Here is a 54,452-nt window from a genome sequence, read left to right on the forward strand (position 1 = left end):
TTGGGAATCAGTTTACTTATCTTCAAAATGAGAGAACTGGGTCACATGCCCTCTATAATCCTTTCCCATTCTAGGCATGCCATGATTTCATGTTCATTGAAGTAGAACACCCCAAATGTGGGATTTGGTTCAGACATTACTTACTTGTGCTGCCCACTGAAAGTTAGAGAAATGTTTCATGGAGTTATTCCTGGAGTAAGAGAGCATGCTTTCAGGATAGGCTTTGTGCCTGTCCACAGACGCAGTAAATGGCAATAGTCAGAATAACATGGGTATAGCTGCCCACAACATGCTATCTGGGAGCCCTAGCAACAAACAGCAGTGAGATCGGCTAGCTGGAAAACCAAGGACAGTATTCACGTTTGAAAAACCAATTATGCTGAAACAAGGGCAGAAGACCCAGGTCCTTGAATGGCTTACCCCAGTGAACTCATAAGTCCTGCAGACTTCATTTGTGGTGAATGAAGCCGACCGTCATTTGTGATGAAGTCCGTCCTTTAAGAAGAAGCGCCTCATTTTATCATCAAATGACACTTCAGATTGTGGAGGTGTGCTGAACACTATTCAAGATCACATCTCAGACATTTGTATTCCTGTAGAATACTGTGAATCTTTATTACTCTTGATAGGTTTATAGATAGGATTTTTTAAAAATTGTTTTTGTAGATTCAGAAATATGTATGTTTCAGTGCCAGGGTATTTACCAGTGTAATGTCATCCAGTATCGAGGAAGCACAGCCAAGGTTGTGGACAGATTACGTTAGGATGAATGTAAGTAACTTTATCCTGGCATTTGACATCTCTGCTGTTGTCAAAAAGTAACCTGAGAGATCTGTTGCTCACCTCTCATGTGGAACGGTATTTCTCAAAGAATGGTCCATTGACCCTTGCATCAGAACCAGCTGGGGGACTGTTAAAAATGCAGCTTCCATAGCTCACTCCGGGCTCATTGAATTAAAACATCTTAGAATGAGGCCATTTTAATAAGCTCCTCAGGTGATCCTGATGCTAGATAAAGTTTGACAACCCTTGACATAAACAGAATGACTTGTCAAAATTGAAGGTATGGCAGTGTCAATCTTCTACCTAAACTCTTAATTGGCTCCACCAAAGCCAGAGAAATAAGTTGAAAATATTTCTCGTGTCAAACATAGCTTGCACAACCTCATCTCTGCCTAGGCCTCCAGTCTTCTCTCACCTCACTGCCTGCGGTGTGCTTAAAATTCCAGCAACAAGGAACTGTTTCTAGACTCTCCAAACAAAGCATGCTGCTTCTTGCTTCTTTATCTGTACTCACAAGTCCCCTATATCCAGAATGCTCTGCCTTTCTTTCTTTCATTTCAGGATCCCTCTATCCAGAATGTTCTTTCTTTCCCATCCCCTTCATTACATTTCCCTCGGCAAAGTCAGCACCAATACCCTTTCTCTTTGTAGATCTCTATCATTGGGTCTCATCATATTGAATTATAAATGTAATGCTATTTTCCTGTCCATCTTACCTACTAGCCATGAAAGGCGATGTGAACACAGGATAAATACATCAGTGAGTTTGGTTGCAAGCAACAGAACTCAACTCTGAATAAATTAATCAAGAAAAGGAAGTATTGTAAGATGCTGCATAGCTAGGAGATAAAAAGGAAGTGTATCAATTATACTTAGGAAGGACAGACACTGCAGATCACAGTAACAGGAATTCTTACTCGTGTCAGGGGAGGGCACTGAGGGATAAAAAGTAGACACTCTGATTGGCAGCCCCACCAAAGTCACGTGGGATGAGGAAAGGACAATTTGTCCAAAGAAAGAATGTGTAGTGCTATTACTGAAGAAGGTGAGGAGACGCTGGGCAAAGCAACAACTATCCCCTCTGTGGCGTCTTGCTTCTGATTGTGCCCTCAACGTCAAGTGACGAGCCTACATAGAAGGGCCTCATTGGATGTTTGCCAAATGAATGAAGTCAGAGAGAACTAACACTTACTTAACACCATCTGTGCGGCAAGGAGCAAGGGTTTCAATGTTATTGTATTCAACGTCTCACAACAGTTCTACAAGTAGACATTATCTATGTTTTCCAAATGAGGAAACTAAGACCAATGAAGTAACTCGCCAAGGGCACTCAGTTAGCAAGAGAAGGAGCTAGGATCTGAACATGTACTGCACTGCCCTCCCTCAGGGAGAAATACATAATGGTTCTTCTCCATAAGAAGTATATCTTATATTGATTTTTGTTTTCTTCGACGACATCCTTTTTTCAATAACATCCCTGTTTAGTTAGCAGCGGCTTAGAGATACCTCCATATTATCCCACAGAAAACCAGTATTGCCTAGTGGTTAAGTTCATAGGCATTTAGGGCCAGATTTCTTGAGTTGGATTCCCAGCTCTGCTTGCCATAAAGGTGATCTGAGGCAAGTTGTTAACCTATTTGCACCTCTGTTTCTCTGGAAAATCAGGATTACAATATAGGTACCCATGTCATAAGTCTATCATGAGGATTAAATTAGTAACTCATATAAAGCACTTCGACTAATACCTAATACATAATTAAGTGCTATAAAATTTTTCTTGTCCTTTTCTTTTTTTGGTGAGGAAGATTTGCCCTGAGCTAACATCTGTTGCCAATCTTCTTTTTTGCATATGGGTCACTGCCACAGCATGGCCACAAGTAGTGTAGGTCTGCACCCACGAACCAAACCCAGGCTACCAAAGCAGAGCTCATTGAACTTAACCACTAGGCCACCTGGGCTGGCCCCATGCTTGTTCTTTTTAATTAATGCATTGCCTTCCACAGTGTGCATGTGCCATAATATATTTAATCGCTCCCCTGTGAATGGAAATTTTATTGGTTGCATATTTTTGGGATGATAGACAATGCTTCAAGGAACATTCCTGTTTATGCCTCCTTGCACACATGTTTGTGCACACATTGCTTCAAGGATTAGAATTATTGAGTTAAAAAAGGTATATGTATGTTAAAATTATTAATTTTTATCTATTGCAGTGCATACATAGAGTACAAATGTCAAAATGTGCAAAAAATCATACATTAAAATTCTTTCTTCCCACTCCTGTTCCCCCAAAATTACTTCCACTCCCTCAAGGCAACCACACTCACTCATTTCTTATGTATTTTTCCAAGGATATTAATATGCATATGTACCAGTACATACAAATTTGTATATATACATATGTACATATATGTATGTATGTATGCACGCATACAGACGTTTTAAAAATATGAATGATAGTATACAATATATACAGTTGTGCTCCTAGAGCTCTTTCCAATTAGTAACATATGTTGGAGAGCTTTCTCTGAGGATAGTTATAGAGTTGCCTTTCTTTTTTTAAATATTGGCACCTGAGCTAACAAGTGTTGCCAATCTTTTTTTTTCTTGCTGCTTTTTCTCCCCAAATCTCCCCAGTACATAGTTGTATATTATAGTTGTGGGTCCTTCTAGGTGTGGCACATGGGACACCACCTCAGCGTGGCCTGACGAGTGGCGCCATGTCCATGCCTGGGATCTGAACCAGCAAAACCTGGGGCCGCCACAGCAGAATGCGCGAACTTAACCACTCAGCCACAGGGCTGGCCCCACCTTTCTTTTTAATGACTGCATAGTATTCCCTTGTAAAGATGTACCATAATGTATTTAATCAGTCTTTTATTGGTGGATATTTAAAACATTTCTAATATTTTGCTATTACAAACAATACTATAATAAATATGCATGTCATTTCACCTACGTGCATTTTTTAAATGAAATACTGAAAATGGGCATAAAATGGTGAGCTGGACATTTTTTAATGTTGCTCTATCATTTGTTAAGTACATTTACTATACTTTAAATACATCTCCTTATTATGGACATTTAAGTTTCCACTAAGTGTTTTGTTTGAAAAATAAATTTCAAAGAATATAAGGATGTCTTTCTCACACCTTCAACACTACTTGAAATTATAAATTCATTTCTTTTCATTGCCTCTACAAGGAATTAAATAAGTAAAATATTTTTTTCTGGCAGTAGTGCTCTCCTTTTGGTTTACTGAGAGAACCATTAGCCTTCTTGATACTGAGATGTTGATTATATGGCTCTCAAATTTTCTTTATACTAATCCATAGTTTTGATGCACTTTAGGGCCTAGAGTCTGGATTATAAATTTATTCTCTGATACTACCATCATCATCATCGTCGTCATCTTTATAAGTTCATTAAATGAGCCTTATAAATAATATCAGATGCTTATTTTCATCTATCCTCCCAGGTCCCATTTTCCTGCCTTATTTTATTTAATTTTGTCTTATTCTTTTCTAAGATTCTTAGTGCTTCTCATCTCTACACAAGTGCCTTAGTGAAAAGCACATGGATTTTAAAATAAAAGATCCAGAATGAAAACATGGTTCTGCCACTTATTTGCTATATGACCTTTGCTCTGAGCCTATAAAACGGTAACAATAAGGGCCAGCCTCAGTGGCCAAGTGGTTAGGTTTGGCACACTCCACTTCAGCAGCCCAGGTTTGGTTCCCAGGTGCAGACCTATACCACTCGTCTGTCAGTGGCCACACTGTGGCAGCAGCTCACATGCAAAAAGAGGAAGATTGGCAACAGATGTTAGCTCAGGGTGAATCTTCCTCAGCAAAAAAATAAATAAATAAATAAATAAAATGAGAACAATAATATCCACCTTGTGAGATTAGTATGGAATTGATATTTAAGTATTCTTACATATATAAGGATAAATATATGTACCACCACCTGCATGCCAGGTACTTTACATCTTTTATCTCTAACTCTTAGAGCAGCCACAAGCAGAATAAATAGGAAGGCAAATACAGCAGGCTATGAGAGAATCAAGAAGATAATATGAGCTGGATGTGGTCTTCAAATTAAAACCTGGAATTTGAGTTGGAAGAAGTTGAGAGTGGTGGGTATTGGCAGGAAGTATTCAGACAGAGCAAAAAAAGCATATGTAAAGGCTCTGAGGTTAGAAAGAACTTAGTACACTCAGGGAACTGAAAGATGTAGAAAAATTTAGGACCATGCAGAATAAGAGAGTGAAAGCAGATAGGCCAAAAATAGTTGTTTTGGGAGACCCTATTGTTGGTTTATCCAATCACCTTATCTCCTTCCTTCTTGGTAAAAGAACCCCTAACTGTATTGCCAGATAACTGAAGTGCCAACCCCTATGGGATAAATTAGGAATATAAGCCAATCAGAGTACTCTCATTGCCTTTTGCTGGTGACCAGTTTAAGAATGGTCATGGGGTCCAATTTGGACCAATAAGATGTAAGAGGAAGTCTTCAGAAGAAGGCCTTTAGGAAATATTTCCCTACCATTTAAAAGGACAGAGAGGTAGAAGGAGGAAACCCTACCTTTCCTTTCTGTTTTTGGAGATTGTTGTGTGTAGAAGTAATTATTGGAGTAGTTCCTGCCATCTTTCTGCCATCAGCAAGACATTTCTGACACATCGGGGATAGCAAGGGGCTGAGACCTTGAGGACATTATTGAACTGCTGAGCCAACTCTGTAACCTCTTACCTCTGGACTAATTTACCATATTAGATAATAAATGTCCCTATTGATAAAGGCACTTTCAGTTGAATTTCTATTCCCTGTCGCCAAAGGTATCTTAACTGATTATAGTTATTGAAGGAATAAAATCATCCAGGGCTTTGTGGATCATGTTAAGGATTTGGAATCTAATCCTAAGGGTCATAGACAGCCATTAAAGTGTTCTGAGCATGAGATGACATAAGATATTTGCCTTTCAAAAGGTCTCTTTAGTTGCAATGTGGAGAATAGATTGGACAGTGGCAATAGCAGATGCAGGTGGAGTAGATGGGAACTATTGCAACAGGTGACAAGAAAGGACGCAACGATTTAAAGTGAGTTGTAGCTGGCTATGGGAATAGAAAAAAGGAAACAATTCAAGAACTACTGAGAGATCCACTGGAGGCAGAATTGTCATCGTGACTGTGATTGCTTCAATGTGAATGAGGAAGAGAAAGACATCAGGATGGTTCCCAGGTGTCTGGACTGAGCTACCAGGTAGATTGTAGTGCCATTGACCAAGAGACGGATAAACAGCTGCAGGTGGAACTGGTGGGAGGTTATGGTAATGAGTTCATTGTTGCACAGGTTGAGCTGAAGGTGCCTGAAGCAACCAGGTGGTTATGTCAGGACAGCACTTGAGCACTTGAGTAACCTAGAGTAGAGATAAAGACTGGAAAGTCTTTGGAATCTTGATGGTAACAGAATCTACACGATTTTTGAGATTCTTAAGGAGGGAGGGAGGAATGAGAAGGGAAAAGATATTAAGACAGAATCCTAGGATCTCCAGCACTTAGCTTTTCCAGGAGAAGGAAAGTCCAGCGAAGGAGACTAAGAACAGGCAGAAAGAAAGAAGGAAAGCCAAGGCGAGTTTCTACAAGGAGGGAGCGGTCAACACTGACAGATATAGTTGAGATGTCACGCAAGAACAGAACTAAAGAGAGTTGATTGGATTTAGCCACACAAAGGCCACTGGTGATGAAGCAGTTTTGGGACAGATGGAGGTGGAGTGGTTGATTCAGAACCCAGGTTGGTCTTGATAAAGAGAGGATAATTAAGAAATGGAGACATGAAAGGTAGAGAATCAAGTCAAGAAATTTGGCCTTCAAGAGGACACAGGGCAGGAGCTGAGGGACATGTGGGATCCAAGGAAGGTTTTTGTTTTTCTTTTAAAGATGGGAATGGCTGTCTTTTCTTCACTCCTATATCCAACTCATTAGCAAGCCCTTTCAGGTTTTTCGCCCAAATATATTCCAAACCTGTCCACCTCTCACCTTCCTACCCTGATATCTTCCTGGTTCGAACCATTATCATCCTCACTTGGACTAGTTTGGTAGCCCCCTAACCAGTTTCTCTGCTACCATTTTTATCTTGTTCCTGTCTTTTTGAAACCACACAGCAGTCAGAGTAAATCAAATCATGGCACCTGGAATAAATCCAAACTCTTAGTCCTGGCCTGTAAGATTGGATATGATCAGGCCCCTCTCCAACCTCCTCTCATCCCATCTACCCTACTCCTCTCCTGTGCTCCAGCTCCACAGGGCTTCTTTCTGTTCTTTGTTCCTGCCTCACCCACCAGTCCCAGTGCCTAGCAAGCTTTTTCCTAAATCACTGAATGGCTGACTCCTTTTCCTTGTTCATGACTGCTCAAATGTCACCTCATCCAAAAAGTCTTCTCTGATCTTATCCTTCTCCCTTATCCTCACTCCTGTTTTATCTTGTTCAGGGCTCTTACCATCTGAAATGATCTTGTTCATTTATTTCTTTGATAATTACTTATATCTTCTTATTAAAAGTAAAGTCTGGGGGAAACCAGGTGAAGTTTATGGGATTATGATGAGTTATTGTATTACATGTTATTGTATGTACATATTGAATGTGTGTATTATTTCTCAATAATAAGCCTATGAATCTATAGTTATCTCAAAATAGATGTGAGAACCGGGATTTCGCTTGCTTGTTAGGAATTGTGACCCCATCACCAGAACACAGTCTGGCATGCAGTGGGCACTAAATAAGTCTTATCAAATGCGTGAATTAATAAGTGACATATTTAGTCCGGTTTAAAAAGAGGATGGGGGATTTTACAAACAAAATCAAGAGATCCTGACCCGAGGAAACTAGGGGTCATAGAATCTAGCATTAGAATCCCTGTCCTAGAGCTAGGATCAGAATCCAGACCTCCAGAACTCTCTGCACTCCCCCATGCTACCTCTCCATTCCTGGAGTATGGATTAGATGGCCGAAGTAGTGATTAAGGGACGCTCAATCATAGATCATCTCTGTAGTTTGTTATGATTACAACAACGCGGGACCGACAGGACCATCCCCTTACAAGTAAGTGATCTCGGATTCTCATAAAGACGACCAGGCCCGCACTTTCCTTAACTTGCCACAGTGGGGAAGAAGGATGTGCGATAACCTAGAAGCTTCACTGGCGGCCCAGGTCCTCTGCTCTGCAGTTGAGGTTTCAGGTTTCAATCCTCGCAGGACCACGAGACGCTACGGCGCGCACCGCGCGGTCGCCGCCTCCGTCTCCGCGCCTCCGGCAAGGCACCAAGCGAGAGACAATTTCAGACGCGCGGCCGCGCGCTCCGCCTGCCCTAGAGCGAGGTTGGGCGCCGCGGCCGAGGCTGCTTCCAGGCTGCGCTAGCGGGGCGCGCAGGGAGGCGGCGATCGCAGCTGGGCCGGGACTTCCTTCCTCCCTCGTAGGACAACAAAACAACCCGGCAGCAGGCGCGGAGCTCTTGGCAGCTGGCTGGGCGAGAGGCGCCGCGATGGGCTCCGTGCTGAGCAGCGATAGCGGCAAATCCGCGCCCGCCTCGGCCACCCCGCGGGCCCTGGAGCGCAGAAGGGACCCTGAGCTGCCCGTCACGTCCTTTGACTGCTCTGTGTGCCTCGAGGTGTTGCACCAGCCTGTCCGGACCCGCTGTGGCCACGTGTAAGTGCTAGGGGAGCTCGATTTGCGTGCCCACCCGCTGGGGAGGGCGGTGTGTTGGGGGAGCTGAAGGCATGGGCAGGGGAGGGCGGTTTCAGAAGGCAGCACTTGGGAGAAACTGCTGCAGGGAGAAACCTGGACCCGTCGAATGCGGGCCACGGGAAAAATGCCCAGTTGGAAGGTGACACAGGATTTCAGGAGGAGAAAACGGCAACGAGCGGGCCCTGCAGTCCCACTAAAACTGCCTCCTTCCGAAGTCCAGGTGTGGAGCCCCTGAATGGGCATCCCAGGGGCGGGACCCACAGGGAGCCAGGGCTGGGGAGGGTGGGCTTTGCAGGAGAACTCGCAGCCGCCTAGGCGCAAAGCAGCGGGCCCCAGCAAAGCAGTTATCCCGCTGAACTCGGTTAATCGAGCGGTGCTTACCCCCCACCCTCTCACCCCCGGGTCGGTTTTGTTTTCCTGGCTGTGTGCACGTGTTCCAGAACGCTCACTGAGGCTCGTCTCTTGAGCAAACAAGGAACTGTGCAAACTGTCTTTCCACCCCCATCTCCCTTTCTCAGTACAGACACGCAGATCCCTCAAAGATTGTCAAACTGGAACGTCTAAGTGACTTTGTGTCAGTCGTTAGAGTTTAACAACCTGTCAGGGTGGAGTCTGGGGCTTGAACGTTGGCAGCAAGCCCGTGAATGTAGCCGTTTAAAACCCAGCCACGAAGGGGCAGGAGGTTGCAGACTACCTGCCTTACGCTCCGCCTCCCCAAATGGCTGGAAAGTAGAAATAAAAATAACTGTCTTAAAAACCGCGAACTGTTTAAAATTCGCTGTTAGGGTAGTTTCAAAGAAAAGTTGAAAAACAGAATCTCTATATAAAATTGGCACGTCCTCAATGTGTGCTTGAGTAACTAGTACAGTAGTGGGAGTAGGATCTGTGAAATTGTGTTCTCTGTTTACTTAGAAGCTTTCTTTTCGTGAATGCACGGGTGTGTGACTGAGTGTGTGTATGTGTGTGTGTGTAGGGGCGGGGTTGCATAGAGCAAGAGCGGAAGCCCACTTAATGTCTTTGGACGGCCGACTAGCAAATTTGCTGAAGAGCCAGGGCAATACCACAATGGCTAGTAAGTGCTTGTGGCTTCCTAGGAAAAAAGAAGTACCATATTGTAAGTGCAAGTGCACAGAATGTTTTCAAAAGGACTTAGGTGGTCCTTGACACCTGTAGTTTAGTGCCTGAGAAGCATTTTTCACCACTGAGAAGCCCGGCCGTGAGCCAGGGAGAAAAATCTGCAGCCCACACAATGTTTAAATAAAGAGTGCCTGGGCGTTATTTTGTGGCTGTATTTTCAGGGCCTGCTGTTTCAGCTTCCTACTTTAAACTCAGGGCTCATTTACCTACGATCTTTTTTCCCAGCTGTCCAGATGTAGCTCATTGACATATGGAAGCCCTGATATTGTTGTGTAACAGTATAAAGCATATCGACTAGTTCAGGGCAGTGATAACCTCTGTGTTAACATTAACACTTTAAAGTGGCACCCAAGATGCACAATGGGCATCAAGTTGAAGATTCCTTTTGTAGAACTGAATTAGGCAGCTTTGCTGTTGGAAATTGGTATCTGATTGGAGATTGTGTTCCCCGCTTTGTATTTTGAATGCTATAATTTACAGTTTGCAGTGTTTTTGCTTCTGCTAAAGGGTAATATAAATTTGCAAAATGTTCTCTTTGTTAGAGTAAATAGGAAACCAGCAACTGGAAAAATAGTCGTAAAGTAGCACAGCAAGGGCTGGATGAATTGCCTTCCCTCACTTTACTGTTCTTTGTTTTGACAAATCTATGTCCATTGTTCTGGCCTCGCACAGAGTTTCCATATTCCTCCTTTTGGCAAATTTACTTGGGGCCCTTCCGCTTTATAAATGTTAACTAGAGTCCCTTATGCACTGGAGATGGTGAGCGCTGTAAACACCATTTGTACTTCCTAAATGAATTACTTTCTTCCATGGAACTTAAATTGGAAAATGAAGAAAGGCGAATGAAACCCCTCTATATTATCTCACATTGAAGCTAATTTCCAAACTTGTTGAACTAGGTTTTTTATGCTTTCTGTTTATAAACCTATTTCAAATCAAGCAAGTATAAGAATGGCAACAATACCTTGAAGAAGCAATAGGTATAAAGCATTTAGTAAATTGCAGTGTTGCAGTAGAAACAGTGGGCATGATAGAGAGCAGGATTTGAAATTCAACTGCCTTCAACCAGCTGTGTGACCATCACATTGCTTAATGTCTTTGAATCTCAGTTTCTTCATTTTTAAATAGTGTGAGTAATGGAATTTTTATGAGTATTTGAAATGTAAAAGTAGCCCATAATAAAGGCTTAAAACATAATTTCTGTCTCCTTCAAAGTCATTCTACAAAGCAAAAACCCATGAATTGGATTATTTCTTATCTCTGTATTTTCTTTGGAATAAAACTGAGCCACCAAAGATAGATCTATCACATTTCCAAGGTGTGCTAGATAGCCTTACTTTTAGCTTAGTTCTTTTTCCTTTGGTGGACTTTAAGAAGTTCCATTTTAATGTTCTGTCATTTCACATTGACTTTTATTCATATCACTGTATCAGTTGTCAAAATAGATTTGGGGAAAGACTTGCTGCCTCTGCCTTCTCTTCTGTCATCAGCGAGCTAGGAAGGAGGGAGAAGATAAGTTGAAGCTGTATAAATGAAACTGAAAGAGAGTCTGATTTACATTTAGAAGACATGTGCAAAGAAATTTGCTTTCTGATTGGATATGGTAGATATAGGGGAAGAAAGAAATCAAAGACAACTCCCAAACAGGTGACAGAGATAAAGAGGGGCGGAGTTTAGCTCAGGAGGAAGTTAATGAACTCATGTTTGGGCCTGTTGAATGTACAGTAGTCTGATAGGGAATGGAAATATCCCAGAGACACTGGGAGAGTGGGTTTGGGGAAAGAGGTCAGAGCTAAGGGAGTTATCTAAAAGGATTAAGAGGTTGTGAATGGGCCTAAGTACAAACTGGAGCATACATGTTATAAGGTACAAAAAGCCGCATCTCCGTTGAACTGAGTTGGATTAAGTTGTTCTAACTCCCAGAGTTTGCCTAATTTTTTAAGTGAAACTTGAGAATAATTCTGAAATGCTTTCAGGTAAATGGATTAAAACATTTCATTTGTGGTCAAGTATGGGCAGGAAAGCCTGCACCAAATTAGTGGTTCTCTAAGTAGAGTCTGAGAGTTTCCTGATGCGTTTTAAACTGACTCAGAAATATACACTAGTGCTTTCATTCTTTTTTTTTTTGAATTTTAGTCTATTTTATTAAAAAAATTTTTTTGAGGTATAATTGACATATTATGTTAGCTTCAGGTATACAACATAATGATTTTTATATTTGTATATATTGTGAAGTGATCATCACAAAAAGTTTAGTTTACATCTGTCACCACACCTAGTTACAAAAGTTTTTTTCTTGTGATAAGAACTTTTAAGATCTACTCTCTTAGCAACTTTCAAATATGCAATATAGTTTTATTAACTATAGTCACCATGCTGTACATTACATCCCCAGGACTTATTTATTTTATAACTGTAAGTTTGTAACTTTTGACCCCCTTCACCCATTTTGCCACCCCCCCCCCCCACAGTACTTTCATTCCATTCTTATGGGAGATGTGCAATTGCAAAGACTTCTTTTTTAACCTAGGTTAAAGCTACTTATCCTATTATTTATTATACATATTTGTTACCTACTTGTGTATTATCTGTTAGTAAGGGCTCTCCAGAGAAACAACCAATAGGATATTTGTATGGGCAGAGAGAGAAAGATTGATTTGAAGAAATTGGTTTACATTACTGAGGATAATCTCTTTGGTAAAATTCAACTGATTATAGATGTTAACCATATCAATAGAAGAACTTCACAACAACACCTGGATAAGTGTTTGATTAAATAACTGAGTACTATAGCCCAGCCAAGTGGACACGTAAGACTAACCATCACATCCGTCCCATGAATTTTTAAGGGTTATTAAAATCTGGTTATCAAAAACAAAAGTTAGATCATTATCAGGCTTTGCTAGATGGTCCTTCAGAATTCTACTAAGAAGTCTGGCTGTGGGGCAACCATGGACTATATGTTGCTCAAGCAGACAGCAGGAATCCACACAATTTTCTTTAAATTAAAGTCGTTCTTCATTTAGCTTTGTCATTATTGTTTTGGGTTGTTTGATTGGATTGACCATGATATGAGGTGCATTCATTTATTGATCCAGCAAACATCTCCTGCTCTGTGCTGAGCACATAGACCCAAATGCTATCCTCTTGGAGCTTGCATTCTCATGGGGAAGATGGACAATAAACAAGATATGAGTGTTAAGTATATAGTTTGTTATATAGCCATAGGTGTTAAGATTTAAAAAATAAGGCAAAGAAGGGCTGGTCCGGTGGCGTAGTGGTTAGGTTCACACACTCCACTTCAGTGGCCCGCGCTTCACGGGTTTGGATCCCAGGTGCAGATCTACATACCACATGTCAAGCCACGCAGTAGCGGCATCTCACATACAAAAAAATAGAGGAATATTGGCACAGATATTAGCTCAGGGGCAATCTTCCTCACCAAAAAAAAAATAATAATAATAAGGCAAAGAAATAGGATAGGAAGTATGTAGGGGAGCTGTGATTTTAGGATATTTAGAGCAGTGTTTCTTGAATTATCTGTTGTAAAGAACCAGTGAGGTCTTCTTGTTTTGTTTTATTTTGTTTTAATTTCTAGCCCATCACAGATCAATACTTTTGTAAAATAAAAAACGTACTATGGAAAAAGGAAATTTAAAAGTACGAAAGATATGTAAAATACAAGCTCTCATTGTAAAACTTATCATTAGGAGGCCAGCCTGGTGGCAGAGTGGCTAAGTTTGTGCACTCTGCTTTGGCAGCCTGGGTGCAGACCTATGCACTGCTCATTAAGCCATGCTGTGGCGGCATCCCACATACAAAATAGAGGAAGATTGGCACAGATGTTAGCTCAGGGACAATCTTCCTCAAGCAAAAAGAGGAAGATTGGCAATGGATGTTAACTCAGGGCCAATCCTCCTCACCAAAAAAACCCAAAATTATATATATATATATATATTATTAGATTCAACTGACATAAAATTACTCTGTCAGATTTCTATGCAGGTTTATAAACACTTCTCTCAATTTCTGTCCTTAATTAAGCATGAGCTATTGATAAACAGGGCCTCATTTTGAGCAGCCTTGGTCTACAGGAAGTTAGAGGTTAAGGAAGCTAGTTTGGCTGAGCCAGGTGAATGAGGGGCAGTTGTATGGGGTCTGAGGGCTTTTTTAAGAAGTTTGGTTTTTTCTTTGAGTGAGGATTTTGAGCAGTCATGGCATGAGCTGATTTAGAAGAATCCCTCTGGCTGCTATGTTGAGAATACACTGTAGTGGGAAGAGCAGGATGAGCAGGGTGAGTTAGGAGGCCATTGCAATAATCCAGTTGAGAGACACCAGGACGTGCACGGAAATGGTAGAGGTGGTGAAAAGGGTAGGATTTCAGATATAGTTGAAGGTATAGCTAACAAGATGGATTCAGTGTGGAGTTGGGAGAAAGTGAGGAATCGAGGATGACTGCAGAGTTCTTCCTTGGCCTGAGCTAAGGCTGGAGTTGTCCTAACTGAGATGGGAAAGACTGAGAGGACAGGATGAGGATCAGGGTTAAGTCAGGAGTTCAGTTACCGACAAGTCAAGTTTGGCACAGCCAAGAGGAGATGTTGAGTAGGCAATTGGATATCTGAGTCTGCAGTTCAGAGGAAGATCTGGGCTGTAGATAAGTAAAATTGGGAATCGTAAGCATGTACTTGATATAAATCCAGGGGACTGGATGAGTTTGTCAAGGAGTAGGTATAGTTAGAAAAGAATAGAGGTCCAAGGACTGAGCAGTGGTGCACACCAACTTTTAGAAGCTGGGACCTGAAAACCAGAAAGGCAACAGCCAAAGGGGTAAGAAGGAAACCATCTGGTGTCCCGGAGGCCCAGTGAGTGCAAGAAGTATTTTTGAGGGAAGAGGGCTGCACTGAATCCACTGCCACTTAAAGGTCAAGTAGTTGAAGACTGAGAACTGACTATTAGATTTAGTACTGTGGAGACTATTGGTGACCTTGAGAAGAGCAGTTTCAATGGAATGGTGGGTTCCAAAGCCTAATTGGAGTGCGTTCACAAGCGATCAGAGGAACCTATTAGAGACAGGGAGGATATCATCAAGTTATCATCTTATCATCAAGTTGAGAGGCAAAAGGAAGGAGAGAAACTGGGACAATAGCTGGAAGAAGTGGGATCAAGAGAGTTTTCTTTTAAGAGAAGAAGAATTTTGTATGCTAATGGAAATGAACCCATAGTGAGGGAAAAATTGATGCACAGGAGAGAGGAGAGAATTGCAGGAGCAATGCCTTTGAGTAGGGGAGAAGTGCAAGGATTTACACTGGGGAGCTTGGCCTTAGCTAGGACAATGGACAGTTCATCCATTTAACAGAATGTAGAGTATTAAATGAGCATAGATGCGGGTAGCTGAATTGAGGTAGTGCGAGGTTGTAGTTCTCATCTCCTAGCAAGTTATCATTGACATAACATGACCTGTGATTTGACTTGAAGACAAAGCTTTGCGGTTTAAATCTGTACCATCCATGCCACTGATGCTAAAACAAATGTATATAGAATGTCTCCTCATCCTAAAATACTTGGGTAGGTGTCGCTTATAATAGGACGAGTGGAGTCTTTTGTACTATCAAGGTCCAAAAACCCCTGAGAGCCATTGCTCTAATAAAGAAATGCTACTTTCCATGTTGCCTCTGCTGTGAGGTCTGGCACTTAGTAGGGGAATTAAAGAATAGCTCTAAAGCAAAATGCAGTTTGCATACTTTGGTGAACACCCCTCAAGTGGGAATAACCACTCCATGGTGCCAGCCAGCTGATGCTATTAATAGTAATAGATAGGAGTTCATGATAGTTTTTGAAATCCATTCCTTTTATACACTTACTCATCTGTGCCTGTATTACTGAGAATTTCAGAAAGACGTAATTAAGCTTCCTCTGGTGGTTGGACGGCTCCGTGTTTACTTAGCAACATTAGGGTTGTCATAGGCAAATTAAATATTAGTGACCTCTTAAGTTATGTATTCTCTAACAAACAGAACCTACATGATGTAGCAGATTGAGTTTTATGCTGAGATTCTCCTTAGAACCTGGCTACTGGTCCTTGGACCAGCCCCCACTGCAGAATCTCAGGCCCCACCTCAAATCTAAATCAGAATCTGCATTTTAACAAGATACCCAGGTGATTTATATCCACTTTTAAAAGTATAGCCTTAGATAATCCTATTTAATTGGCAATAAGATAAAGTACGTTGAGGACCGTGTTTGAGAGTTGTAGAGGCACCCTTCTAAGATTTTAGGTTAAAGGAAATAAAATTTTCCCTAGGGGGCTAAAATTAAAATCAACACATAATGGAGTGTAGGGATATGCAGAGTCAATATTTGGAGGCTGAAAGCTTCCCAGGATGGACTTTGAGTGTAACCTAATTGAACACATGAACACGATGAGGAAATCTTGAGGGGCAGGGTGTAGCTGGAGGGCCTATGCTCTAAGAATAGCTGCACTTGGGCCTCTCCAGGCTGACTCATCATTGGTGAAGAGTGAGTGGGTATGTTGGTGTGTGTGTTTATTGCCCTATATTGGAATATTTTAGCCTGAGACTCTTATTGTCACTTTGAATAACAATAGCAGCTGCCCCCATTCTGTTTACATTTTCAAGCTCCCCAAGCCAGCTCAAGATTTTAATTCTGCTTTGTAGTGGCATACCCACAGTGAGGCAGCCTAGTGTCAAGAACATAAGTAAAAGCTTAGTTCAGTCACATGTTGCCAACAGCTCCTTCCAGAACCACATTTAGGGACAATGTCTGGATACTTCTTTTGTCTGTCTAGCCCTAGGCCCTGTGGAGTCGCTCATGCATCCCATCCTCTTAGGGTTCAGCTGTCCTCTTAAGATTGGATCCATCATTTCAGCCCATGTCCTCAGCACCCCTTTCTCCCTTTGCTCCAGTCCTTTGCTCCCCTCTTCATTAAAAGGGTTTTATTGCTAATCACTTAATTTAGGGAAAGAGAATGAGGTTAATAAAATAACCAATGGGACTGGGCTAATTAAGTTTCCAGCTGGTTTCTGAGTTCTTGGTCATTATCTAGTTCCTGATTGATTTCTTCAGGAGCTGCCAACTCAACAGGAGGGAGGCAGGTGATGTAAATGAATGTGGAGGGTGCATACCTCACAGGAAGGGGCACCAACCCGTGTAGCCACTCAAGACTGTGAGTCCAGAATTGCAGCTGATAGCTTTTCAAGAGAAGCCAGAAATTTGGGTTTATGTATAAAATCTGATTTTAAAGCAATTGCCATTTTTTTTCCCGAATTTTTGGAAACTCATTCCAAATTTTTGAAAACATTGAACCAGTCTAAAAAAAATGAATTGACTTCCATCCTCAGCTTCTATCTTTCATCTAAATTCTCCTTATTTTGATCATGTCTTTTATAACTCGTCATTTTCAACCACCTTATGGAGGGGGGAGGGGGCAGACAAATGGAAATCCCTTATTCTCTTAGGTTTCTGACCATTTCCATCCCTTGGGTCCTCCCAGAAGGACACAACACTCTTATTTATTAATGGGAACGTTGGGCCCTGCCCAGAAAATTCTTTGGGAAATTCCCCACAACCGATTTAGTTATTTCAGTTTACTGGTGGTTTACTGAGTAGCTACTATGTGCCTGGGGCTGTGTAGGAGGGAGGCCTGCAAGATTCTGAATGGTTCTGTAATGTGTATGTTTCTCTGGTCATCGTGCAGTGTTACTGTTACTGACCTGGTGTCACTGTGGCATTTTCGTCTTGTTGTGTTGTATTTTTCAGCTTTATGAGGCGATACAGTACAATTCACACATAGTGTACAGGTTGATGAATTTTGGTAATTGTAAACAACCCTATTATCACCACCACAAACAATACCTAGAACAGTTAGTTCTATTACCCTGAAAAGTTCCCCCAAATCCTTTGCAATCAATTCCCTCTGCAAAAGCCCCCAGCCCCAGGCAACCCTATCTGCTGTCTGTCACTAAGTTTTGGAATTATATAGTAAGTAGTCTTGTGTTTGACTTCTTTCACTTAGCATAGTGGGGCATATATTTGTCGTCATTTAGTATAAGTCCTTTTGCCTCTACTTCCAAAATAAATCCTAAATCTGTCTGTCCACTTACCTTGTCTACTGCTGCTCTGCCGGTCTAAGCACCCTCCTCTCTTGAACTGACCCTTACAATGGACTTAAAACGGGGCTCCTCGCTGTGGCTCTTGCACCACAGGAATCCTTTCTTCACACAGGAACCAGTGATCTATATAATGTAAATCAAGTCATGTCACCCTCCTGTTTAAAACCCTCTGTTGCCTTCCTAGCACTCTTAGCTGTGGCTTTATGGTTCATCTCCTACCTACTTCACTATCCCACACATCTCCGATTCCTCTCCTGGGGGCCCCCAACATTTCAGCCATGCTGGCTCTCTATACCTCAGTAAGATAGTTCCTGAATTTTGTACCTTTTGTTTTCAGCTTGGAAAACCATTCCCAGATCTTCCCAAGACTGGTGCCTTCAAATATCATCTCAGGGACCACCCATCTGACTGCTCCCTCCGCCCCACCCACTCTATTTTTATTGTCAACTATTTTGTTTTTCTCAGAGCATTTATTATTTGCCAGTCTATTTGTTTACCCGCGTATTTCCTCTCTCCCCCTTCCAGAACACTGAGAGCAGGGACCTTAGACATGGTCTCATCTCTTGCATGTTGAACACAGCCCGGCAATAGTAAGCTATTACCAAAAATTTCGCCAGTGAATGCATGTGTATATGGGTGGGGCTTGGAAGATTCGTGCAGGTTTATGTTTTCTGTCATAAACTCTTCGTTATGACCATGGAATAACTGTTCTTGCTAAAAGCCACATAAATTAATTTTTTTTAATTTTGTATTTTCTCTCTTGGCCTTATATTTCAAATCATTCTGTGCTCTTGAAATTTATTTAAATAATCATAAATGCAATGTAATCTTTTCCTCACACTGAATTTGGATGCCATTAAAAATATATTTTTAAAAATATTTTTCTCGGGGCGGCCCAGTGGCGCAGCGGTTAAGTGCCCATGTTCCGCTTTGGTGGCCGGGAGTTCACCGGTTTGGATCCCGGGTGCGGACATGGCACCGCTTGGCAAGCCATGCTGTGGTAGGTGTCCCACATATAAAGTAGAGGAAGATGGGCACGGATGTTAGCTCAGGGCTAATCTTCCTCAAACAAACAAACAAACAAACACAATTCTCATTTGGGGCCGGCCTGGTGGTGTGGCGGTTGAGTTTGCACATCCCACTTTGGTGGCCTGGGGTTCACTGGTTCAGATCCTTGGTGTGGACCTATGCACTGCTTGTCAAGCCATGCTGTGGTAGGCGTCCCACATATACAGTAGAGGAAGATGGGCATGGATGTTAGCTCAGGGCCACTCTTCCTCAGCAAAAAGAGGAGGATTGGCAGCAGTTAGCTCAGGGCTAATCTTCCTCAAAAAAAAAAAATTTTTCTCTCAAATCACATCCTATTAAAAATTTCAGGTCTTTCATCCTCCTAACATTGCCCTTCCTAATTGTCCAACTGAATTTTTCTCAGGAGTGAAGACAACTTAAGTCATAGTAAAGTTAAGTTACACATGGTTAAGTAAAGAAATATTAAATCATAGCAGATGATTAATTTTCCCCAACGTTTTATTACAAAAAATTTCAAACATACAGCTGAAAGAATTGTACAATGAACACCGTTTATCCACTACCTAAATTCTACAACTGTTAATTTTGCTATATTTGCTTTTATCTCTCACGTTAACACATACCTAAATTCATCCATCAATTCATATTATTTTTTGATGCATTTAATAGTAGGGTGCAAATATCACCACTCTATCCCTTCTCATATCAGCATGCATGGTATTGATCACAGTCCAATATTTGTTTATGTTTTTTTAGAGGTAAATTACATACTTGGCGAAATGCACAGATCTTAGATCTAACATTTACTGAGTTTTGACAAATGTTTAGCCCAAACCCCTCTCAAGATACAGAATACTTTCATTACCCTGAGAAAGTTCCTTCATGCCCCTTGCCAGCAAATCCCCATCTGTGTACCCTAATAGGCAACCGTTGTGATTTTTTTTTTCTACCATACATCAATTGGGCCTATTCTAGAACTTTATATAAGTGGACTTATACAGGATGTACTCGGTCGTGTCTGGTTTCTTTCACTCAGTACATCTTTGAGGTTCATCCATGGTGTTGCATGTATCAGTAATTTTTTCTTGTTTATTGCTATGTAGTATTCCATTGTAGGAATATGCCACAGTTTATTTATTTTCTTGTTAATGGACACCTGGGTTATTTCCAGTTTGAGGCTATTATGAAAACATTCCTTATGAATATTCTTGTATAAATGGACATATGTTTTCATTTCTCTTGAATAAATAGGCTTGGTATTGCAGGGCCAAGGGGTGCCTGTATGTTTTGTTTTGTAACAAACTACCAGACCATTTATCCCAAGTGGCTATGGGTGGTTAACTTTTTAAAAAACTTATGTATTGTGTAGGTAATATGGTCATATGGTTCAAATTTAAAATTTGACAATGAAAACACCCTCCTTCTCCACATACCCCTGCTTTCCAGTTCTCGTTTCTCCAAGAGGTAGGTAAATGTTCTTACTTTCTTTATCCTTTTAGATGTTTTTACACATCTGCAAAGCTACAAGTTCTCATCCTATATATACCGTTCTGCGCTTTGCTTTCTAAGAGGTTTTATTTTTGAGTTATCTTGTCTATGTGCCTATTAATGTAGTTTATATATATATTCATTATCTAAACCTGAATAGCCCCATATGGATTCTAATTAGACAATTCATAAAATGCTTGATCACTTGTATACTTTTTATGTTAATGTACCAGAGGAGGGATGTTAAATTCTCCAGCTCTAGCGACTTCAATTTGATGGCTGGACCTTTAGGGAAAGAATTTTAACCTCAGATCTTTTGAACTAAGCAGTTGTGCAGTCCAGCTTCTGCACCCCAGCAAGTGAGACTTAAGCTACAGTGGCATCCAATTCCTCTCCTTATTTGTAACACTTTTAAAAGTTGTGGTTTTTATATATTGTAATCAGTAAGTTCAGTCTGTTCCAAAACACCTTGGTCTTGATGTGTTTTCTCCATTTAATAATCACTTTTATTAAAACAAGTACAGCTTATTGACTGATCTACCAGATTTGCAACTGATATTCTCACATATGCGATAACATCTCTATGTAACACTATCGTACAGGCGTAGGGAGGTTTTAGTGAGGGACTTGATGAAACAGGCCTCATGGATGCTACTTATCATGAATCTCTATGAGGCATTTCCGTTGTCGTAGTTATCAGTTGTAGTTACAAAAACATATGCACAGCACTTAGAAAATGCCAGCAGAAATGTCCCCTGTGTAAAGCCCACTGGTCTCTATATTGCTGATCTTATAATTTTGCTGCTTCTGCTTGTCACTAGGAGGAATTGAGGTGATTAAAAAGACTACAAACTTTGAACCCTTACTGAAACTATTTGAGGTTCAAAGCCCTATTGTTTTCTGGCTGTGTCACCTTGGCAAGTTGTTACACCTCCCTGAACCTCAGTTTGCCGTCAGTCAAGTGAGGAGAAAGCAGAGCAGCATCTTAGGATGACCGTGAGGGCTATGAGGCGATGTACATCAGGGCCCACCCGAGGACTTGGCTCCAGGATTAGCCTTCTGCTGGTGTTGGCATAAAACTCAAATAAGTTGTGAGAAAAGGGGGAAGACCTATTATTTGTCAAAAAACTTTGCTGTCTGCTTGCTCCTAAATTACGTAAGTCAATAATTCATGTCTGAACCACAAGTGTTGTATTAGAAAGGGTAATTATGAGTTGAGCATTTGGACCATTTGTAGTAAATGCCCTTCGGGATTCCATTTTGAGAACCAATCCTTAGGGCCTCAAAGAAATGCCAGGGCAGACTGTGCCTTAGCATTTACAATCACCCAAGGCAGAAAAAAGTGAAACTACAGCAGAGGACTTAAGTCTCTTGATTCTAAAAGTATTGCTCTTTCCAACTGGGGCAGCTGTGGTGGTGGTGGGAAGAAAAGTTAGTGAATTTTAGACAAGAAAACCTCAGCTTTAGACCAACCAAGTTCAAGCACTTTCTATAGATGTGCCTTTGCAGAAGTAATTTAACCTCTATGTACCTCAATTTCCTCCTCTATAAATGGAAATAATCTTTCTTAGGGGTTTGTTCAGTTAAATGAATTAAGGTATGTGGAAGTGTTTTAAAAATTTCTAAAACACCGGTGTATCTACCAAGTTTGAAGTTACATCAAAATAAAATGTTACCAAGCAGCAATAATAATAACAAAGACACTTAGGGAAAAACGGGTGGGAACCTAGGCAGATCTGGGGTTCTAAATAAGGAGTGGGATGGTTCCATCAAGCTGTTGCTGAATCAGTCTTTGTGTCACTCTGTTTAGCATTCAACTTCAGAGAGAGGGTTCGCGTAGTCTGGCCCACATCAGGTGCTCTCGCCTTCAGCAGGGGATTGTGGGCACTTTGAGGTCCCACCAGATTGTATCTAATATGAGGTTAGTTTCTGCAGAGCAAAATCAAAATGCTCTTGCAAGAAAAAGGGGAAATGGATGCTGGGCAGGCATAAACATCAAGCAAATGCCTCCAGAACAGTGCAAACGTCAGCACCCTCTGTATGCATAGAAGAATTTTATAACAGAAGTAGAAGAGAGTACATTTAAGAACCAGCAATGGCCAGTATAATTGGGAGTTCAGTTTTTGAAATTTCATTGAACTGCATAGCTATGATATATGAACTTTTCAGTATGTGTAGTATACTTAAATTTTAAAAGCTTAACTTTTGCCATGTGTTAATAGTCCCAAATAGGTAATTATATGCTGAGTACTTTAAGAGCTGTCAGATCTTGCTATCTAAATGCTCATTTTTATTTCTGTGTGTAGTTAGCCTTCAACAGCTCCTATAAATAGGTTAAGATTTTCTGTGAATTCTGTTGACTATGCTAAGATTTTATTATGATCATCTTTAAATAAATCAGGGAATATATTTCTTGACTTGGAGGATATTCCTAATAGTGGTAATACTGATTAGATCATTTTCTATATCTGGGGATGACTTTAAAATTATTTTATAAAGAATTATAATGTCTTGTATTTTTACCTTCTAAACTTGCTGCTATCTTCTTATCTAACATACAAAATCCCACAGAGCAAAGACCTATTTTCCCCCCAAATTTTAGATATAATAGGATTAAAGAAGAGAAAGAACACAGTGTAGATCCTCTGAGTTATAGTTTTCACTATGTATATACGAATGCTATTTCACCACTCTGTCTATATTCTTTTGTTTAAATGCGTGCAGTGCATATGGTGAGAACATGTGACCCCAAAGAAGTCTTAGTGGGAAGGTAAGAGATCCTCTGGCGAATGTAGGATGCAAATGGACCTTTACTTTGGCAGTGCAGCTCACAGTGTACGAGGTATCATTAGAATATGGTTTACACACACCAATACGCAATGGTGGCGCCTTTATACCTCTTAAGGAAAGTGATGAATTCTTGGTTTGTTTCCGGTAGATTCTGCCGTTCCTGTATTGCTACTAGTCTAAAGAACAATAAGTGGACCTGTCCTTATTGCCGGGCATATCTTCCTTCAGAAGGAGTTCCAGCAACTGATGTAGCCAAAAGAATGAAATCAGAGTACCAGAATTGCACAGAGTGTGACACCGCGGTATGTGACCCTTGCCTGTGCTCACGATTACTGGCTTAGCCCTCTGAGAAGATTGTTATGCAGCTAATCACTGTACCTATGCCTTTGACCTCATCCTACCCCGACTTCTAAAGTTTATTGTCTCAGCCTCTCCCCTTCCCTTTCTCCAATTTCATGTGTGTAGGCTGCAGTAAAATTGTCACCTGACTCCAACCATCACCTAATTTTTCCAACAAATGCTGTCATCGACCACCCCTATTTCCTCTCTTGCTGTAAGTTCCATGACCGCCTATTCTGTGGCCTCCATTCATGCTCCTCTATTGCAGCCCACCAGTGAATAGCTTTATTATCAAATCCAGTGGCATAATTCCACCTATGTGATTCTGGACTATGTAGTATTTATCTCTATTGCTCACTTCCTCCTTGTTGCAGTTTTCCTCTTTGATACTATACTAGCCTGATTGGCTCATGTGAGGTGTTGGAAGCTGTGTAAAAGATTCTAGATTTTATCCTAAATGCAATAGTGAGTATAGGAAAAGGATAAGCTTTTGATCGGGTTTATATTTTGAAGACATCACTCTAGCATGTGCGTGGACAATGGTCTGGAGGGGGCAAAAGTGGGATTGGTGAAGCCAATTAGGCGGCTGTTAGGATGGGTCAGGTAAGAAAGCTGGTTTAGGGTGATAGCATTAGATCTGGAAAGAGGTTGTTTCAAGTATTTAGGAAAGAGAATTGAAGGAAATTGGTAATTGACTGGATGTGGGAGTGAGAGAATGAAGTGTCAAAAATGCCTCCTAGGTTTCTGACATGAGTAGGTGAAGGTGTTAATATGGGGAGCAGATTTGGAGAAGAATCCAGAGTTAAGTTTTAGATATGTTAAGTTTGAACTGCTAAGGGGAGGATATTTAGGGTATACCAGTCTAGAGATCAAAGAGAGATTATGTACTGAGGATCTGAATTTCTTTAGAGAACTTTCTTTTTTTTTTGAGGAAGATTAGCCCTGAGCTAACGTCTGCCGCCAATCCTCCTCTTTTTGCTGAGGAAGACTGGCCCTGAGCTAAGATCCATGCCCATCTTCCTCTACTTTATATATGGGACGCCTACCACAGCATGGCTTGCCAAACGGTGCCATGTCCATACCCAGGATCCAAACCAGTAAACCCCAGGCTGCCAAAGCAGAGCGTGTGCACTTAACCACTGAGCCACAGTGGGCCACTGGGCCAGCCCCTAGAGAACTTTCTTGATTGTTAAGCTAAACTGTAGCCTGTTATGCTCTCTCCTAGCATCTTGTGCTTTTCCTTTATAGCACTTACCACCATTTGTCATTATGCTTTTATGATTTTTTAATTTAATGTCAATTGTCCCCACCAGATTTAAGTTCCATGAGGGTAAGCACTGTGTCTGTTTTATTGGCAACTGTGTACCCAGCACTATGAAAAGTGACTGCACATAGGAAGTGCTGTATGCATTTTTCTTTTTTTTTTTGGAATATTTATGTAAGACAATAATCTATTCGTGGCTGCCTGACTACAGAATTTATGCATGATCTTTGGAGTCAGACATCCTGGGATCCAACACTGATTCTCTGCATTATTCTTTGTGATTTGGGGCAATTATTAATCTAAGTTTTTGTCTACCTCCTTGAAAAATAAGGAAAAAGGTAATGTTCATGTCACAGGCTGATTGTAAAGGTAAATGATAAAACATCAGCTCTTAGCACGGTCTGGAACATTGTAAATGCTCAAAATCAATAGCTTTGTACATTCATAATAATGGATTACTGCTTATTTTTACTTTGATACTTTTTGTCACATATAAAATTCAACATGCACAAAATCAAACTCGTCATATTATTCCATCATCCAGTTCTTCATCTCACCTTTCGTGTCTGTCAGAAACAAGAACATTCTCTCAATTATCTTGGGTGGAAGTCCCTTTCTTTTTTTCATCTACCCATTTCTGATTATTCACAAGGATTTTGATTTTTCCTTTGAGATATTTCTTGTATCTGTCTCTTCCTTTTCATGTTATTCGTCTTGCCCGGAATACTGCAATTCCTTCTATAGCCATTTTAGACTCTATTCTTCAGAGTGCAGGCCACATCTACATTCTGTGAGGTCTGGCCTTCATATTCCAGTACCTAGCATCAAACAGTTTCCTATACACTTGTCTACATATCTTTTTTTCCCCTCCATTAGATTATAAGCACCTTTACTGCAAGCACAGTGGCTTATGTTTCTTCTGCCCTCTCTCACAATGTCTTACTCTATGATTTTATCAATTCATTTGTCAGCATATAGTCCCCAAATTGCTTCATTTTTTGCTGAGGAAGATTAGCCCTGAGCTAACATCTATGACAGTCTTCCTCGACTTTATATGTGGGTTTCTGCCACAGCATGGCTGATGAGTGGTGTAGGTTCACACTCATGATCCAAACACCCCAACCCACGAAGCTGGACCACTGAAGCTGAGTGCACTGAACTTAACCACTACGCTGTGGGGCTGGCCCCCCCAAATTGCTGATTTATATGAGGAATGCTTCTCTTTGTTGATGAAGGAATACAAAGAGGAAGAAAGAAACTTTTAACAAAAGTAGTAAAGAGACAAGAGAGCACTAATGTGCAAAGTTGGATTTTAAAGGTTGTAAAACAATCTGATTTAAGAGAGCTACCTAGATTGGTCCTAGTTTTTACCTCTTTTAGATAGATATTTGTAAAGTAAGGATTTGTCTTTACATTTCCACTTGATTTTATTTTTTACCTTTTGTTAAGCAATTATAACTGTTTCCTTGACATGGTAGGTTTCATATTTGAGGTTTAACTTCCGTAGCTTGGGCAAAATGAAGCAGGGTGGGTAGGCCCCCTTACCACAGCTGTACAGAGCTTCCTTTAGCACAAGATCTTATCAGTATCTGATGACACTTTTAGTAGAATATGTGTTATTGAGCAACAGATCCCTCCTGGTTAGGATTTCTGAATGTATATCTGGAGGAACAAGGGCTCTTTATTCTGCCTTCATAAAAAATGGACTGCAAGAGCTGTCTTTTATGTTTACTCTTAATGGGCCCATTAAGTATACTGTGTATTGTGAATTCATGTAATACTGCTGGATATATTATAAAACCATGGTATTCATATCTTTCTCTGAGGCACAGGGTTTCTTTTTACTTACTAGGAACATCTCTAAAATCCATCCATTTATTCTTTTTATCTTCATTTTCCTTTCTTTCTGTTTCTTTTCTTTTTTTTCTTTCCTCCGTCTTGCTCTCCTTGTCCTCTCCCCATTTTCTTTCTCAATCTTTGGATCTTCTAAGTAGTACAGAAATTTTAAAAGTGTTATTCTTGATAACGCCTTAACTTTGTTGTGCTGTTGTCATGAATGCATGCTTTTAATCTGCTGACCTCACACTATGACCTTATTTGAAATAATGAAAGTCATAAAACCGGATCACATAAGACTTCATTGAACCCCTTTCCAAAAGTGAGTTTATTTTCAATTTGCTTTTGTATAGGTTTGCCTCAGTGAAATGAGGGCACACATAAGAACTTGTCAGAAGTACATAGATAAGTATGGACCACTACAAGAACTTGGGGAGACAGCAACAAGGTTTGTTTCAATACAATATAGTTTAATGCGAAATTTGATATGTCTATATAGAATTTAATGGGCTGGAAAGTTTAACATTTTTATTGTGAAAATTATGTAGTTATGTTTAGGCTCTTAATCATAATACCTGTTATTGGTAATCATTTGTTAATAGCAATAATTATGAAAGAATTTTGCTCTCTTTACTTGAAAAACTTTGCATGGGGGAACCAACAGAAAACAGGAGAGATGGGGAAACTTCCTCAGACAAGTTTGTATTCAGGAAGATCCAAAAATAGAATGCAGAACTGTTCAATTTCTGCCAGGCTCTGTTTTCTGACTAGTAGCTTGCTGAAGTAAATCATGGTTAAAAGCTTATTCATCTTTACTTTTCCATCACCGCTGCTCTGTTTCCCAGCTCATTCCCTCTCATTTTGCTGGTTTCCCTTTAGAAAGCAGGAAGTGACATCTCGGGATATATATCCTAACAAGGAAGAAGGGGCCTCGGGCAGGCATTTGGAGTCCTACAGCTGCTTGGTGGATATTCTTTTACAGGGCTAGAGGAAGGGTGGAGGTGGCTAATAGGTATAATGGAGGATATTGATCGTTAATCTTTTTTTCCTTTAAAAAAAGAAAAGAAACAAATCTGGGTCATGACTACTATCCTGATGGCCAGAGTAATTACAAACGTTGGAGTCTCTCTGTACTGGAGAAATAAAGAAATGATTGTGTTCTCCTGCATCGGCTGATGGCTTAGAAACTATTAAATCTGCTTATAAACTCAGTTGTGCGATAGGGGTCTTCAGTAAGAGTGTGATTTCTTCCTCTCTTCTGAAGGAGAATCTTAGTTCTGCTTCTTTCAAGAAAATATATTCAAAATATAGCTTAAATTTCCTAACCTGAAAGTCTAAATGATCGCCCCCTTCCTTTTGTTTTACTAGAGATTTCTTTGCAAATGTACCTGTTATTATAGGATTAATCTTATATCATGTATTATAAACTTTAAATGAGTATTTTAGCTCTAAGCAGAGTGTAGATTCTATTAGATTGGCTACAAAGACCAATAGGAAGAAAGGATAACAAATGGGTTAAGAAAGTTTGTGGGTTTAGTTGCAAGGTTCATAGGCTTTATGAAAATTTAAAAATATATGAAAGCTAATTTAAATCCTAATTTCTCCTGCTACTTAGAATTAAAATAGCAGAAAATGAGAAGGGTTGTTGATTAATCAATCTTACAAGATAGATTAATATTTGCATTTAAGATAGAAATCTTTGCTTTATAGAAGAACTTACTATATGTTCAGATTTTTAAAATTCTTATACAGGGAACTTGTCCCAGAGTACAAGCCTTGGGGAACAGGAAGTTATATTTATAATGGAAAGTGAGCAAAAAATTCCAAGCCTCCATATTGTTCCTAAGAATTTAAGGCAACACTATCCAATAGAAATACAATGAGAAATATATGTAATTTTAAATTTTCTAGTACCCACACTAAAAAAGTAAAGAGGAACAAGTGAAATTAATATTTGATATATTTTATTTAACCAAATATAGCCAAAATATTATTTGAACATGTAATCAGTGTAAAAATTGACATATTTTACATTTTTTAAATAAGCCTTTGACATTCAGTGTTTAGTTTATACTTCCTGCATATCTCAGTTTGGACTAGCCACATTTCAAGTGCCAATAGACACATATGGCTAACAGCTACTGGATTGGACAGCACAGATGTAAGGGACAAATGTTCCTTATATACACCTGTAGATATATATGCTAGTGGAGTTGGAGAACAAATAACACCCAATTTAGATGTTACCTGAATTAGCAAAGGAAGGAAGAAAAAGAGACAGAAAAAGGAACCCAGGGACAGCTGGGTGGTGTGTCCTCAATTTCTCAGTTAGTGAGTGCTCAGATTGTACTTTCTTCCAGAAAGAACAAAGTGTTTCAAGTGTGTTATAACTGTTTCTCTGCCCTGTCCCTATGAGGATACACATTTACATTTCTCATGAGAAAAAATTCAGGCACCAACACCATTACCAGGATAGGAAAAATGATATCAAATCTGAAAGAACGAGGACTGGAAACTAGATTTACCTATGTTCTATTTTTTACCTCCAGTTAAGTGCTAACAATTTTAGTAGTACTTGTATTCTATGCAATTTCCAGGTGCGTGTGTCCATTTTGTCAGAGGGAATTGGATGAAGACAGTTTGCTGGATCATTGCATTACTCATCACAGATCGGAAAGGAGACCTGTGGTAAGGATTTTTGTTGTTATATTTCTGGAATGTCTAAATTCAATATACTTTAGAAAATCCATTTACTAGGCTTCTACTTATAGACGTGATATAAAGGATAGTTTATGTCAAGGTTATGGTAGTTCTATGACTATTTTTTTTTTTAAGGATTTTATTTTTTCCTTTTTCTCCCCAAAGCCCCCCGGTACATAGTTGTATATTCTTAGTTGTGGGTCCTTCTAGTTGTGGCATGTGGGACGCCGCCTCAGCATGGTTTGATGAGCAGTGCCATGTCCGCACCCAGGATTCGAACAGACGAAACCCTGGGCCGCCTGCAGCGGAGCGCGCGAACTTAACCACTCGGCCACCAGGCCAGTCCCAGTAGTTCTATGACTATTAACAATATGAAAGTGTTGAGTTGAAACTGATAAGAATTACTAATGTGCAGTCATTCTTTTATTTATGAAATTAGACATCTCTTACAGATAACCATGGGCATAATCAACAAGAAGATCTAAAATGCACAGTTAAGGTCTAACTAGTATACTAACCAGTCACATCCTAAGTTAAAAGCTTTTTTTAATAATGCAAAGAGGGTTATCGTGACAGTACACTAGAAATGGAAAGTTGACAGTCATTCGTCTTTATTAATCAACCTATTGTTTTATTTCCTAGTCTGAATAATTATCCATATGCTTGCACTTTAAATATACATATTGCTCATTATTTCATAGGTCCATTGTGAAGGCTGCCTTTTTTCTTTTCAACCTAGCATTTTAGTTTTACTTGGCAGTGTGGTGTTATAATTTTCATTTTTGTGTAGTTGTGAGGAAAAGAAGAGTGGCGATGGGTACGTCATCGTTTACTCAGCTATTCTGCTATTTTTGAACACTTGGATTGTTGCCAGTTTTTAGGATTTGAATTCATATTCTTGTACATTTAAACCTTTCCTTCTATCGGATTTCTTCCTACAGGGAAATTCCTTAGATTGATATTTCTGGGACCAGGAGTGTAAACTTTTTAAGAACTCTTGAAATACGCTCCCAAAATGCCTTCCAAAAAGTTTAAGTCAATTTATATTTGTGTCAGCAATTTATGATTAAACCCCTTTCACCTTAACTTGGCCAAGATTGGGTACATTTATTTTAAAATTACTCAGGCTTAACAAATGTATAATTATACCTTGAAGATTATTTTGAGTTTTATTTTAGTTTTATGTTATGTATGTACGTGATTATGTGTGTGTGTGTATATATATTCTTACACACATCTATACATATATATGTCTATATGTGCGTTGTTTTTATATATATGTTTTTGCTTTTTGAACTGTGTTTTAAGTTTGTTTTTTTCATAAAATCCTTTCTGTATGTGGATGAGATTGAAACTAGTATATTAGATAGACAGATAGGTAGGTAGATAGTGCTCACAACAATCCTATGAGATACGTATGATTATTATCCCCATTTTACAAATGATAAACTGAGGCTCAGAGAGGTTATGTAAGTCTTGCAAGGTAAATAGCAGAGCTACAATTTGCACCTAGTGGTCCAGCTCCAGGGCCTGCATGGTGAACACCTGTGCTCTACTAAGCAACTATGTGAAATCAAGGCTAGTGGAGAGTTCTCAGAGGAAGCCATGTACTCTCACGGTTGGGGAAACCAAGCTGGGAGGCATGGGGAGGATGAAGTGGTAAAATTTCAGAAGACCGGGATGCTATCACGGCCTTGAGGTGGGAGCAGATTGTTCAGAAAATCCATGGTTCTGTAACAGACCAGGGCCATCTAGAGATGGTCACTGGAACAGAAGACCTTTAGGTTTTCACTGTTAGCAGTTCGTTCTTGACTAGAAGCTGAAGACACATGTCACTCCGAAGGATCTAGAGCCAAATAGAAGTCAGGATCTATGCTGTGGTTATGAAAAGGCTAGAGGTAGGTATTGTGGCATAGCTGGAGTTCACGTGCTTAGGGATCCACACTGGGGACACATAGTTAAAAACACCCTGGTGGAAGTCCTGGACAAGGAGGACTGAGCCTGAGGCTGCTTCTGGATTGCTGTGGAAGTTAGCAAGGAATTACTGCTTTAAAGGATTCGATTGCTGGGCTTGCCTGCAGATGAGATCAGTCACATCATCTAATTTACCTGGCGTAGTAAGTTTCAGGCCAGTTAGAGGCTTGGGAGAGTGATTCTACCTTCCAGATACAATTAGGTAATTCTGAAATCAAACTACAAGCAACTAATCTTTCTTTTCCTTTTTTTGTTTGTTTGTTTGTTTTGGGTTTTTTGGTGAGGAAGATTGGCCCTGAGCTAACATCCGTTGCCAATCTTCCTCTTTTTGCTTGAGGATGATTGTCCCTGAACTGACGTCTGTGCCAGTATTCCTCTATTTTGTCTGAGGGATGCTGCCACAGGATGAGCGGTGTATAGGTGCGCCCAGGATTCGAACCTGTGAACCCCGGGCTGCTGAAGCGGAGCGTGCAAACTTAACTACTGTGCCACTGGGCTAGCCCCTAATTTTTATTTCCTGAGTTGCTCAAGACTGGGATAGTAGGTTAGGAACATCAGGGAATTTGACCTTCCTCGCGGGCAGCCTTCACAGCCAACAGCTCCTTTTTGTCACACAGTAGTTACGTTCTGCCATGTTTTATTTTTTTGAAAAAGTATATCTGTGGAATAATAGACTCAAAGGAGGTGAATGACACAAACAGCTTGCTTCCGATTGAATTATGAGACCACTTCTGAGAGAAGTTTGGTAGTTTATCTTGTAAAGGAAAGATGTTTCAGCCAAAACCACACTTTCTGGCTATCTTGTCTGCCCAGGGTCCTCTTTCTTTCTCTGGCTGGCTCTTATTTATCCTTTAGAGCTCAGCTTAAGTCTCACTTCCTCTGGAAGCCCTCCCTGACACCCAAATTAATTTCAGCTCTTGCTTTTCTCACCTCTTTTTTTCTAGTTTACCACAATTTGTAATTGTCTATTCATTTCATGCCTGTCTCTCTCTCTCTAAATTATTAAATTCTTGAAGTCATGGAACTTAACTCCTTTGTTCAACCCTGCATGTCCAGTTCTTGGTGGAGAACCTAGCACGTAGTAGGATGTAGTGATATGAAAAAAAAAGATAATAAAGAAAAGCAGAATTCCGGTTACCCAGGTTCAAAGATTCCTCTCGTCTTTTATTTTCTGTCTTGCTCCGGAGATTCATTCCTTAAGGGAAGTGACAGGACTTCTCTTGGTTTGGAACAAAAACTAGGGTGACTAGAGCCTGAGCCATTCCTCCCCACAGCAGGTTATTTCCAAGAGATGTTTCCTTCAGAATACCTGTGACTTGACTGGGGCGTGGGAGCGTGTGTGCACAAATGTTTTGGAAGGAAGAAAAATCATCATTAAATTTGCTTTCAAACTCTTACTAAATTAGATGTGCAATTTGGTACCTTAATTTTGGTTATAGATTTGCCTGTAATTATTTTCAGTGCCTGGCTCCTTTCTCTTCTTTTGGCGTTGGATTCAGGAAACTTTAACTTCTTCTCCAAATGGCATTTGTCATCATATAGGAAGTTTTCTATAATTGGCTGAGTGGCTGTGGAGGTTAATCGAAATCACAGATAGAGCTGGGTGTCCAGTGTAGTAGACATTCCGAAGGATTGAAGTTGGTGGTAGCTTCTAATGTGGTGGCTGTTACTTGCCCATTACATTCCCCATCAGATAAAGTCCATACTGAGATGAGGTGAAGATCTTTTGAATGTACACTGAACAATTATTGGTACCTAATATGAGTAGTATGGGCTGGGAGCACTGAGTAGAAAGGAATAATACAGGATGAGCTGATGTTAGGAAAATGGCAACGTTAGGGAGAGGGTGGGTGAACACTTAGGTACTTAGGTGATGATCAGTCAGTCTCTCATTTACCATTTCCTTCTCCTTCCTATTCTTACCCTTTCCTCCAACAGGTCAAATTCCCCAATGTAAGAATTAAAAGAAATTTTTGGAGTAGCACAGACTTTAGCCCATTGTTTTGCAGTGTCCTTCTAGTGGAAATCTCTTTAGTCACACAACTAAATTTTCTGCACACTGGAAGACTGAAGCCTCCACTCGCTCCTTATTAACATCAGACTAAAAACAAAAACTACTTTGCTTAAAATTCCAGGTTTCCTGTAGCTTTCTCCTCTGTTAGACTTGAAGCTCCTTAATGGTAGGGCCAGGGCTTAGTCATCTCTGTACCTCTGGCTCCTGGCGCGGTGTCATCAGAAACCATGTTCAACGCTCAAATGAGGATCTATTGAGTTGAACTGGTCCCAACTCCTCGTGCCAAACTCGTCTCCCACCACTTCCTCCAACCTGCCCTGTCCTCAGCTGTGCTGAGCTATTTCCATTGCCCTGTCCTTTTAGGATTTCCAGGCTTTCTCCACATTGATTCCATTGCCTGTGATGCGCCTCCTTGGGCATGACTGGCTCGTTCTTTAAGACTCATTTCAGTTACCAGAAACTCGGCTGAGTCCTTTCCTGAGTTCCTGGGCAAAATTAGTGATTCCCTTTTCAGGTCTTGAACAGTTGTCTGTTCATATCTTGAATATAGTGCTTGTTATGCTGCGTTGAAACTATCTGCTTAAATGATAAGCCGTTTATTATATGTGCCAAGGACTCAGCTAATATAGTGACTGGGCTTCATAATGTGAAATTATGTCTTATTTTGAATCTACCAACAGCCCCACAAAACAGAGATAATTCTCATCTTACAGGTTAGGATTAATTATTTGCCACAGTTAAGTCAGTGAGAGGCTGGGATGAAATTGGAAACTATTTTCTGGGTACTGGGAATGCAAGGGTGAACAGGACATGTGTAATCTTCCCTTAGGGAGCCCCAGCTATTCAAGGACAGGGATCAAAATAGTAGTAAATATATGGCATTTATTAAATGCCTCATATGTACTTGGCACATTAAGGACATTATTTATAAACATCATAACTACTTTACAAGATAGGTAGTGGTGTCTCCATTTGACAGAAGAGGGAACTTACGTGTCGAAGGTCAGACAGCTGGTAAGAGCCAGTGCTAGGATTTGAACCCAAGGCTTGCTGACTTCAAAGGCCCTGCAACACAACCCTAGCTTACTGGTTTCTGTATTCCACGTGCTTAGCACAGAGTAGAGGCACAATAAAGAGTGTTGAATGAACACATTTCTCTCACACACATATTCTTTCTTCCACACCACAAAAAATTAGTTGCTTTTCTGTTAAAATATTTCTTGGTCTCAGCTCTGTTCTTGTTACTACATAGGTGTCTCAGAGTAGATTCAGTGGTGTCTTGCGATAGCCAGTGTTGCCAGTTAACCAAGATAGCTAGAGCATTAGAAAATCATAAGTGGTTAGAAAGCAATAATAATTTGAATGATGTCATTTTATTAAAAATAAGACATAAAGATTAACAGAGTAGGGGCCGGCCCCATGGCTGAGTGGTTAATTAGGTTCTCGCACTCCCCTCCGGCAGCCCAGGGTCTCGCTGGTTCGGATCCTGGGTGCAGACATGGCACTGCTCGTCAGGTCACGCTGAGGTGGCGTCCCACATGCCACAACTAGAAGGACCCACAACTAAAATATACAACTATGTACTTGGGGAATTTGGGGAGAACAGGCGAAAAAACAGCAACAAAAGGTTGGCAACAGTTCTTAGCTCAGGTGCCAGTGTTTAAAAAAAAAAAGATTAATGGAGTAGAGCAAAGTTCAGAAATGGAGCTTGTTTATAGAAATTGAGCATATTGAAACCAGGACCCCATAAAACAATAAGAAAGAAAAGAATTATATAAAGACCTCATTTAGATTTAAAGAAAAACATCATCCAAGGTGATAAATTAGACACTGTTATAATATGAGAAGAACACTGGATTATCTAGTAGAGGCTTAGATTCCATTGCTGATACTTATAGTGGGATAAATTGAAGCTTATTTCTTCCCCTCTGAAATTAGGTTCTTCAACAAAATAAGGATAATAATTCCTTGGATTTTCGTGAAGATCAAATGAGAATACCACCTAATTTATACTTAGCACATGCTTAGCATTCAGTAATGATTCTGAATCTGGTATTTTAGGTAATGAATACATGAAGAAATAAATTTTTTTAAAAACCTAGCTTAAAACATAATAAAGCAATATACATTAAAAGAGTCATTTATATTAGCCAGTAGGGAAATGCATGTTTAAACCGTAATGAGATACCACTTACACACCTATCAAAGGGACTAAAATAAAAAAGTATTGACAGTACCAAGTGTTGGCAAACATGAGGAAAAACTGGATAATTCCACATTGCTGATCGGAATGTAAAATGGTACAGTCACTCTGGAAAATAATTTGGCAGTTTTTTATAAAGTTAACCATAACACCATATACAGATAACCATAACCATAATCATAACCATAACACCCAGCAATCACACTCCTGGAAATTTATCCTAGGAAAGGAAAATGTGCTTGTGCAAATATCTGTACACAGATATTCATTGTAGCTTTATTTGTAACAGCCAAAAAGTAGAAAGAACAAGTGTCCTTCAGGGGGTAAATAGATAAACAAACTGTGGTACATCCATACCATGGAATACTACTCAGCAATAAACAGGAAGGAACTAGTGATGCAGGCAACAATGTAGATGAATCTCAAAGTCATTAAGCTCAACGAAAAAAGCCAATCGCAGAAGATTAAATACCGTATAACTCTATTTATATAACACTCTCAGAATGATGAAATTATAGAGGTGGAGAACAGATCAGTGGGTGCCAGGGTTAGGGAGAGAAGAGAAAGTGAAAAGGTAACATCAGGGAGCTCCCTTGTAGTGACAGAACAGTTCTGTATCTTGATTGTGTTGGTGGTTATATGAACCTATACATGTGATAAAATTTCATAGGGCTACACAAATGTACAACCCCTCCCCCCAAAATGAGTTCATGCAAAAATTGATGAAATCTAAGTATGATCTGTAGTCTAGTTAATTGCCATTTTCCTGGTCTTGATAATGTACTATAGTTATGTAAGATGTTTCCATTTGGGGAAGCTGGGTGATGGGGACATGGGACCTTTCTGCATTATTTTTGCAATTTCTTGTGAGTTTGTCAATATCTCAACCCATTTCATTACCCATTTTTTCAAAATGAAAAAAAATTTTTTTAAAGAGCAATTAATGGCTATTAAATTAGGAAAATACACGTAAATACTAAGAACTGATGCTGGTGTGTGATAATCTATATTACTGATAGCAATAAAAAACTATAGAGCAGGGGCTGGCCCCATGGCCGAGTGGCTAAGTTTGCGCACTCCACTGCAGGCGGCCCAGGGTTTCGTTGGTCCGAATCCTGGGCGCCATCATGGCACTGCTCATCAAACCACACTGAGGCAGCATCCCACATGCCACAACTAGAAGGACCCACAATGAAGAATATACAACTATGTACCAGGGGGCTTTGGGGAGAAAAAGGAAAAAATAAAATCTTTAAAAAAAATACAAAACTATAGAGCAATAGATATTATGAATTGTAAATATTCATAACCTTTGACCTACTAATCTCCATTTCTGGTCATTTATCCTAAGAAAATAATCCCCCAAAGATAAACACTATAGATAATGTCATTTATAATAACAAAATATCCACATACAAAAAAACTTGTCTTCCACAAGGTAGGCAACTAATTAAGTAATTTATGGTACGTCTACCAACTGTAATATTGTTTAAATAATAAATTGATAAATATGAAACAAATAGTTATATACAAGAAATACATATGAAGAATAGATGTGATTTTATTTGTTTAATGTTGCTTTAATATTCATGCAATTTTAAAACATAATACTGAAGTATGGCCAATATATTCATGAAGTTAAAATTCGCTTTGTTGAACGATTATTTTTTAAATCTGAAACTAATGATTATTTTAAATTCTTTCTTGAACTCTTGGTCTTGTTTATTTCCAGTTCTGTCCCATTTGCCGATTAATACCTAATGAGAATCCGAACAGCTTCAGTGGCAGTTTAATAAGACATTTGCAAGTCAATCACACTTTGTTTTATGATGATTTCCTAGTGAGTATATTTTCTTACTTTTACTTTGTTTTTATGCTGTCTGTGTTAAGCTTACCTTTTTTAAAACAAGTAAATAAAATTCTAGAGAAAAAAATTTGTATATAGCTGAAGTGTTAACTATTAGCATTAAGTAGGAAATCATAAAAATATAATGTTTCATAAATTTGACTGTTAATATTACAGTGGTTATCTGCCTTAGACAAAATTATTTTCTTTGTGATCCATGTGTAAAGAACCAGATTTTGCTTTCAAATTATTTTAATTTCTACTCTCGTCCCTCCCTATACATAGTTATAATTTTTATGAACTTGAAAACTTACATAGCTCAGATGAAATCACATCAGTAATGAAATGGCTTAGAGAGTTTCTTCTGCATCCAGTTGCTTTTTAAATGGCTGTTAGTAGGTATGACATTGTCAGTAGTGAGACACACAGGCCTTATTTTTAATTTAAATTCTATAAAACACAACACTCATGTTTACTGAACTTTTTTAAACTTAAAAAATTTATTATGAAAAAATTTTCAACATGTGCAAAAGTAGATGGAATAGTATAATGAGCCTCCATATACCCATCACTGATCCATCAATAACGACCAACTCCTGGCCAATCTCCTCATATTAAGACTTTTTTTAAGATGTAAGAAAATTTAAGTATAATATGAATAGTCCTTTACTTATGACTGTATTTCCCACGATCAGAAATGAGACTAATAAGCAAAAAGTAACATAGCTTTTGTTGTACTTCGGTCCATGCGTCGCCATGTGAGGGTAATGGGTTGTCTTCTGAGTCCCTTTCAGTCTATTATGGGGAGAAAAATCACTCATAGCCATGTTCTGAAATAGAATATTTTATTGTTACTTTTATTTAAATATGTGAAATGTTAAGGGTTAAATTTGAATTTGCATGTAATTCACATGATTTGACTGTTTTCTTTTCATGCTATTTAGGGTAGAATTTAATAATTGTTAAAGACTGTCATTTGTAAATTTTCTCCTTGCTTTCTGATCTGCCCACTGTGATTATCCAGGTTCAACACAAGGACCTTGAGTCCTGACCTGGGTTCTAAGTAACAGCTCTGTCACAAGTGTGTGACCTTGGGCAAGATATTTAACCTCTGAGCCTCTGCTTGTTCATTTGTTGAGTGAGAAGAATAAAAACACCTCTTCCCTAAAGCTTTTGTGAGGGTTAAACGAGATAATGCATCTAAAGTGATTTTCACAGTTTGGGCCCTGATGTTAGGCGGGTTGAAGGGAAGAGAGGATGTGGGAGTGGAAGGACCACTGGAAGAATCGAAGAAGCTGCCCCACAGAGGCTTCACATTCTCTGCTCCATCTCTCCGATAATGTCTTTCCTGGCGCCTAAAGCACGCAAGGCCTCACCAGAGCCTGGTTCTGGTCTGCGTGTGCTCATTTTTCACAACGCATAATGCTTCCTCTTTAGTTTAGCTCCATAAGATGTTCTAAAAGCCAGGTTGATTCCATACCTGTTCTGACTATTCATGTTCAGTCCGTTCTTCTCAAGACCTTTCAGACACAGTATGATCCAGGGCAGGTCAGGAAGAAGTCACTTTCCCCCACTCAAAACCATATTCTTGGGGGTCGGCTCCAAGTGGCCGAGTGGTTAAGTTCGCGCACTCTGCTGTGGCGGCCAAGGGTTCGGATCCTGGGCGCGGACATGGCACCGCTCGTCAGGCCACATTGAGGCGGTGTCCCACATCCCACAACTAGAAGGACCTGCAACTAAGATATACAACTGTGTACAGGGGGGTTTGGGGAGATAAAAGCAGAAAAAAAAAAAAAAGATTGGCAACAGTTGTTAGCCCAGGTGCCAATCTTAAAAATAAATAAATAAAAATTTAAAAAACCCATATTCTTGGATATGGAATGAAGTTGAAGGGATGTTCTCTGTTTTGCTTTTTTGTTTCTTAAGTTACCACCAAGTACTATACGATGCACTTTATACAAATTACCTAATTTTATTCCTTGCAGCAACTTCTGTGAAATGAGTACTGTATTATGATCCTCACTTAGCTGTGAAGTATCTGAATCCCAAAGTTTAATAAATTGCTTAAGAACAAGCCACTGTTTAGTACATATCTTGTTCTCTTCTGTGCTTTATGGCTTTCCTTTGGATTTTGCTTAGTTACTTTTATGTTTTAGAATGCACTGCCAATGGAGAGTTTACTTTTTTTTTAGTTTATTGGGGAAGAGGAGATGGATTGCAGAGGATAGAGCTCTTAATAGTTTTTATTTTTTTTACAAAATGTGCTGATTTAAAAGTTTTGAATTCCATTTTGACCTCAGGGAGGCAAGAAGAAAGATTTGTTTTCAATTTTTTTTTGGAAATAGATATTCAGTAGTACTGTTGGGATTGGTGAATCCTATGGGAATGTCTTAATTTTATTCCATATTATATGTTTATGTGAAACATAACACTCTTACCAAGATTTGTAATGTTGACTACAAACTACTAGCTAGATCAGATAAAACCTTGACATTCCAAATCCAGACTATTTTACTATGACAATAACTGGTTAATTGATAGGCAGTAAAATGAAATAGAACATGCACTAACCACAAAGCAAACATCCTGGGTTCTGTGACAGTTTTTATGGAAACTGAGAGATCACTAAATTCAGGGCCTTGGTTTCCTGCAAAATGAGGGCATTGCATTGACTCTCATTGTCCAGTTTCTGAAAACTATTGTCTCTCATTATATGTTTCTAACTATTTTTCTTTATTGTAGGATTTTAATATAATTGAGGAGGCTCTTATCCGAAGGGTCTTAGACCGCTCTCTTCTGGAATATGTGAATCGCTCGAACACCACATAATTTTTTTAAAAGGAAAGAGAAGGAAATCATACAATTGCACCATTTGTTAAGATGCTGCTTGAAAAATTGAAGGGAAATGGTCGATGTTTAATGAGCAAAAATGTACAACACAGTTAAATGTTTGCCCGTGTTTATTGTTATATTGCCTTTTAAAACTACTTTCACTATGGTGGTTTAAATGTTTTACATTCTTGAGTTTCTTAGACACTTAATGACAAAAAATTGTCTCCATCAGCCATTAATATAGGGAAGAGAACACGAGGCTGGGTATGTGGGTGAAGGATCTTTATTTGTAAACTGGATGACACTGTGTGTAATGCTACATGTTAATAATTACCTTCATGGCTGGGCAAGATAACTAATGTTTGTTCTATGTAAAAAGATGGAGAGTGAAACAAAGTGTGGACTTTCAAGGAAATATGAAATCTGTTCCAATGCTCATATTCTAATATCTAATAGAATAACATGAATAACCTTACATGAGAGTAGGAAAGGAAAATTTTGGAAGTCAGCGAAGTCTGTTTAACCAAATTGTGTAACATAATACTGTAACAAGATAAACTTTGTGTTAGGAATGTATACTTAATTATTTGACTTTTTATAACTGTGCACACATAAGAATTTAATACTATATTTTTCAAATATTTGTAGCTTATTATTTAGAAATATTTCTATAATATAGGCAATTTTTTAAGAGCCATCAGCTGATATTTACAGTAGAAGTATTCTCATGCATAATTTTTAGTGGAAAACCCTAAGGGCTTTGATTTTTTTTTATTTTATCCTTTAGAAAAATTATAAAATAAAACATAAGTAACTGAAAACCAAAAGAAAATGTATAGCTTATTACATTATTTTAGGGAAATACTCTTTTAGAGCTCTGCCTGCCACCCTGGATGTCCTCTGTCTGTCCTGTCACAGTTGACGATCTTCTTCCCCAACCCCACAGAAGTAACCACTACATTGATTGCAATAGTAATCACTTCTTTGCATTTCTCTATCATCACCCACGTGTGTACCTCTACACACTGCATTTTAACCTTACCCATTTAGAATTGTTTTATTACATACATCTTTTACATCTCTCTCTTTTTTTTTTAAGATTGGCACCCAAGCTAACAACTGTTGCCAACCTTCTTTTTAAATTTTTTTAGTGTTTTTTATTCTTCCCAAAGCTCCCCAGTACATAGTTGTATATTCTAGTTGTGAGTGCCTCTGGTTGTGCTGTGTGGGGCACGGCCTCAGCATGGCCTGATCAGTGGTGCCATGTCCACGCCCAGGATCCAAACCGGTGAAACCCTGGGCCACCAAAGCAGAGCGCCCGAACTTAACCGCCAGGCCACAGGGCTGGCCCCTTACATCTCTTTTTAATCTAAAGGTTCCCCCTTTTTTCTTTTCCTTAAAATTTACCAGTTGAAGAACCTGGTCTTATGACCTATAAAGTTTCGCACAGTCTATATTTTGCTGATTGCATACTCATGGTGCAATTCAGCATGTTCTTCTCCCCTCTGGATGTGACACATGGATCCGGAGCTTTGAGCAGACTCAGGTTCAGTCCTTTTGGCAAGACTACAGGTCATGGTGTGTTCTTTCATCAGAGGGCACATAATGTCTGGTTCTCTCTTTTTGTGATGTCAGTAAAATTGATACTCAATGCCTGGATCCATTGTGGGGTTGGAGTATTCTATCATTTTTTTCATTCATTAGTTGGAAGATTTTTATAAAGAGATGTTTCCCTACATCTACTATTTGGTTAACCAGTGAAAGGGAAAGGGAAAGTCAATATTTGAATTTTCCCTTTATTCACCAATTGTCAAGATAATAGACTTGTTCCCTATCATCTTCCAGAGATGACTTTTTTTTTTAGTATTATGAACTCATGGATTCACACGTATTTGATAAGTTTCAATCCGTTTCAAATATTACCTTATTAAAGCTCAAATTGTCCCATCTTTGGCCATTGGGAACCTCATCAAGTTGGTTCTGAGTCCTTTTGACACTACTCTGCAGTCTTTAATAGCTTCCTTGCTGTCTCCTATGACTAGATATTCCAAGCTCAACTTGTATGCTTCCTGCATCCAGACCTGGAATCAGTCATTTCTCTGAGAAGCCTGGTTACTGACGGTGAGAAATGGTATTTCAGAACCATAATCTAGGCTCTGAGGATGCTCATTGCTATTACATTGGTCACTGTTTCTAGGAGAAAGCTAGGAAATATCTATGTTTTTTAAGGATAAAACATTTCATGAGTTTATTTTGATACTTCCAAATCAAATTGAGTACTACAGGATTTTTACCTAATCCTTTCTATTACAAGTATATCTCCATTTTTTTCTATATTGATAATCCTGGTTTTCAAGGACACAGGGTATGATAGAAGTAGAATATCCCACAATTATTCATTTCCTTTATCTACCTTATACATGCAATAGTTTTAGCATAACAATACTAATACAACCACCACCAATATGATAACCAAAACAGTTAAAATTTTTTTCATTTGCTCTCCCTATTCTCCTTCTATTTTTCTTTTTTTTTTTTTTGAGGAAGATTAGCCCTGAGCTAACTACTGCCAATCCTCCTCTTTTTGCTGAGGAAGACTGGCCCTGAGCTAAGATCCATGCCCATCTTCCTCTGCTTTATACATGGGACGCCTACCACAGCATGGCTTTTGCCAAGCAGTGCCATGTCCGCACCTGGGATCGGAACTGGTGAACCCCGGGCCACCAAGAAGTGGAACGTGTGAACGTAACCACTGCGACACCTGGCCGGCCCCTGCTTCTATTTTTTAAAGTCATGTTATATTAACATTTTCAGAACATACTGGTATAACATACTATACTTTCTCCCTCCTAGCTCTCATTTAGTCTTAGTTCTTCAGGTAACTATATATTCAGTGCTTGCCACTAGTCCTTATTTGATGACTGTGACTCTTTTTCGTATCTTGCTTTTTAATGACGAATCCAGGACAGAGAATAATGTTTCCATCCTGAAAGCAAGCAAAGAAGCTATAAAGACTAGTGATGCCAACTCCTGAGGATAAAATGTTATTTGGCTGTAGTTAGCTTTTTAATTGTAATCATTTATAAGCTTCCTTGTTTCTTACACATAAATGTAGTCATAATCGTGATGCCCCAAATTTTCTGTAGTAAATTATCCATTACTTCTTTAAAGTCTTGCTTACTATTCTGCCATCCATACAAGATAATTAAAAAAACATAAAACTGGATGAAATCTAGGGGGCCTTATTTCTGCCCTTTTAGGTATTGGTTTCAAGCTTGCTTTTCACAGCTACAAACAAGTAATAACAGATTTTTAGTTTCACAACCTCTCTTCCTCCAATATGGATGAATCATCAATAAAGCAAAACCTGTTGGACAACAAGTGCAAAAGGAGAGGAATTTTAGAGATAATCAGACTAAAAACCTAGTCCCTGAAAAATGAAAGAATATATTTCTAAGCATTAGTACCGACTATCCAGAAAATAAATCTTCGTTAATTCAGAGCAATACAAAATGCATCTTTCAATTGTAAAACTTGAAAAAATTTCAAAACTTTAAAAGCTGTATTTTAAGTAAAGCTTTAAGTCACCTGCCACTATTAACCTCAGTGCAGCAGTTCTGCCTCTTGTCCCTGGGTTCCTCTTAGGATAATTTTGCCACCTACAGGACAGATTAGGTGCTGGCCGCCTGAATTATTTTGCCTTTTGAATTATTTTGAGTTCTAAAATGGTGAGGTGCAAATGTTCGTTGTTTCACTGTGCCTTTAGCCTTTTATAAAAAGCAATTTATAATACAATTGTTTTAAAAAAAAGTGAAAACCAGTATTGGAAATTGTTGACTACTAACAAAAAGTTTCACTCTCTTTATGGCACCTCAAGATGCAACTTTTTCAAGGCCTCGTAGGGAAAACACTGATTCACATGTCATTCTTCAAAAGCTAAATTCTTCTAATCCTACAAAAACCTATGGAGATTTTCCTTCCATGTGTTTTTTCACCCAACTGTCTACAATGTAGGTTGATAAATTGGATTGTGAATCTGTAGTAAAGATAATTCCAGGTCAGATCTCCTAAGAGATCCTGGCTCCAATGATGATCCTTCATCACTTTTACTGGGTGCTAAGTGTCTTTCATTTTGAAGTGACCTTACTCCAGTTATTGAATGTTTGTCATAGAATTTGTACCTTGAAGCATTGAAGTTGTTTTAAAAAGTCATTAAGAGAGTCATTCTTTTATTATTCAGCTGCAAAAAAAATCTGTATAATGATCAGAATTTAAAATGTACAATTCTTTTTCTTCTGTAAATATGTGTTGGGAGAAATAAAGAATGGCAGGACCATTGCTTTCATTAAAATATCTACTGTGTCTATTCTTGTATATTGATCTTGATAATTTTTTACACAAACTTAATATGCTTTTAAAATTGTCATCATTCAGCAATATCTGTCACAAAAATATACCTTCATTTAGGCCATTAGTTCTCAACTAGAGGCAGTGTTGCATCTCAAGAGACATTTGACAATGTCTAGAGACATTTTTCTTTGCCATAACTGGGGTATGCTATTGGCCAGGGAAGTGAGTAGAGGCCAGGGATGCTGCTCAACATTCTATTATGCACAAGACAGCCGCTCACAATAAAGAATTACCCTGCCCCATATGTCAATAGTGCTGAAGTTTAGAAACCCTGATTTAGGCCAAGGTAGATTTAGGCCAAGCACCATAGAGTTATTTTTGGTTCTACTTCCAAGGTACTTCCTTGGAATTTAATAAAGAAGATGTAGATGAACTCTGTATATCCTCTTCTCTGCTAAATACATACTAAGTTTTAGGTGTCTGTAGCAGTCATGTGTACCTGAGTTCAGAATATGCTCAAACATATGAAAGTTTTTTTGATTTTTTTCACAGGAGGTACAGGGCAGAACACAGGCATTACGGACTTGACCTCTGATGACCCTGTTTGCTAAATGATATCCTAAAAGATAGAGGGGACCCAAGATGGGTTGGGAAGACTTACCTTTATCACCTAGGCTATCTTTATTGAAGTAAATAAGACAAAATTTTATAGAGGGACACCTACGTCTGAGAAATATTTATGTTTTATTTATTAAGAGTATTTAAATATTAAAGTTTTTATATATTTTATGTATTTAAGTTTAAGTTTATATCTTGTTATTGGGAAATCATCTGGTATTTTAATCCTGCAGGTTTCAGAGGCAGCCACGCATGGATCTTGATTAAGGTTAATCATTGCCCAAAGCAGCCGTATGAGAGGTCCAATGAAGGTGAACCACAGGGAGAGATTGGGCAAGATAGATTGGGTCATGCTGCAATTACAAACAACCCCCAAACTTATTGCTCACCCAGGTCACCTGTGGATTCTGGCTATTCTCCAGGCAACTATTCTCCAGAATTCCAAATTACTTTGATCTCCTGGTATTTGTATATCACCATGTGCTTCTCTACTTCTAGAAATATTTCCTGGCCGTCTACCCTAAATGGAATCTATATGCAGGATATTTATTGCAACCATTCATAATAACAAAAAAAAGGAAGGGGAGGAGTAAACTAGAGTTCAAAAATGATTAAAATGTGGCCTTTTTTTGATTGACCCTGTCATTAAATATGTTAATACACCGTTAAGTTTACTGTCAAGTCAGCCTGGAAGAATTTTATATCTAAACTATCATATTTAAACTCTGGCATCCATGGTTAGTTTTAGCTCCCAGAGAGCAATCCTGTTCACTATTTTCAAGTTCTTGGGAAATATTTTATTGATGTCCTAGTCCTCTGACCCCTCCATGCATAATATTGTTTCATGCCTCTGTGACTCTGCGTACTTTTTGCTCAGCCTCAAATAAATTTCATGATTTCTCTGAAGAGACTTCTTTGAGCCATCCAAGTGGAGTCAAGCACACTGTCTTGTATCACCACTGTCCCTAGACCACACTTTCATTGCTACAGTTACCACGTTCTATTTTTTTGTTTATATGTCTGGTACTCATGAGACTGGGAGTCCTTGAGGGCAAGGATTGGGGTTTGTCTTTACATTCACTGGGCCTCACTGGAAACTCAGTACGTGGGTCTTGGTCTGCTAGAGCTGTCATAACAAAATACCGCAGACTGGGGGGCTTAAACAACAGAAATTTATTTTCTGCAGTTCTGGAGGCTGGCTGCAACCTCAAGGTCTGTCAGGGTTCAGTTTCTGGCGAGGACTTTCTTTCTGGCTGGCAGATAGCCCCTTCTCACTGTGTCCTCACCTGGCAGAGAGAGAGAGAGTAAGCTCTGTGGTGCTTCTCATAAGGGAACTAATCCCATCAAGAGGGCAACCACCCTCATGACCTCACCTAACCCTAATTACCTCCCAAAGTCCCCATCTCCAAATACCATCACAATGGGGATTAGAGTTTCAACATAAATTTGGTGGTAGTGGGGAGGGGGTAGGACACAAACATTTAGTCCATAATATACTTGTTGAACGGAAATTGAATGACTGATGAGTGGATTAGAATACTGATGTTAGCTCCACAGCATATTCTTTTCTCACTAATAAAGTCTACATGGGAAGGGAAAATCGTAATCAAGAGAGCAGCACTATGTCTGGATTTGCTCGTCATTGTTCCCCCAGAACTTAGCACAGTGCCGTGCATCTACAGGCACTCAATAAATATCTGATGAATAAATTAGTGAATAAATTGTAGTTTGAGAAGCACAGATAAGATGTTCTTAATGAATAAGGTCTTCAAGCCAGATGCATCTCTTCTCTTTAGAGATACAGCTGTCAAGTGAGCCAAAGTACTAGATGGCTTCTCTCCTGGACAGAGTTCTAAAGCAGAGATTCAGTGCAGTGGTGCAGCTCCCATAGGAGAAGCAGTATTGTTCTGCCTTCATTCAGTAACATTAGAGTTATGATGCTAATTTTGAAGGACAACTATGCATTATACAATATAGTTGCTGAGTTTAATTTGTTCCAGATTATACAATGTAGTAATTTGCTATGGAATTAACCTAGGTAACCAAGTAAAATTGGCTAGCCCAGGTAATCAGATAAAATGAAGTTCTTATATCCACTATATTTTGATATACCTCTGTGTGTTTCACCTTGTCCCTTTGACAACATTCTTAATAATGTATGCAAGAAGATCAAAGTCTTATATTTAAAATCATATTCTCCTTTGACAGTATTTCAAGGGTGTCTTCTTCAGAAATTTCAGCTTTGAGGCATGCTGGTTTTAAAACTACCTTAAAGAGAGAAACAATAGCTTTCTAATAAAAAAATGCTAATAAAGTAGTCATGCTCTTAGAAACAGAAAATAGAAGGGTGGCTGCCAGGGGCCAGAGGGAAGAGGAAGACTGGAGTTATTATTCAATGGATGTGGAACTTCAGTTTTATAAGATGAAAAAGTTCTAGAGACTTGTTGCATAACAAGGTGAAATAGTTAACATTACTGTACTGTAAACTTAAAAATGGTTAAAACGGGGCCTGGCCTGATGGCGTACTGGTTAATTAAGTTCGCATTCTCCGCTTCAACAGCCCAGGGTTTGCTGGTTCAGTTCCTGGGCACGGACCTAGCACTCATCAAGCCATGCTGTGGTGGCATCCCACATACAAAAATGGAGGAAGACTGACACTGATGTTAGCTCAGTGACAATCTTCCTCAGGCAAAAAGAGGAAGATTGGCAACAGATGTTAGCTTAGGGCCAATCTTCCTCACCAAAGAAAAAAAAGGTTAAAATGGTAAATTTTATGTTACTTTTTTTTTTACCACAATAAACAAACAAACAAACAAAATTGGTCTGTGGGTAAACCAAATACTATATTGTATATATAGTTCTATTCCACCCAATTTAGGAAATTATAATTGTCCATGAAATTTAGGAAAGAAGTATCTCACTGGCAAAGCCCTTGTGGTTTCAAAAATAAAGTATTTAAATATAGAGACCAAACAACTCTCCTCCCTAATGCTATTTTTTCCATCCACTGGTCTCTCTCCAGACTTCTGATGAAGCTTAAAGCACACAGCTTTGTTTGCTTCTTTGTTTCCCCATTGTACATTCTCTTAGATATTTATTGATTTGAGTCACCAGTTTGGGCTGGTATCACTTAATTACAGGAGTTTTGCTGCAACTCCTAGGAGAAGGCAGTTCTTATTTTTATTGTTGGTCCTGTTGTTGTGTTTTTCACACTGAATATCCTAAACTCAAATAAGTTAGCATTTGCAGACCACCATGAGAGGAAGAGTTTGCCTGAGGCTAAAGTCAGTCCAAGGAGAGCAGAGCCAGGAGAAAGTGAGAAACTAAATCTTGATACCTTCTGAGGCTCTGGTTTCGAACATGCGTTATCTCAGCCTTACCACTGGAATTGTATGAACTAGAGAATTCTGTTTTTGCTTAAGCCATTTTAACTTGAATTTGTATCACATGGAATGGAAAGAATCTTGACTAATATGAGTTCCATGTGACAAATATAAATGGCAAGCACAGGATATATTGGAGTATATGAGGAAACCATTTGGTGTAAACCTAATTCGGCCCGACCTTGTTCTTCCAAAAGGGCCTGACCATGGCCGTTGAGCATGCATTGTATTATCTGCTTTAGATATTCCCTATGGCAAGAACAAAGGCCCTTGAGATAAAGGTGCAACCTCCCTCCTCCTCCCAATGTTGGCATTTCCTTAAGGATTAAGCATCTTTCCTTAGGCTAGGAACTGATTGCTGAGCTCACCTGTGACTACCCAGCTCAAGACAACAGACTTGCTTCCTGCTGCGCCCACCGAGATAGCAGACCCACTACCTGCCGTGTCCATCAAGCGCTGTGCCACAGGGCAATCTTGTGACTATTGTGGGAGGGACATTTCAATCATATGTAAAGCATCCTCTTTGGGGGTATATAACCACTCTCCATACCTCACTTCTTTGGTGCCCTTTCTTCCTTTGGGAAGAAAGGCCCTGGGCCATGGTCCTCAGATTTTAGCTCAGAATAAACTCTCCCAAATTTTCATTTATAGATTGGTTATAGATTATTTTTGTCGACACATGCAATATTTCTACATCTTTAAAATGCATTTCCCCCCTTACCTAGTTCAAATTGGGTTCTGTAATGTACAACCTGAGAGTTTTAAGTCATACAGAAATAAGTACTAGAAACGGGATCCTTATTTCAGATCATCAGAGAAAATGCAGAACTAGCTAAGCTGTAGGTGGGGGAGGTGGGACAGTAAAGATTCCTGCATTGTGGGTGAGAAACTTAAGATTTTGTATGTAGGTGTGAAGCAATTGCCTGGGTTAATTCCTTTAGTCCCTTAGGCTCTGGGCAAAAGGCCATGGAGGGTGAAGCTTTAGAGGACTTAGTAGGAAAATGTCAGTGGGTCAGTATGCCAGTTACCAATCTAGTAATTCTCAGCTCCAAATTTACTCATTTCTTTGCCTGCTATGTGAAAATAAATCTGGGCCCTTAGATATTTTTCCTTTGTCAGCTGGCACAATAAGTTTTGCTAATAGAGGGCACTAGAGAGAAACTATGGCAGGAACAGGGCTTTGTTTTCTAGTTCTGGTGTGCTTGTTTCCTATTATAGCACACAGGGCCAGTCCCAGCTTCTGCAGTGCATGTGGCCAGCAGCACCTAGCAGACAGCATCTTCCTCCAAGGTCCCCCTCAACAGTTTTGTAGCAGAATGCCTCTAGGAGACACTTTTCTGTGAACAGCTTTCCTTGGCACCCTAGAGGATAGAGTCCCAAGTTTCACCAGTATGGCCCCCTAGAGACTTCTCTGCCATCCAGTGAACCACAGCTGGGCTCTCTGCAGCAAGGTGTGAATCTCAGGCCTAGTGGTGGTGGTGGTGGGAGGGCCCTTTTTGGGGGACTCTCTCTCAATCCTACATTCTTCTTCTTCTTTTTTAATATGGAATGCTTCACAAATTTGCATGTCATCCTTGTGCAGAGGTCATGCTAATCTTCTCTGTACCGTTCCAAATTTAGTGTATGTGCTGCCAAAGCAAGCGTTCAACCCTGTATTCTTTACTTCTTATGCCAATCCCTTATTAGAGGTAAAAATTTTTTATATTAAACTTTTTTGTTCAAATTACTGTGTGATTTTTCTCTCCTGATTGGACTCAGACTGATAGTTCAGATTATGTTGATATCTTCAATTAGGTACAACAAGAAATGTGCAAGCTGCCATCAAGATTTTCCTGGATGTGGGTAGAGAAAAAGAAGAATTGGGAACCAAAAATGCTAAGGTCCAAATCAAGAAAGTGTGGGGGAGGAAGAACTATTCCTCTACCCTCTAGGTCCCTCTGGCTGCTCTAAGAATTAAATTGACATGAGACGGGCTGGCCCTGTGGCCAAGTAGTTAAGTTCATGCACTCTGCTTCGGCAGCCCAGGATTTCACTGGTTCGAATCCTGGGCACGGACATGGCACCGCTCATTAGGCCATGTTGAGGTGGTGTCCCACATACAACAACTAGAAGGATCCACAACTAAAATATACAACTATGTGCTGGGGGGATTTGGGAAGAAAAACAATCCCTTTAAAAAAATAAATAAATTGACATGAGACAGAATAACAGGACAAAATAAAACAAAGTTTAATAACATACATACATGGGTAAAACCCAGGAAAACTGAGTAACTCAACAAAAGGGCTGAAGCCACCCCCTTAAATACCATCTTCAGCTAAAGACAAAGGAGGATGTTGGGGGTAGTGGTTTGGGACTTTGAAGAGGAGGAAAACAATTTATATGGAGATGGAAAAGCAAATGTATGATAAACAAGTGTTTGCTGGGCCATCTATAGACAATGGGAGCTGAAAGACAGAACTGTGATAAAAATCGACTTAGAAGGACCATCCCAGGGGCCGGCCCCATGGCTGAATGATTAAATTCGCTCAGCAGCCCAGGGTTTCGCCAGTTTGGATCCCGGGCAGTGACTTAGCACCATTTGTCAAGCCATGCTGAGGTGGTGTCCCACGTGCCACAACTAGAAGGACCCACAACTAAACTATACAACTATGTACTGGAGGGCTTTGAGGAGAAAAAGGAAAAATAAAACATAAATAAAATCTTTCAAAAAAAAACGGGGAAAAAGAAGAACCAGCCCTGTCTACCAGTACCCAGAGTTACCACGGTGATGGCCTGCCCTGGAGACAGGTCTTCTATCTTAAACCCTTTGAGGCAGTTAGGGAGAAGGTCAAAGTTTCCTTCAGAGTCTTTTATTCTTAAAAATAATCAGGCCAAAGAGACACACTTTGGGGTGGCAAATTCTGATCCCCCACAAAAGTAATCATTTGCTGGACTGAAATGCAGAAGTCAAGCTCTCTGATTCACTTCCCTTTCTGTGTACAAGATTAAAATGCTGCCTGAGAAAGCAGGAGATCCTGGCAACTGGAATGGGGAGCAATTAATGGAGGATTTGGGTATCCTGACTCCCTGAGCCATACCACAGTGCCTCACACTGGCTCCCTTCTTCACAAACGGGATGACACTGCCATTGCAAAGTACACTGGACTGGAATTCAGTTTGGCGGCAGGGTGAGATTCTAGAAGATAAGGAGAAGAATTCTCTGCCGGCCCAGCCAGTTTCTTCATCTGCACTGCCCTGAGACAAAGTTTGCCAAACAGACTGCACTGGGGATGTGTTGTCCCCATTGTTACTGCTAACAAACAGAAAACGTAAGTATGGCTCAGCCTTGGCTCTTTAACTTAGCAGCCTTGCTGATCAGACAAAGTTTTTGGTGTTTACTTTTAGGAAGTTACCCTAAAATGAAAGTGATAGACAGGTTTCATTAGACTAAGGTTTTACTAGAATTGTAGCACCAGCAAAAACCTAAATATGTGTAACAGGCCTGTGGTTCATCAAAATCAAGGGGGCAGAATGTCCTAATCCTTAGTGGGCCTCAGGCCACTTTTGTACCCCAATACCTTAAATAAAAAATGAATTACAAATATCCCTTGCCCCACCCTCCACCCCCATCCCCAAACATAGTTGTCTATTCTAATCTCCTTTTAGGTGTTCTCTTGGCAATAGAAATGATCTTAGCAGGCAATATCAGAGAGCCAGATTATCTGACAATAGAATTCTCACCACGGCCAAGTCAATCAAACGATGCCCATGAGACTCAGTGGTTCTCTGCTTTGCTTCATTAACTCTGTCCAGCAGCATATGGTACATATCCTGTGATTTCTTCTCCTTTCTCCATGCTCTAAACAGAAGTTTTCATGGTAGTTGTACGGTCATGCGCTGCATAGCGATGTTTCACTCAACGATGAATGACATGTATGACGGTGGTCCCATAAGATTAGTACCACATAGCCCAGGTGTGTAGCAGGGTATACCATCTAGGTTTGTGTAAGAACATTCTGATGTTCGCACAACAATGAAATCATCTAATGATGCATTTCTTAGAAAGTATCCCCATTGTTAAGTGACACACGACTGTATTTGCTCTGCGTTGTGGTACATAAAAGGTAGTTGATAGGGATTACATTTATGATTTAGTCTAAGGTTGCAGGATCATGATGCTAAAACTGGAGCAGATTAAGACTCAACCAAAGGAAGAAGTAAATTATTTGGAGATATTGGACTCAAAAACTAGTGCTCTCATGACACTGCCTCTAGAAGCAAAGCTGGAAGGGAGTTTGGATAGACTCCCTTTGAGGAACCAGTAAACGCATATGTATATTGAGGGGGAATGCCTGGAATAATTGCACTTTATGTATAGAAAGGACGGTGTACTTCTGCTGGAGGTTCTTTGATTTCTCTGACACTTAGGCTTTGTTTGCTTTTTAAAACTGGTGTCAGGCTTTTGCCTCCGCTGTTATACTGGAGCTAATCTTGTTATAGGAGCCTTTGCCCTGGCTATGCTCCCAAGACAGAACAATGCCCAGAGGATGTCAATAAATGTGTGAAATAAGAAAAGAAAAAAGGAGGAGGGAGAAAGGAGAAGAGAGAGATCTTTTAGCTTCAAATTTACATCTTTCTCTTAAAGATTAAAAAAAATAATAAAGAAAAGTTGGAATGTGAGTTAATTTGTTGAAATCTATTGCCATTTCTGGTCTAATCTGTGGCTGCCTTTTAGGACACCATAGTTTATTTGGTGAAACATCTTTAGCTGCATTCAGAATGTCTGTTTCATTGTTGGTTTGCTCTCTCTGTACTGATTGGCTTTCTCTACTTGGGGAAGGAAGAAGATGCCTGCCCCACAGCTCCTGTTAATATACCTGCCAAGTTTAGGCACTTAAGAGACTGACAAGAATAGGGATCTCAATTCCACATTCTTGGGAGAGAGTGTAACTTGCACAGTTGGGACTATATACACCTCTATTCTAATCAACTGTAACACGGAGGCCTGAATCTACAGCATAAATAGGGCCACTGGGACTACTAATAGGAGTATTGTTAAAAATGACAGCTGTACAAAAGAACACAAAATACCGCTGATAGGAAATTAAATGCTATGTAAACAGCATGAAAATGCATATTATAATGACATTTATGAAGGAGTTGAAATTTAACTGTCACAAACTGGAGTGGACTAAAAAAGAGTAAATTCCTTTACTTTTTATATTTAACTTAATCTCCCATTTGACTTTCCATTTGTGCTAATTTGCAGAGTCGTGAGGAGAGAATTTAAACTTACAACGACAAGTAACTCAGTTTCTTCTCTTTTGGGAAGAGGAACCACTCTTGCAGTGTTTCTTTCTCCTTTGCTTTCCCCTCTCCTCCTAAAGTGTTGATTCAGTTGGCAAAATGCGTCAGGGTTCAACAAGGAAAGAGAGCTCTCAATACGTAGTTTAAAAGAGGATATTTAATATGGAAAATTAATTACAAACATGTCAGGAGTGCTGAAAGAACAAACGTGACAGGGAGGCAAACACAGAAGCCACTGAGAAAAGGCAGGGACTTTCCAGCAGGAACTGGGACCCTAGAGGATAAGGGCGGTCTCCCAGAAGCTGAAACCATGGAAGAAATGAAGCATAGCAAAAAGCAGAGAGAGAGGGAGTAATACCTTGGCTTCTTTTTTCCAGTCTCTTATCAGTGCCTCCCATTGGCTGAATATAGCCAGAAGTCAGTTGGCAAGGGAAAATGGGGCAAGTTTGTAAGGGTCAGCTCCAGCAACACAGAGCAGAACAGGGGACAGGTGGGAGAATGGATCTGATAGTCAATGAGCAAATGCCTAGCTCAGATACTTTCAGCTACAGATAACAGAAGAGCCAACTGGGAAGGGCTGAAACCAGATGGGCTTAACAGATAGGAGGTAGGGCAGTTTCAGGGTGGTTAGATTAACTGAATGGCTCACTTACATCAAGGACCTACATTCCTTCCATCTTTCAGCTCTGCCATCTTCAGCACAT

General features: G+C 39.6%; 1 protein-coding gene and 1 non-coding gene across 2 annotated transcripts; one reads left to right on the forward strand and one right to left on the reverse strand.

The window, feature by feature from the left end:
- Positions 1-6,222: 6,222 nt before the first annotated feature.
- On the forward strand, positions 6,223-44,459 carry RNF125 (ring finger protein 125). The gene is made up of 6 exons (XM_008538888.2): positions 6,223-8,488; positions 23,249-23,402; positions 26,893-26,987; positions 29,137-29,227; positions 37,163-37,270; positions 40,019-44,459. The coding sequence occupies exons 1-6, from the start codon at positions 8,325-8,327 to the stop codon at positions 40,103-40,105; spliced, it is 699 nt and encodes a 232-aa protein (XP_008537110.1). The 5' UTR covers positions 6,223-8,324; the 3' UTR covers positions 40,106-44,459.
- Positions 44,460-49,996: 5,537 nt separating this feature from the next.
- LOC139084959 (U6 spliceosomal RNA) lies at positions 49,997-50,099 on the reverse strand. Its single transcript, XR_011542899.1, has one exon. It is a non-coding gene; the product is annotated as a U6 spliceosomal RNA (small nuclear RNA).
- Positions 50,100-54,452: the final 4,353 nt, after the last annotated feature.

The sequence above is a fragment of the Equus przewalskii genome, chromosome 7 (assembly GCF_037783145.1).
Source record: "Equus przewalskii isolate Varuska chromosome 7, EquPr2, whole genome shotgun sequence".
NCBI classification, from domain to species: Eukaryota; Metazoa; Chordata; class Mammalia; order Perissodactyla; family Equidae; genus Equus; species Equus przewalskii.

Excerpts from the sequence above, each read along its gene's own strand:
- RNF125 (XM_008538888.2), top strand. The coding sequence starts at position 8,325 with ATGGGCTCCGTGCTGAGCAGCGATAGCGGCAAATCCGCGCCCGCCTCG. Across the intron at positions 23,403-26,892 it reads GCACAGAGTGTGACACCGCG|GTTTGCCTCAGTGAAATGAG; the intron begins GTATGTGACCCT and ends GCTTTTGTATAG. Across the intron at positions 26,988-29,136 it reads CTTGGGGAGACAGCAACAAG|GTGCGTGTGTCCATTTTGTC; the intron begins GTTTGTTTCAAT and ends TGCAATTTCCAG.